The sequence below is a fragment of the Syngnathus floridae genome, chromosome 13 (assembly GCF_059516105.1).
Source record: "Syngnathus floridae isolate MCC-2025c chromosome 13, RoL_Sflo_1.0, whole genome shotgun sequence".
NCBI lineage: Eukaryota > Metazoa > Chordata > Actinopteri > Syngnathiformes > Syngnathidae > Syngnathus > Syngnathus floridae.
The window spans coordinates 13,330,001-13,383,559 of record NC_142425.1 but is presented as its reverse complement, the minus strand read 5'-3'; the positions used below and the strand labels follow the sequence as shown (position 1 = coordinate 13,383,559).

Sequence of the window (53,559 nt, the reverse complement as noted above, 5' to 3'; positions counted from 1 at the left end):
CCTGTCGTTCCTCCCTCTGACGAGATCGCAACAATGACAATGCTGGGGTGTGCTCCACACGTACTGTGGAAACGAACCATTGCTATGTGGTCTGGTACCATTTCGTTTGTACAAACATTATCTTTGATTCTAATGCCAGTGTAGCGGTGCAGACTTCAACAGTGGCCACGTGAATGGCCTTCCAAATAAATAGATCACCCTAAATTAATCATCTATTGGTTTAATAGTGTATCTTTAGACTTCTCGCCTAATAAAATAATTAAAGGCGTCTCGGAAATAAGAAATGGAACACAGCCACTGAGGTCCGCTTCGAGAAAGCACATGATTGTTCTAGCCTGCTGACGCAATGTGAAGAAGTTAGGGGCGTGGCCGAAGAGGAGGGGCGTGACCAAGGAGGAGTCAGCCATGAGGTTATAAAAAGGCTGCAGCTGGTCGCTTTCCACCACCTTCCACATCCTTTCAATCGGCCTTTCCCCCACGACCGTCCTCTGCGGCTGTCTAAGCAGTGGGTCCAATCACGACGCTAACACTGGAGCTGTAAAAATAACAATCGGGTAAGTGCATATCTTCAACCTCTCACTGATTTTAAGTCTAACCTGTCTTGTTTTTTTGCGGTGAATGTCAATTGTATGCGCCACCAATCGTGCAAACGATGATAATTGGTTGTTTGGCTTTAAATCTTACGCAAGGGTATAAAAAATGACCTGAACATTTTTTCTTGATGTTTCGCATTGGTTACTAAAGATTAACACGCAACGTTAAAAGGCAACTTTACGTCAGCCCCTCCGCTGCTAGCTTGCACGCGTTGTTTAGCTTGTGGTCAAGTTACCGCTACGTCGCAATTTTTGTAAACCTATTTTGAGCGTAAAATGTGATGTTTCCTCTGTAAATTGAGTGGCATGCATATTATTTGTCACATTTGGGTATTTCGAATTTGTTTTTTTATTCCTTCACACGGGTATTTTTTTTTTAAATATACTTTGCGTTACTTGGCAGCGTTCGAAATAATGTCATTGCATGTTTGCGTTGTCCACAGGGCTCCGGTTTAAAGCACCGCAGAAAGCTGCCCAGCCCTCACCAGTGTGATCTGTTGCAACTCTTTCTGAAACATCTCAGTTTCGGAGAAAGTGCAATCGGATAGTCCAGACACCACTGCCGCAGCCGCCATCCAAAACGAATCTCCCAAATCGAAGCAAAATGGTGCAAAATAAAATCACCGAAGTCACTGGATTCCATCGCTCTTTTAAGGTTCGTCACGTCTGTGCGCATGTGTGGGTGTATTTGTTTGGTTTATTGCACACGTGAGAGAACTGCTAATAATCAAATCATTTTTAATCACCGAATTTATGACCCTTAATGCATGGGTGGATATGCAGCTAGATAAAGTAGGGCAGAAGTTTTGCTCCAGCACGTTTATAACCCAATTGCAGTTTGATGTAGGCCTTGAGTTTTATTGTTATGTTTTAGACAGGATAAGCCAGTTTCCTCTTGTTCGTTTCAAACTTGGCACAGCTGAGCCAAGAGATTATTGAGGAAGTTGTCGCTTATTTTCAATATCTTCTTCCCCAGGGCCAAAATCCTTTTGCGACCGATGGCTTCACCCAAAATGGATCTCATCTTATTGATTCATCATTTGATTTTGATTCCTCCTCAAGGCATGGTGAGTATTTTTTTTTTAAAGTGGCCATCTCCAAATTCTGATGCGTTAGTTTTGGAGTGACGCATTTTGTCGTGGCTGCATATTTGTCACCTTTGTACTAAAGTCCTGCCTATTGTGTCAGACATACCTTCCAGCCAGCCCATAGACATCCCAGATGCCAAGAAGAGGAACAAGAAGAAGAAGCGTTGCAGGGCAACAGACAGTTTCTCTGGACGATTTGAAGGTAAAATCACTTTTCTGCCGACGTAAAATTTCCTCGCGTGAAGATTCAACTCTCGTTCAACCTCTTGCAGATGTGTACAGACTGCAGGATGAAGTACTCGGAGAGGGTGCCTATGCCAGGGTGCAAACGTGCATCAACCTTATCACCAACAAAGAGTATGCTGTCAAGGTGAGACATCACAATCATGTTTTTATTGAAGTTTTGATTGGAAAGCAGGACTCTTTGCATTGGCTGCCACATGATTCTCTTTGTGTGCCACTGCTGCTCTGGAATTAGCTGCAGTCAGCAGACACTCCCCTTGCTGTTTTTACATGCGGCCAGCCACTCACAGAGTAGGGAGGGATATATACTCTCCCTCCCTCCCTCCCTCCCTCCCATTCATTCCACTCCTACTGCGTGCAGAGTTGATGCTCAGAGCGAGCAAGAGAGAACATTGTGTGCTGCCAAAACAAAACCGTCATATAGGGGAAGAAGAGGGGTGGGGGGGTTGTGGGCAGCGCTGGTTGAACATTGTCACCCAGGATGTTTACATGGTTTTCATTCTTCTCTGCAGTTTTTTTTTTTTTTTACTTTTTAAGACACGCCTTTATCTTGTTTTGAAAACTGCATATCCTCACATGAGGAAGCGAAACATTGCAAAATGTTTTTTTCTGCACCAGTGTGAAGAGTGCAATGTTTTGCATTAGATGAATTTATGCAAGCAAGATGTAAAAGTTGAGCACATAGTGTCCATATCATGGAAATGAATAATTAAGATGACTTGAGGCAAGCGTTTGATGGCGTGACCAGGGTCTGTTGCTATTGTTTATACTGTGATGCCATTATGGATGATCCCCGGGGACTTTGCCATTCTGGGGGAGGAAGCGTGTGCAGTAGGTCACTTGCTTGTTGAAAGGGGAGGGTGATGGTGATGGTGGGGCTCAGACAGCTTCTGCCAGATGTCCCGTCTCGCATCCCTCCCCCCCTCGACTGGAGAGTTGCAATTGTAACAAAGCTTCAGGCTGTGCATTTTTAACACCTACCTGTCAGATGGTTCCTTGACCTTCTCGCCTTTCCCCATAATTGTCAACACACTATTATATATTTGGTGTGATATTGACTCCACTCCACCATGGTGCGAGTTTGAGCTGCCAACTCTGATTTTATGAGCGCGGGCGGCGCTCTTGTCCGTGCATTAATCCTAGACGCATGGCTTGAAAAGCAAATGTAATCCAGCTACCAGGAAGAGAAACGCGCACAACATCCACGCAAACAATAACTGGCCACGACTGGAACATTCAGGCCTTTGGTTTTAGTGTCAGCAGTCTACGGTTCTCTTGGCACGGCTCTAGTGGCCCCCTCGGTGGTTTAAGCCCGGCATGGCAGAGCGCGGTTATATTTAGAACTTTTTATTTTTACCGTAAACAGTTTGGGATTAGCTCACGGAATGTTTCAAAAGAGGAATACTTAAGCGCACTTGAGATTTAAATAAGAGTGACACACGCTGCTAAATTTAAAGATGCTTGGTGACTGTTGGTTATCTTTGTTTGTCGGGTAGCAGGCAAAGTAGGTTGAAGAAACTTTGCAAGTGTGTCACGCCAGGGGTGGGTGCGGTCCCTTTTGGGGAAATCAAGGCCTGCTATTAACTTGCCATGGCATATGAAATGTGTGTGGGTGGGTGGAGGCATACCATTCTATATCCGCCCTTTATTTTTAACTACAGTTGATGACTTGCTCCCCCATACTAACCAGTGAACTGAAATGTTTTTCTTCCAGATAATTGAAAAAATCCCAGGCCACAGCCGCAGCCGAGTTTTTCGCGAGGTCGAAATGCTCTACCAGTGCCAGGGCCACAGGTAGTGATCACAAACTCAACCAAAATCAAATTGGATCACTTTGCTTCGACGACATTTTGCCTGACTTGCTGTTTTGTCTTAGTAACATCCTGGAATTGGTGGAGTTCTTTGAAGAGGAAGACAAGTTCTATCTTGTGTTTGAAAAGCTCCGAGGAGGTTAGTGAGTTGCAGCTCTTCTCACACAAGGCTTCATTTTGCCTTGTAAAACTCATGGCGGCTTTCTTTTTTGTTTTTTTGTAAGTAGCTTATGTGTTTGTGTTTCCTTCTTCCATTAGGGTCCATTTTGGCCCACATTCACAAAAGGCAGCACTTCAGTGAGCAGGAAGCCAGAGTTGTCGTGCAGGACATTGCTAGTGCGTTGGACTTCCTGCATAACAAAGGTGAGAAATTCTCTTTTTTTTTTTTTTTTTTTTTTGCTTTTAATGTCTACATTTGGAACATTTGCTCACCATTTTGCCTTCGATACACTTTTCCGAAACATGACATTTGGCTTGTTCATTTCCAGGAATGGCACACAGAGACCTCAAACCCGAAAACATCCTCTGTGAAAGTGCAGACAAGGTAAGTCTGCGCAAATTATTTTTTTGGAGTTTGACCATTGTCCAGATATGTCTTTTAATCTTCTTATTCCTCTGTCAGATTTCCCCAGTCAAGATTTGTGACTTTGACCTGGGCAGCGGAATTAAACTGAACAGTGACAGCTCACCCATCTCCACTCCTGAGCTCCTCACGCCTGTAAGTTCATCATTAACGATTTGTCACGTTCAATAACTGATTGCTAATAATAGGCGACATGTGGCACAATGATGGTGTTAAGCACGGCCCGCTGATGACTTTGTCATTTCCCGGCCTGGCAACGTTCTGTTATCGTAGTTATGCTATCAGCCTGCTAGATATCCTTGGGTGTAAGGTACACGTCCTACTTATCAGTTGTAAATACCCGAGAGTTTGAGGTTACGATTGTTCACCGTTCGTCTCAATGCCGAAGCGGAGTGGCGTGATATGTGGGATGCTCCGCCATGTTATGGTTCTGGTATTTGCTATGTGTTGACACAGACCGTCTGTGTGTACGTGATGGATGGATGAGAGCAGGTGAAGGGAGGGGAAGGGAGGGGGGGCAGCGCTTTTAGCCCGAAGGAATGTTGTGTGTTGGAAAGGAAGGGGGGCGGGCGATTACACTCATGGCAACTTCATCTTTCTGTTGAAATCGATAATGGAGAGCTATATAGATAAGATAATGTGCAGATATAAAAAACACGCGAGGCACAGCAAAGGTTTTCGGAAGTAATGGAACAGTCTTGGAAGGATGGAGAGGAACTGCCAAGGCCATGTTTTTCTTTAGAGACACACACAAACGTGTGAGGCAATATGGAGACATCCACAAGGTCTCTACTTATTTAATGCACCATGACCACAAGACTACATTTTTCCTGCTTTTTTTATACAAAAGATATCAAGGTTTTTATCCTCCCCTCCCATACCTAGCAACTGAGATGTGATTGGTTGAGATGAGGGGGAGGGTGGTCCTGTTCCTGCGCCCGAGCTTGCTTTTTTTTTTTTTTTTCCTCTCGCTGCATTGGTCTCGGCAACAATGTTATCTGATTTTCATTTCTCTGCCCCCAGTCATGCTTCATTTGTGCAGTTGAAAACTATTTACATACATAGTTTTGCATCGATTGCATTTATCCGCCCTGCTATTTTGGATATATTTTTCTGGTGTGCAGTATTTGGGAGATGGTTAGAAGCGGAAATGTGGCGTTGCGAAGGGACTGTCCCATTGAGCTAAAATTAAAGCAGTTGTGGCCGCTATCCTATTGGCAAGTCTCTCTGAAAGCTCACCAGGTAATCTTGTTTACCGACCTCAGAGCTGTGGCGTCATTATGGGCTGACTAGTCACATGGTCACGGGAAAGCCCCAGCTTGTGTTGCGTAGAAGAAACTTTGTGGGTACGTGACTTACTGCTTGTGTGAGTTTCGTGTTAGCCCCTCGGTTGTGCTGTTGTCCACTGGAGTTGCACGTGGACCAAGCTAACCGAAGTTTTATTGAATTGTATTTTTGGCCTGCCTATTTTTATTTTTTTCAAGTCTTGTCTGCAGAGGCAGGCTTTCCAGACATGTCAATGGTAGACATGTGGGGGTTGGGATTTTTTTTTTTCTTCTCTCCCTGCGACAGAAGCAGCTTTGTTTGAGCTCAGATTCCTGCGCAACACATTTCATGTTGAAATTATGGTGGAGGAGGAGTTGCCGGGATGTTTTGCAATCGTCTTGCTCAATGTAAACACGAGACAAGGAGGGATCAGTTGGCCTGGGTTTCCAAGCTAAACTGCATTTAAAAAAAAAAGATAACTTACAGTTTAAGTAAACGGGCAGATGACATCTGGCACCATTGAATTTTCAATGAAGCGTCTTGTAAACTAGTGACCTGCTCCCCCTCATTAAGGCGTTGGTGCTTTTGTGTGTGTGTGTGTGTGTTATGTAAGTGGCTGAGCCCAGTCTGTGGTTCTGCAGGATGTCCAATCCTCTTTGCTGAGCTCAGTGTTTGGCCTAATTTCTGTCTTGGATACATAACAAGGCAACGTCAGAGCAGAGCCTGCTCGCCTGCTCGCCTGCCTTTGACCTGAGTCCACTGTTTACTGTGTGCAGCTGGATGGTCCAAGTTGTGACTCAATGTTCCTGCAAACCTGCCCCATTTGATGCTGTGCCGGGATTGTTGCACAACATGTTTTTACTTGCCACACAAAGAAAAGCTGCTCAGTGCCTTTTTTTTTTTTTTAAACTGGCCCATCCTTGTAGAGATAAGCATGTGACTTTTATAGCTCGCCCCAGTTTACGCCTCTAGCTTCAACACGAGGTGTCAGCTAAACTGAGGAATGTGAGGAAAGAAAAGATTGACTCTTGATGTGCGGTGTTTGCTAAGCCTGCGGCTAAGTGTGGTGTTTTTCCCCCCCCCAACAGTGCGGCTCGGCAGAGTACATGGCACCCGAGGTGGTGGAGGCCTTCAGCGAGGAGGCTACTATTTATGACAAACGTTGTGACCTCTGGAGCCTGGGAGTTATCTTGTACATCATGCTGAGTGGTTATCCACCCTTTGTGGGCCACTGCGGGGGTGACTGTGGTTGGGAATTGGGTGAACCCTGCCACAGATGCCAGGTGAGATCATGCAGACCTTTTTAAAAAATGTTTTTCCATTGCTGTGGATTTTATATCAAAAAATAAAATAATGTGCTCCTCTCTGTCCATAGAACACCCTGTTTGAAAGTATTCAGGAAGGAAAGTATGAGTTTCCTGACAAAGAATGGGCTCATATCACCTCAAGTGCCAAAGACCTTATATCCAGACTACTGGTTCGGGATGCCAAAAATCGCCTTAGCGCCAGCCAGGTGCTGCAGCACCCTTGGGTGCAGGGGGTGAGTATCCACCATCCAGCCATTGTGCTACTTCTGTGAATCAGGATGTGTTTTTAAATGCTCTCGTCTTCTTTCTTAGGGTGCGTCTGACAATTTGCCTACTCCAGTTTTTCATCAGAGGTGAGGCAGTTAGTCGGCCATGCACGATTTTGATCCTAAACACTTTTTAGTTGCGCTAACATTGGATGCCTTCATCTCCTCCTTTCCCTCAGAAACAGCAATGCGAGGGATCTGACCTTCTTTGCGGACAAGGCCATGGCTGTGAATCGGCAGCTGGCCGAACGGGACGGCATGGAGGAGCAGAATCAGCTGGAGACCCCCTTTGTGGTCACCGCTGCCGGCGGCTCTTCCGTGCGCCTCTCTCCTCCTTCCAACTCGCAGCTGGCCAGGCGAAGGCAGCGCGGCAGCCAGCCCAAGAGCGGCCCCGTTTCTGCCGCCGAGCTGCGTCAGCTCTTGGCCCCTCTTGTTATTGTGGGGGACTGTGCCTAAACTTTCCTCCACGTTGACCTCAGACCTCCGGCGAAGACCTGCTCCTCCTCTCCCTGCCTGTCTTTGACTCTAGCTGGCCTCGGTCCCCTCGCCATTCAGGCTCTTTCGGCCTCGCTGTAAGGGGGAGACCAGACCGCAGCTCTTCTTGTAAAATGCCTTTTGACCTTCGGCAGCACTTCTGAAGCACATCAGCCTGGAGATGTCTCGGTTTTTGGGGAGGGAGGTTAACTGTTTTCTAATTTAATAAACCCCCCTCCTTTCAACACTTAAGTTTTAAACTAAGCTCAGACACCAAAGGACAATCTTTCATGCTGCTCCCCCCCCCCCACCCACGTTACAACTGGATCCACTGTGAATTAAGTTGTTTGGAATGTTCTCTTTGACTGTCTGTATCCGCCGCACCAATGGTCAGTCTGCACATACATACAAGCTTATGCAATATGCCAAGATGAAGGTGTACAGAGGGGTGCTGGAAGAGCTGCAAGCCAATGCTGTCTGTGCCTGGTGGTTATTGTGTGGCCAGGGAGTCGCTCGCAAAAGCTACAGTATTTATTTTCCTTTTGTTCTCCACTCAAAAGCAAAATGAGAGTTTTGCAAATAAATTTGGTTTGGCGGCTACGCAATTAAAGCTCCAAGAGCAGAGAATGTCCGTACACTGCCAGCCATGATGTAGAAGTTGCCGGATTGTCGGGAACGCAGGTCTAAAGTACGTATTACTATTCGGTCGACTAGAGCAGTGTCTGGTATGTTGCTTTGCTCGGAATAACGATCACAGTCTAAGATTTTTTTTTTTTTTCCTTTTTCATCAAGAATTTGTGTCCCATGGCCACACCTGGCGCATATGGTTTTTCATTTTTGTATTTTTTTTTTTATTTTTTATATGCCATCAATGTGTGCATCAGTGCTAACTTTCATCGTTTTGCCACTGAAGGTTAGAATTCTCTCTTTCAGGGTTTGAAAAGCACATTTTGGCCAATGTGACCTCGTCATTTAATTGAATACACTTATTTGAACCTTCAGCATTTTTAATGCTTTGTCTTATTTTTATTGAGACGTTGATTTCCAATTATTAACATAATTGAAAACAGTTCCCCACCCCTCCCAAAAAAACATTAAAAAAAAAAAAGAAAAACATTCCGGAAAAACAAAAAAAAAAAGTCTTCCAGAAATGTGTAGCGGTATTATGTTTACCTTTTTTTTTTTTCTTCATGTTAAAAACTCCATGTGAATGTGCCACTTTTTTTTTTGTCTTTAATTTTTGTATGGCTCTTTTTTTTTTTTTATTATAATTTTGTACTTGGTGATTGTCATGGAGGTGCGGTTGAGTCCAGGTGAATCACCGGCTGGTTTCCTAAGTTTGTCTAATGTACGTTAAGTTGCAAGTCGGCAGAAGTTTGAGTTGAGCTGGAGCGTTCTTGCCCAGACAGTATTTGTTTGACGAGTTGGCAATAATTGTTTTAATTCTCGAAAGAAGTCAAAAGTTAATTGTGAGACTGTCATAGGCAGTGATAAAAGCGACGAGGTCCGTTTCACTAAAGAGGATTCAAGTCATGACCTGGCACATTGGAACGTGTCCCAACCTAACAGACGGCCATCCACTGGCAATGGTACTGGACAAGTGGTTACCTTCTTGCTAAAGGAGCCACTCTGCTGATAACAGGACGCTGAAATAGCTTTCCAAATCACCTCCAGATTCATCATGGGACTTTATGTCTTATAATAAGACTTGAATTTGTATATTCACTTCTCTATTTGGGAACCTACTTTGCTAAATTGAACTGCATTAAGCTGATAAGGCAATCTTTTGGGGGTTTTAAAACGCCTGATATAGTTCAGTATTTTTTTTTTCTTGTCTCCTTCAAACATCACAAGGTTTTGGACCGGATTTGATATTTACAATCAAAATACTCAATCATGACTGGTGTAAGAGTTCTTGGTCATGATCATTTCTACTTTTTGGTGAAATGGCAGTTTTAAAACTGTCTCGGGGAGAAAGTTTGATCGTTAGCCTCTCACTTTTTATGTTTGTCATTTTGACGTACAGGAGTGTTTAAGTCGTTCATTAGAACAGTATCGACCCTTCAGGTAATCAGAATGCAGTTGACAGGCAAAAAAAAACCCCAGCAATACTTATCACAGCCTTCCTAATTGAACTCAAGTGTGAGGTCAACAATTCTGCTGTAGCAGAAGGACAGTCCTTAAAATGAGGCTTGAGAGCCAATGCCTGATTTTAGCACCATCTCTACACCCTTAAGGGAAGAAGTTTGGACTAAATTCATCCTTAAAAATATAACCCTATTTTGATTTAAGATAAGCACTTTACTGTACCATGTGAATGATTGCAGTTCACTCAAGGCAACACTTGTTCCAACAAAAGTTGTTTCAGAATTTTGTACTGTTTTTCTAAAAAAAAAAAAAAAAGGCAATAAAATGCTTTTAATAACTCACGTGTCTGTGTGATTTCTATTAATCGTGCTCATTGATTTGCTGTAAAGTAGGAATCGGCTGGAAATCGGATACATTTGATTTAAGATAAGCACTTTGTGAATGATTGCAGTTCCAGAATTTTGCATTGTTTAAATTGTTTCTCTTAATAACTCACGTGTCCACGTGATGTCTATTAATCATAGTGCTCAATGAGTTCCTGTAAAGTAGGAATTGGAAACCAGATACTTGGCATGTGCTGTCTTCTTTCGCGCCGGTTTCACATTAACTAGCATTATCTTTTGGCCAAGGCTGGGTGAGGCTTGTTTGCCGTAAATCATCTTATCAGTCACACTCACTGATATTTGAGCTGTGTCACATGTCCTTGGGTAGAAGTAAAAACCACCTCACTTTTCCCAGCACTCCCTGAACCTGTGACGTGTATGTGGTTCTACTTCTCATCAGCCACCAGAATGCCACTGTGGGGTTTTCCACAGGCCTCACCATACATGACTGATGCAACCTGTTGCAAGAGCTAGTATCACCTTAATCAAAGGAAATGACAAGCTCCACCATGTGAAACAAAATATGGAATGCTGATAGAAAATGTCATCCTCTTAAAACTTAAGATTGAACTGGTCAAAAACAACTCATCTTCTAAAAAATGAGACATTACAAAGAACTGGATGCCCTTCCAAAAGTGGTCAGGGAGGCTGCCAAGAGACCACAGCAACATTGAAGGAGCTGCAGGAATGTCTGGCAAGTACTGGCTGTTGAGTTCATGTGACAACAATCTCCTGTCTTCTCCGTACAGTATGTAGGCAATAGGGAGGCCAATGACCAAGACATAAACTTGTGTACTGTATCTGTCCAAAGGTAAGGTTGAGAACACCTTTCCAAACTTTACCACTTATTAATTCTGTCGATTATATTGACTCTTAGCAGTAAGAGGCAAACTTTCCAACGAAAGGGTTGTAAAGTGCATAATGAAGTATTATATAACAGAAAAGCATTCCTGTATTTACCGTACACTGTGTAAGTTAGTAACTCAGAAAGCCACTTGATTGCATAACATGTTTTTGGGCATTGCATACGTAAAAGGGCAAGACGGAAGTAACTGATGCAACCACTGAGTGACTTTTGTGCAGACTTCAACGGGCGCGACTGAGCTCCAACGTTCTGGACTGCATTGATTGTCGCCCTCTTGTGGACATTCTTAGTTCACGCAATGATTCATGTGTACAGTATAGTGTATGTGTGCAACATCAGTACTGTACAATGTCTTACAGAATTGACGACCAAAGGACCTCCTGTGAAATAAAATTCATTAAAATAAGTGTTGGCTTTTTAAATCCGTGCACCCCTGGGTCATAATATAAACATGACACACGTTTGATTAGATAAATGCTTTAATATTTTATAACATACACAATTAACATGATAAATTATGTCTTTTATAATTACAAAGTTACAAATTAAATATTCTAAAATTAAATGATCAAAGAAGGAAAGTCATAAGAACACGGATAATCTTGCAACACTAAACTACGCAACGCTTTATTAAACTTCCGCAAGATTTTGGTATTTCCCGTCAGCCCGCGAGAGCGTGACGATTTATGACGTCATGCAAGAGATCACGCGAGACTTCATTTCTGCCAGCAATCCAACATGGCGCCGTAGGGACATTGTTATTGTCTTAGCATTGAGTCGCGCTTTGTTATATCGCCCACGAATGAACGGAAAAGGCCCCAGAACATTGGCGGGGGCATGAGAGGAAGATTTGGGGATAATGCTGAGATCAACCGGCTTCTTCCGTGGGCTTGACTGTCCGTTTTACGCTGAATACGTTGAAGGCAAAGGCAGCGGCAATGGGTGCAACAGACCCTACTGTCACTTCAGGCACAGCCAGCAAAGACGGCAGACCTACGAGTGCGCTGCTGTCGAAACTAATAAGACCCACGCCGCCCAAAAAGGTGACTTAAATCGCACGACTTAGTCTAAATTGGGGATAAAGATACTACTGGTCAACCGTTGGGTTTTGAGGACACGTTTAGAAGAGAGCTAACGAACTGTAGCACTACAAGCAGTTTCCCCAAACTCTTTTACAACGTACAAAGACGCCCTGACATGTTCACCGGCATCCATGATGTTTTGTACAAGTTGCCATGAGAAATGTTTTGCAAATTTCAGATTTGATGTGGGAGATATATCAATTAAAAAGAAAAAAATGTGTGTTGGGTTTCTAAGAGTGCCTTTATTGTCTTCTTGCAGAACAAGGTTATGACCCTTTCAAACCTGAAGTTGTGCGACCTCAAGAGCATCGGAATGGAACTCTGCCTCAGTCGAGCGACTTCACCGGTGCTCTGGAGATGGTCAACAAGGCCATCGAGGAGGTCCGCAATGAAGTGGAGAGGGAGAAGAAGAAGCTGTGTCAGATTGGGGACGAACCATATAATCCCAGTGGAAGGACAAGTGCATCTTCCTCTGAAGGCGTTAAAAGTCAAACAGCAGCTACACACTTGGCCTACGATCCCGGCAATCATCTAATGACGTCAGGAGGGTACAACCCCAGCCCTGGTAGCAGCAAGTACACTCTGGATTCGGGCAGTCGGGGAAGCAATAGCAACTCCATGGAGTATGTTCCCACTTTGGTCAAAAAGGCTCCATCTCGGACACACACCCAGAGAGTCCCCTCTCCGCCCCCAAGTCCACAATACTCCAGCAAGACATCTTCCTCAACTTGTAAATACACCCTGGATACTTCGAAGCCATCTACAGACATGGAATACGACCCGCTCTCCAACTACTCGGCAGGGATTGCAGCAAAGCGGAAGAGTGACGGCGCCGTGTGCAATATTATCACCAAGGGCAAAAAGACACAAAGACTCCGCGCGTCCGATGACGCCATTTTCCCGTCTCTGAGCAAAGCGCAGCGACAGAGCGTCGACACAAACAAGTACACCATCTCCGACTCTGACGCCGAGAGCTCTGGAACCGAGTACCGACCGACTTCGCTTAGTAGTCTTCAGCAGAAAAAAGTCAACAGCGTGACAAAAGTTGGAGACAACGTGGGCAAGGAGAGGAAAGAGGTGGCTAAAGGTGCCCTCGAAGCACCGGCACAGAGGAATAAGGAGCACTTGGAGACGGGGGAAAAGTTAGGCCCAGAGAAGAAAAAGATAAGAATCGAGAAATCCGAGAAAGCCAAAATAAACCAAACGTTTCTTGTCAAAAAAAGTAGCAAGGATAAGGGCAAAGAGTCTCTGAAGAAATCTGAGAAAAAAGACCAGACCAAAAAGGAAAACAAGAGTCACGGTGAGAAAAAGGACATCGTGAAAGTTAAGACTCCTGATAAAGAGCACAAAAGAAGCGATGAGAAGATTCATTCAAAAACAAACTCCAGCAAACGAGATAAGGAGATGGAAAACCGCGCAAAGGAAAGCGGCAAGAGCAAGGAGCAAAGCAAGCAGAAGGAAAAGAAACAGAAAAACGGCCAACTCCAGGCCACTAAAAGAGACAAGGATGGAAGGAATCTGAGCAAAAGCAGCTCCTCTACCACCAGTGCAAAGAGCAAAGCCACTTCGGCCATCGGCAAAGAGAAAATGAAACGCAGCGCCACTAAAAACACAAAAAGCCCCAAACAAAGAACTCTGAGTCACGCCGATCTTTTTGGCGACGAGAGCGCAGAGGAGGCGGAACCCATGGGACCGGACGACGACGACGAGTCGGAAGAAGCGCCGCCCGTGAGGAAATCTGCCGACGCTTTGAAGAGGGGACAACTCACTATGAGGAAAGCCTTCGAGCTGACTCTGTCTTTTTCCGAGGACGAGGACGACGGAGCCCCGGCAGGGAGCGCCGCCGAGCCAGACGCGACCATCGACTTGACGCTTTTCCAAGATGACTTTGACTTTGACTCGGATCCTATGGAAGAGTGTTTGCGCATCTTCAACGAATCCAAGGATGTCAAGAAGGAAGACAAGGGAAGGCAAGCCAAGCAGGTCAGCGCTCTTACCCGAGCGACATTTGCTATTTTGATCAAACGCTAGGTTGTCACGTGTTTATGTGTCTGTCTATCTGTCTGTCTGTCAGCCACCCAGAGATTTGGAGGAGGACCCCACTGAGAGCACTTTAACCACTCTCTTCCCTGGTCAGAAGAAGAGAGTCTCACACTTTGCTGCCAAACCAAATGTAAGTTGACCTACAGCTCTTTTTTTATATGTTCATGCTGTGAGGAAAATAAATTGCAATAAATTAGGATGGGTTGATAGGTTGAGGATGAGCTAACCAATAAAACAAATCAAATACAATCATAATAATAATTACTTAAAAGTGAGCCTACTTAGGATGTTGAATGTAATGTTTTCTTTTTTTTTTTTGTTTGTCAGACGGATGCACCTTCAAAGAACGTGGTCCGGCCGCACAGGAGACCCACGGCTCAGGAGGTTTGCTATCAGCGCTTGCAGTTGGCGCAGCAGCAAGCTGCTCAGCTTGCCGCTTCAGTCAAACCACACAGCACACCCAGCAGCGGCTCTTCAGGAGAGAAGAAGAGGATCGCACATCGTCCCAATCCCTTGACAATATCCTCCAAGGCCACAAGTGTGTCCTTCGCCTTTATTTTAAGGCAATTTGTGTATTTGCCCATAACACAAGGAGGTTGAATGATGTCTGCATTTTTTCGTGCAGGTTCTCAAGATGCCAAAGCAGCTGGAAGCCTGCCCGTGAAGAGCCACACCACAGCCGGTATCTTGTCAAAGACCACGTCCACCGTTGCACAAAAACGAGTGGCTCACACCCCCACCCTCAAGGTATAGTTCATCTCGAGAATGTTTTTTCAAAACACTAAAATCAGGTGGTGAAAATCAGGATTATTTTATACCAGATGGATTGTGTATGTGTGTGTGTGTTCCTTCAGAGTTCTTCTATGAAGCGTCCCATCATCCCCGTTGATTTTGGAGCCAAAGTCCCCAACATTATTCGCCAGCGCTACCTCAACAATTTCATCGACGAGTGCATCAAATTTTGCCCGTCGGAGGATGTTGCTTTCCAGATGGTAGGAATGTCAAAGCTTCTATCTCAATTGCTTTTCATTGACGACAAATGTTTTTTTTTTTCTGTCAGGGCCTTGACGAGGAAAAGCTAGTCTATGACCGCAGCAACACCAAGAAAATCTATGTCAATCTAGCGGTCAACACGCTGAAGAAGCTCCGTAACAGCAGCAGCGGTAGCAGCAGCTCTCGCTCCTCGCCTGCCATCAGTATGTCACCACTGATGTCATACACTCATGTAACGTGTACTGACTTATTTGTCTATGTTGCTTTACAGAAGAGGTGGCTTTACCTCCTTCGAGGAAAGCCCAGTCTCATCAGGAAGTTCTGGGAGGTCGTCTCGCAGCTACCACCAGTTTCACTGTCAATAGGATGGGTAGACAGCTCGAGGAGAAGCTCCACGGTGAGGCCATTTGCTTTGTTTCTCATGAATCCTGTCCTCAATCAGTGATCTCATAGTAAGATGAGACCTTTGAGTTCAACCAGATTTGTGGGAAGTGTCATCCTTTAAAACAAATTTCATAGCATATTATCATGGAAATGATGAGTGCAGTTAAGGTAAGGCTGAAACTGAGAACCAGAAGCACCAAGATTGCACACAAAAAATAAAAAAGCTGATATTTGTGGTTGCACTTATTTGACCGGCTCAGAATCAACGTTTTGCTCTGCCACACTTTAGGCGCATCGTTTTACAGGAAGCTGAAGGCATATTTGATGACAGAGGAACAGCTGCAGGAGCACGGATACCCTCGGTTGAACCCCAACGCTACAGGGAAGGCCGTTATATACAACCTTCCAGAGAAGAAGGCCGTCACGGACCGTAAGTATTAAGTAGACAGACACAGACTCGGGGGATTCCGGAAATGTTTCCTCAAAATGTGTTTCTCCTTTGGTCCGTTCGTAGCGTTCACCAAGATATGCTGCAGATGCGGTGCCGAGTACCAAGTCAACGTCAAGGGTAACTGTATTCGCAGGGAAGAGTGCGCTTTTCACTGGGGACGTTTGCGCAGGCAGAAAGGTAAGGTGCTTGTCATTGGTTCCTATAAAATGGCGCAAATTCTTCTTTACGTCAGTCCTGTCGTGGCAGTGGCTGGAGGCTGGGAGACCATGTACAGCTGCTGCTCCGGGGCCGTGGGCTCGCCAGGCTGCCAAATGGCCCAGGTATCGGCAACTCTCAGAAGCATTTCAAAGCCAATCAATGGAGCCTTGACACTGCGCATTTATTTCCTCAGCAACACGTTCAAGATGGGCGCAAGGAGTCATTAGATGGCTTTGTGACCACGTTCAGCAAAGCTCTCCCAGGAGATGGCAATGGAGGAGTGTTTGCCTTGGATTGTGAAATGGTAGGCCACGTTGAATAAATCTAAATGATTATTTGATTTGTTTTTTCTAATTGCTTAGTGCTGACTGAAAGCTTTTCGCTTGTTTTGTGTCCTCAGTGTTACACAAAGCAAGGCCTGGAGCTGACGAGAGTCACGGTCATTAACTCCGACTTAAAAGTCATCTACGACACATTTGTCAAACCTGAGAGCAAAGTGGTTGACTTTAACACACGGTTTGTCCACCCTTCAAATCGTGAATTTAGCCGGTTCTGAAATGAAGATCTGCCAACAACAAAAAAAACAATATTCTGAAGTGTTTTTGTTTGCAGATTTTCCGGCGTGACGGCAGAGGACTTGGATGGTGCCACCATCACCTTGAGAGATGTTCAGGCTGTGCTTCTCAGTATGTTCAGTGCCGAGTCCATCCTGGTGGGACACAGCTTGGAGAGTGACCTCCTGGCTCTCAAGGTAGATTTAATCAAATTGGGCACGCTGTGATGAAGGAAAAAAAACGTAAATTCAAGTATGAACATATTGATAGATGACACATCTGTGGGCAAAACTATTTCAGCTGATTCACAGTTCAGTGGTAGACACAGCCATCGTGTTTCCTCACCGACTTGGTTTACCCTACAAACGTGCCTTGAGGAATCTGATGGCCGACTACCTCAAACGCATCATCCAGGACAGCGGTGAGAGACGTTGCACACACTTAGCGGCGTTTTGGTTTGAGAATGATTGTGTTTTACATGGGAATGTAAAAAAATATATATCTTAGGACATTTGATAAATGACATTTCAAATTAAATTTTTATTTCTTTAGTGCAAATTTGTTCTGTCCCATGCCCATTAAAAGCAGCAGCGGCTTTCATTTCCGGTTTTACAGTCGAAGGCCACGACTCGAGCGAAGATGCCGCCGCCTGCATGGAACTGATGATGTGGAGGCTGAAGGAGGACGCAAAAGTCAAGAGATGACCTCACGCCACCCTTTCAGACCTCAGAAGGACATTTGGAGATGTTGGGATGGGTAAGCCCAGTTTTGAGCACAAAAAGGCCCAGAAGCACCTAGTGTGGCTTCTCGCCAATGACGGAGAGAAGCAATAGAAGCGAGCCCTCGTTATCAGTGTTACCTCCATTGATAATTCACTCCTGACTTGTGCAGCGTTTGAGTCGTTTTTAACGTCCAAAGCCAAACAATTTTGAGAAAAGACTCGTGTTGTCCACAGAAGGAGGCGGAGGAGGATTGTTGCCATTTCTTTGGCAGGCCACATTGCACTAGAGAAAAGCTCTTGACGTGTCTCAAGTGCAAGTTCTTCATCTGTGTTAACACGCGTTAACGTCACTTATTCCCTGTTGTACATGAAGTGCGTCGCTCTCGTGCTCCTTTGGAACGTTCCCATGGAAACGCACTCGCTCTTTTTCTACATCGCGCCAACGTTGTCCCGTTGGTAAGGCTCATTTTTGTCACAAAAGCGTGACTTACCTTATCATTATTTGTTCATAACTATTTAATATATTGACAGTATATCACTGTAGTTTTCAGTAGGGATCTCTGTCATGTGCTGTGCATGTATATCAGGACATTTCTAAGTTTTGTATCATCGGCCCGCACAATTAAATTCAATCGATATGAAGTAGTACCCTGTTAGGTGGATAAAGACACACCCGATGCTGTAAATAAGCTCAATGCCGTTTTCTTTTGTATTTCTGTATGTTTGCTCATTTTTCTTTTATATTAAAAGGGTATTAGTAGAAAAAGGTCCATCTTTTTTTTTTTTGGGTTCTTGGGAGGAGGAGTTGGTTGTGTCCGAGTACAGTGCAGGACTTCTGAACAGCAGGTGCAGCTGCTGTAAACCAACACGTGACAAATGGGAGTGAAAGGCTAAAGTGAGAGGCCCATCCTTTGCCTATTAAGCTCCTCACATCGCATGTCAGGATGTATTTCCCCACGGCAAGGCCAGAGAGCCCAGGTATGAAAGGAGCCAGATAGCTGGGATCAATAGCCACACAATGTTGCAGTGACAGCGAGTGGGGGGGGCTTCCTCATGCGTATTGACTGTTGCAGAGGATTTCTGGAACAAAGCAGCTTAGAGAGGTTGTCTTCATTATCAAATTCGATTAATGCACGCTTTTCTCTCACCTTTGAATGGTGTGGGGGTCACGCTGATCTGAAATGGACCCCATGCTGAGGGATGGGGAGCTCAATTATCTCTGTGTGAGTCTGAGCAAAGAATCGTTTGACTCCACTTTTTCCATGATGTAATGTAGCATTTTAATTATAGGCTATTCTGGTTATTTATCTGACCAGTGTGCGTGAACTTGGTCAATGTCAGTCAAAGTCTGGACTGTGTCACGGCGTGATCCTAGCTGCTGACCCGCCGCCTGCTCTCCGTCTAAGGTCAAAGGCCAGCCGGCCTTATCGATTCCCCCCACGAAGGGGCGCGCTTTAGCCCGCTCTCCGGGCCCAACTGCTCCTGTACCACCTCGATTGTGTCCCACACGCCGATTGATCCGGTCGCTATCCGAGGGGACCCTCCATTCAGATCACTGACAACTACAAAGGTCCCCTCTTGACAGATCGTGTCAATATAAATTTCCACTATTGATAAGTCATTAAAGCAAGGCAGGACATAAGGGGCCTTGCTTTTGAAAACATCTGTTAAACAGGCAACATCAACCCCAAAAAAAAAAAAGAAAACAAAGGAGTATGCTCTCTCGTCGTTCCCATCTGCGCACTATTAGACAAGTGTATTCAATTGAAGGACTCAAAATTGTACAATTAATATTTATTAATACATTATAAAAATTATTACCTACATCATAATAAAAATTTTGAAATAATATATTGTGTTTGACAAAAGTTTTTCTCTTCATGAAGGATGAAATATGCGCTCACAAATAGGCATCTGTGATGTCTTCACCTGTCCAGTGATGTGACTGGCCTTTTGTCTTTCATGCACTGTAATCCATGCATGTGTTAAGCGGATCTCCTAAGAGGAGGATGGCTGCTTTTGAGTGCTTTTACACCCTACAGGGGGCGGGGTAGCGTGGGGGATCACTGAAATCCACTAACTACTCATTTTCTCACCCTTTGGTCTTCAATGCAAGCTACTTATGGCCTGGTGATTATATGTGTTGCACCAAATTACTAAAGGATGCTACATAGACGTAAAATAGTGATTCAAGCCAGTTTGCCATCTTGACATGTATAGCATAATTCATACTTGGCATGGCGTCATGTTCATAAAGCTCGTCAAACTGCAGTTGGGGACAGAAAAAGTTCTTACCTGAAACGAACTGGAGAAAAAGAAGTGTAGTGACTTTTGGGACACCCCGAACGTGCCTCGGCTCATTAAAGCTTGGGAAAGCAAGTTTTATGAACTTGGCAAGAAAAGAGCCCCAAAACGAAAAGACTAATTAGCTCTTATTGTGGCTCCCACTTGCTCATGTGGGAACTCGCAGCATCTAGCCCATTAGGGAATTGAGAAGACACTTGATGGCGACGAGGTGAACTCGGCCAAGACCTTTGTGGCCTTCCCAGAGGGAAACCATGGCGGAGGGTTAGGGGGGGTGGCGGTGGCAACGACTCCAGTCAGTGCTGGTGGCTCTGGGATGGGGAGGGTCACACACAAGCTCGCTCTTTGTGTGCTTTTAATCCCCCCAGCCAACACAGCTTTGGCCAGGTTTCATCATGAAAGTGCCATGAAATAACTACTTTTTTTTTTTTTCCTCTTGCACTAAATCTCCCCTAATCCTACGGGCTGCCGAGACAAAGGCCTCTGGGACCTAATCCCGGAGCTTTTAGTGGGCCTGAAGGGCTGGCCGACAGAGCCTCTTCTAAATGACTTATTTCTATCGGACACTAATATAGCTTGACAGCCAGGAACAGCGAAAGGAGGAAGACAAAAAGGCCAAGTGGGAGGCTAAGAAAAAAGTCCACAAACATTTTCACATATTTCCAAAGTCTGAGCTGTTGCTGATGAAAGTGGGTGGATGAAGTCCAAGAATTTGTCTTCACGCTCTAGTCATTTTTTTTTTTTTTACTTTTAAAAATCTACTAAGCTTTGCTAGGTATTTTCTAAACAATAAAATAAACTTTATTTACGATACATGCTATATGAATTCAAGAAATAAAAACTTGATTATTTATACATACAAAATTTGTTGATTATACAAAAAAATCAAGTCTTGATATATAAACACATATATTAGGCTATGTTATTTTACATTCCTCTATACTTCTACAGTATAATATAACATTATTCGACTACGTCTTACTACTATTTGCACTCGCATTGTCTTTTCCCCTGATAGCACAAACCTGAAATACACTGCAAAATCTTTTTTTGCATATTGATACAGAGGTGGTTCGGTTTTATGTGATAACTTATTAGCTAGCTCCTTGCATGTATAACTAAAGAAGGTAGCAGAAATATTTGAATACCTAAGAAAGTGTCCTGTGGGTGCATGACAACCTGCAAACATGCAAGCCTTTAACTTTTCAAAGTTTTCCAACACTTTAAAATACCAAAATACCCATATTAACCGATAACCACGACTTTCATTATGATTATAAAGTGAAACGCCAATGTTTATAATGCAACTCTGAGCTCTCTGGGAACCTTCCTAATTGAGTTTGCTTTGAAGAAGTTCTCAACAGGTTTGAGTTGGGATTACCTTCACACAGTGACAGTTTACCCGAGGAAATATGTGTGTGTTAGCAAAACAAACCCCCCTGGGAAGAGAAGAGAAGAGGGGAGGTAAGGAGGGGATTTTGGCAGGGGCCGTCCGTCAAAGGCAGCACCATGATGGGAGAACGAAAAAAAAAAGGGCTGACTGAGGAGGAGGCTGTTATTTTAATCTGGGCTGCCTCAGAGATTAGCCCACCACATTGTTTTAATTGTTTTAACGCCCGCTTGTAGGGGGATCCTTGGCATAAATCTCCCAAGTTCAATGGTTTGAAAAACTTGAGCCCGCTGCCACCCCACGCACCCCCCTCCTCATCCCACCTAATCCCAGCTAATACCTTTCTTTCTATTGGCTAATGGTTGAAGGGAGCCTGGCTAAATGCTTGTTAAATAGCGCAGGCCGACAATACTCGAAAGCAGCTGAGACCAACCGGGAGCTCCTCCTGCACTGGGGATATACGCTTGGACCGCACCGAGAACTCCTAGAAAGACAGGATTACCATCGCAGGTAAACCACCTGTACACATGCACAACTTCCAAATTCAATCATTTAAAAAAAAAACTTGATTGGCATATTTGCTCAACATTTATGTCATTGCATTTGGTCAAAAGTTAAGTTGCTATACTCACTGCCATGAGTTCTTGGAGTTAGGCCTGTGTGTCAATTGTGGCTTTTTCTTTTTGCCTGCTTTTTATTTCGAATGGCAGACTTAAAATTGTAATGCAATGATTTCTTTAATGTTTAATGAAAGTGTGCCACACTATTTTGTAATTTCTAATTGTCATTTATTTTATCAAGTTAAATACTACATCATATTTTTTATTTTTGTTTGTTTTTCAGATATCGCACTGTATACTAATATCTTTTTGCTGTATCATGTTTTTCTATACCTATCAGCATATTAAATTGGTTATAGCATGTTCCATGAACAGAATGTGGGCCTCTTCCTGACGTTTTTTTTTTTCTATACCTTGCCTAATATTGAACTTAATCTTGAGTTTTTTTTTTTTTAAACTCTTATCAAACTGATTTGATTTCTTAAAAAAAAAAAAATCCTTAATTGGGGTTTGTGCAGCATGTTCCCCCTGCATGGAGTCAACGCAGCGATGCTGCTGGAGCTCCACCAGCAGATAGCGCCACAGTACAGCAGTGTCTACCCTGTGGCCAGCCCTGCGGCGCGCACCCTGTCGGTGGCCGAGAGACTTGCAGGTACGTCACTCGACAACAACTACAGACAGACTTAGTGGGTTTCATTGATTTGTTTTTATACACTACTAACGTGATGAACCTAGAAAATGCACAGTCCAGCTGCATTGATGTTGATGAAGTTATTTCTGTATCTGGCACCAGAACTTATACTGGAGGCACGCTATGGGAACCAGCAGAAGCAGCGCCGCAGCCGCACGGCCTTCACGGTGTCCCAGCTGCGGGCTCTGGAGAAAGCTTTTGAGCAAAGCCAGTACCCTGATGTCAGCATGAGAGAGAGGCTGGCGGTTTGCATCAATTTGCCCGAGGCTCGCATTCAGGTCAGCTTCCAGACAACACTGCATGTATTTGTTTACTTATGCTATGATTGGTTTATCTCCAGACAGCATCACATTTTAAGTTCTCCTGGCTTTTTCACAATAGAACATTTATTTTTGTATTGACAATTTGCACCATCCACTTGAAACTTGGTAAAGCTGTTCTTTGTAAACAACACCAACATAGGATGGGAGGAATTTCCCACCGTCTTAAGTAATGCCAGAGACGTAATAGGTGTGTGTGTGGTTTCACAGTCACCACTTCTCCTATGTTGAAAGTGATGCTGCTCTATTTTATGTCACGACTGCTGACATAATGAACTGACAGCGGAAAGCATCAACATTTCTTACCCCCAATGATATGTGTTGAATTGAAGTGTTTATATTTTTGTCTCATCCATTCAGGTGTGGTTTAAAAACAGGAGAGCAAAATATCGCAAAGGCCAAAGGTGCGTACCCTTCTTCAAAGACAAAAATACAGAGGCGGCATTACATGACAGCAAGCTGGGAGAGGAGGGGGACAGGCAAGACACGGACATATTACCTTCTGAAAGAAACAACGCAATGGGGCGATGTCTGCCTCCCACTCCCGTGTTGGATAAAAAAAGTGATGTTTGCTCCGGGACAGACTGTCATCTCATCTCCAGGTACCCCGTGCGACTTCCCTCCCCTCCACTTTTTTCTTTCATCCCAGCCCAGAGTTACGGCCATCAAGCTTGCCAGCCACTTTTTGGGATGCTTTCCACAGAGCTTGTTGCCCCTCCGGAGTTCTGGCCGTTTATACAACAGCAGAGCTCGGGCCTGGGGGCTCCTCCATCAACCATGACTAAAAACTGCAGCCTCTCCTTTCAAACTGCTTGTTCCAATAAAGCTGTGCTATATTCGAACATCGACTTGTAACTGTCAATTTGGGTCCAGTGTGCACTCTGGAGGCTGTGTGTGTGTGCATGCTATTGTGTATTTTCTCTTGACATTTTTTACCATACGGTTGGATGCTTGCATATGAGAAATATATATTGACAATGTATCTAATTGCACTGCTCTTTAGCTGCAATAAGAATGGTAACTTAAGACTGCTTACTTTAATGGATCACTGCAATATGAACTATATAATGTGAAATAAAAGTATTTGTATGTAAAATCTCAGTGTCTATTGTTTTTTCAACGAACTCTTGAACATTTATTTTTCCACATTCAAAGTCAACACTTTCCATATCTTCACTGTATGCTGAAAATGTGTTTTGTTTTTCTGGTTGTTTTGTTTTGCATGTCACACATGAACTATGAATAATTTGTTATGGTCATCAAGCCTATTAGTGACTTTTGTGCAGTTTTTAACATAATGGCAAATATACAGTATTAGTTTTAGGATCACGTCTAACTTTTTCTTCACATCATTGAACATTGTACAGTGGATAGAAAAAGTCTACACACCCTTTTTCATTTGCCAGTTTTTGTGATCTAATTCTGTAATATCAAAACATTGTGACCTATAACCTGTACAACTCAAATTGAAAATAAATTATTAGATAAAAATAATAATTTTAGGGCTAGTTTTCTTCGGATGGAACTTCAGATAGAGTTCGCACAGTATTTTTATTTTTAATTCAACGAGTTAAAGTATTGTACTTTTACGCCAATCGAAGAGCAAAAAGTGCGGAAGTTGCGCTCTTCCTTTTCCGTATTCCCGAAAAGGTTGCGGTCCTTTTTTTTATTTTTACGTAGTAGTGGCGTGAGGCAGTGTGACGCTGTGTCAGGCAGGGTATCGGCAGTCGAGGGAGGCTTAAAGAGACATCATAGCAACTGGAGGACAAGAGGGGCGAAAAAAGAAACGATTCATACGAACGAAGAGCCATGACTTCGACTGCCCGTCGATAGTTTAAGTCTAAAGGTAATTCCACACGTTTTGCCGTGGGCGTAAAAGCTCCGTCCCAATTGTTGTTCCTCGAAGAAGAAAGCGCCTCGCTCGCTGTACATGAACGTTCTCGCTGTGCTTCGTGTGCTAGTTTGGCCAACCGCTAACGTTAGCATGGGAGCTAAAGAGGGACTGACTGCTGCTGTATACTCGCTTGTTAGGATTAAGGAGTTGCCCGGCAGTGGTCGGCGCATTGCCAATGACTGCAATATGCATATGTGTCAGATTAAATGGTGATTGGTCTGATTTGCACTATACGGCAGTCGATACGATCTAAAACAACATCAGAAGTGAGAGTGTTATTCATTTGTTATTAGTCGTATACGAAGCCGATTATCGTATCTTCGGAGCTGTCAGTCAATGAATAATTTGCGCGTTGTCCTCTTCTTACTTTTTACGCTCTGGTTCACATACCGTTCAATATTATTATTTATTTTTAAAGTATAAATACAAGTTGCTATTTTAGCGCCAGCTAACGTTAGCTGTTTTTTTATTAGGCGTAGGGCCAAGAGGAGCGGTGTTTTTTTTTTAGATGTGCTAACTAGGTTAGCATTTATCAAATGTGTAATATAGTAACAACCGGTTTACATCAGCTTTCAATTAAATAGTAGTTCTACGCGGTACTTGTATTGGTAAAAATATAAGACAACTTTATTAATATACATCCAGTTTCTGAACGAATGAACGCTATTATGCTAAGTCGCTAAATAACGCCAGGATGTCTTGAGAGTATCTGGCCTTGTCTTCCCAACTAGCATGTGTTAGACCACGGTTATTTTGGAAGAAATTTATCCCTTCTTCTTATATTCTATGTCGACATTAAGTCCGCCAAAAACAATATATTGTGGGATCCATTTGATGAAATAGTCATCCGAGGGACTACATAAAAGTAACGTTGAATGACAGCTACTCGTAGCTAGTTAGCAAGCATTACCCAACTAGCAAAATGCACACATTTTACATCGCCATCAGAAGGAAATCTACCGATCGATGTGTGTTTAATATTGTTTTGGGTTTTTGCTTTGTTTAGCGGATAAAATTCACATCGAATTATTATTATTTTCTTTTTTCGTGTCGATGCAACTTAGCTACATTGAGAGAAGTGACGGTAAAGCCACTAGCCATGATTTACACCTGGTTGATTGGTGCCACCTCAAAACTTAGGCCGTATTGCTAAGGTAAGAAATGAATAGGTAGTGATAGCAAACAGTCGATTGAAAATAATCCACATATTCTGACAAATAAACAGTGATTAAGATTATGCAAAAAGGTCTGAGTGGATATCTGTGCGTTTTACCTCAATAACATCTCAAATGTCAACCTTGTCATACAAGCAATTCAGTATGAAACTTTATAAAACAAACAACAATTCACAATTGTGATGATTTCGCATGGATGCTCTAATGGCACCCTGTTTGTTGTACTTTTTCCTCTGGTGACCAGGTCTACTCTCTTTTCATTTCCTACAGAATGAATCACCAAACGTCATACTGCAGACATTATTGCTGATCGGAAAGCCACTTGTTTTCATAGACCATATTTGAAAGCATTTACACCCCTAGAAAATCTGCTCATTGTGAAGAATGTATAACTTGATTGTTTTTCAACATGTCTGATTCTTTTACATGTCTGTCTGCTAGTCAGGGAAGCCCTTCTCAGATTGGCCGACAAGCTTCAGATAAAAATATCCACCAATCTGCTCATACAGGCCAAAATTCCAAAGAGTTCTCCAAGTCCGCACGTCAAAATTACTGAGACGTTTCAAACTGCGCCACTTGTGTGAAGGGCAGTGTGGGCAGCAGAATAGGTCTTGTGGAATCAATTGAGGTTTCCTGAATTTATTTGCTATGTGGCCTTTTGTACTCATTTTTCTTTTTCACTTTTGGTCAATTTAGCATACTTGAGTCAATTTGTTCCAGGAACATGACTAAAGGACCTAACAATTTTGTGTGGACAATCTCAATATGTCCATTTTGACTCATTTCTACACGTCTCTGTTTTGATTTGCGTTCTTGGCCATTTAGGAATGGACACTGTATCCAATATATATATTTCGTATTGATCAATGTAAGTGCCTTTCCATTGATAAGCGTTGACCATTACTTGCTCCCAGCCTCTTAGCTCGTGCATACATAGTGTTCAGTCAAGCAGATTTGGATGCAGGATTTAGGTTACACTGCCAATTAAAATTAAAATGGTTCTGGTTATTGACAGCTGTGCCAGGAATTGACTGAATTTTACACCACAAGCATGGTCAATTTTGACCATTTGAATTGAATTCATTTATCATCATTGTGAATATGTGCTCATATGAATTATTTTGCCTTTGACACATTTGAAGAATAAATCACTGGTTTGTATTATTGGCTCTTGGACGGATTCACGTTTTAAAAGCTAAAGTAACAATTGGGTTTGGACTAATGTTTGTATAGGATGACATTGTGATAAATGAAATGAAAATGTCCCCAAAAATTTTTTAGTAGCACAAAATGAATCTTGGCCATAATTAAACATGCCAGCTCATGATTAACTAAGTCTACCATATTTTATTGACAGTCAGTGACTATCAAATCTGCCTGGCAGCCAGTTTGGATTGAATCCTGAATTAGAACTGTGGAACGATGACGTCCTAAATTCTGAACTCATTGTTTTCTTTTGATTCTTTTGCAGGGCACCAAGGTGACATAAAAGCAGTCGGTTACCTATTCATCTCGTGGCTGTTTGCTCTCGGGGTCGCTCTGTGCCGTGACCCAACAACATGGATAGCATCTGCTGTAACACTGAGGGCTGACCACAAGGAATGAGGAACCCCAAGGGATGTTCCCAAGCGGCCTCGTGGATGCACTAGCTGGCTTTTGGAGTGCTTTTTTATGATTTTGTACTGTATGTGTCTGTCTGTGGACACATTTTAGCGGCCGGCGCCTGCCCCTTCTCCTGTCGGGACCGTATTTGTGTTCGACTGGAGCTGGCGTGACTCGAGGAGACCAAACGGGAGCCCGCAACGTTAGCTATAGATTGGTTTATTTGCCGCCGCAGTTGTAACAGCAACACCTTTCCTCTGTCCTGTGAGAGTTGCCTCCCTCCCTCCCTCCCCCCTCTTCCTAAAGCTTCCTCTGCCATTGTTACTGGATCTCCTATGGTTTGCATGGCTGGAGAATAATCGTGGAGAGGCCAGGGTATCACAAGCTTATGGATTTTGACAAGAGAGGGGGCAAGGGAGAGACAGAGGAAGGGAAAAAAATGTCTAAGACGGCAGGAAGTAGGACTGGACATGGGGGCCGAAGTTCTGGGACCAATTCTGGAGTTCTTATGGTTGGCCCGAACTTCCGTGTTGGTAAAAAGATTGGCTGCGGGAACTTTGGAGAGCTGCGCCTGGGAAAAAATCTCTATACCAACGAATACGTGGCCATCAAATTGGTAAGCGCACACTCTCATTTAACATGTGGCGGGTTGTCCTCTGTTAATATTTAGCAAACCTTATCAACAATGTTCGTTTTGTGATGAAACTACCAGACCTCGTCAGGAAGCGCAGTCAAGTCAACCGTCACGCTACAAACAACTTCTTTAAAAAAATATAATAATAATTACCAAGGCATTGATGGCCATGTATTTGAGAAGATTTTATCCTTCCATTGTTATTGCTACTGCTAGCTTGACTGCACACCAAATAATCAGGCATTCAAAGCAGATAAAAACCCTCAAGGTTTATTTTTTTCATTTATTTTTTTATATATTTTTTTTGTGGACATGTTTCATTTTTATATGCATGACAAACGTTCTATAGAATCTTCACAAACAGGTATAGTACTATGCAGAAGTTGTCTGTAGTTATTTTAACTACTTTATAATCATGTCTGAGCAGTTGCCAATACCAAAATGAAAGTTTATTTTTGTTCATAAATCTCAGTCAATGCAAATGATCACTTCTGCGATGTTGTTAGAAAACCCCATTATTGGTGAGATATCTTTAGAGCTTCCCCGCGGGATACTAATTGGAGAACCACGCAGGTAGCACGTTGGCAACCGCTTTATCGTATCGATAATTGGCTCACATTGGTGAGCTGATATCTTCAATGATTATACATTAATGAAGGCAACGGCAAAGTTTAACCAAAGTTAAGTAGTCATTACAGAAGATGTCGGAGTCTCGGCGTCATTTCCACCACAGTTCCAGCGGTCTGTATATGATTATTCTTACATTTGTATATCCCAGGGAGGTCATTATCTCTGAATGGGCATCCATTGAAGGCTTTGTCAACCACATAGAAGGCCGAGGTTAGAAAACGTCTGTAATTGCAGTTCTGTGAAATCTTACGTTGTGCTCACTGCCTCTACCCTTGCCTGTGAACCTTCCCATCTGTTGGGGTATTTTTATCCCGATGGTATCCAGCTATATCTGGCTATGGTATTAAGGCAATACTTTTGCTCCATGATTCTTGTGCCCGCTCTAACTTCTGTTCACAAACATTAAGGGGAAGTGGGCAGTGAAACGCACACATACATTTTCAGCATTCAACTAAGTGGAAAAACAACGAGTTGGGAAAGTTGAGATGAGTTGGTGCTGGGCTTCACATTAATGGGCCTTCCGCTCCCGAACAGTTGTCTTCACACATGTTGATGTCCATCCGTGCTGCTGTAGGGGCTTTAAAGGTATTGCCCAACCATTGGGGCTTGGCAAATAACCATATTTTTAGATAATCAACAGTTTCTTTACAGTAGAGTTGCTCCCTGTCAATGGCCGTGAATGAATTAAGAAACTTGTGCGTCCGTTGAGCTTTGCAATTAAATAAACGGTTCCTCGAGGCAGGGAAAATTCCTCCAGCATTTTTCAAAATGAATTACTTGAGGACTGCTTTCAGCCTTAGTTAGTGTGCAATGTTCTCTTGAAGTTTGTGCCAACAACTTGTCAGAATTCTATCTGTCAATCGCAGACCAAGACATGTTGGCGTGATATGGGTGATGTGCTATCTAAATTAGATGCCACACGTGTTGTTTAACTGGAAACAAGGAGCTTGTAAATTCTACGAAAGAAGTTTGCCATTACTTTTGACAGGTGACAGTCAACTGCCTTTGCCTTTTACACATAACTCAGCCAAGGTAGGGTATTTCCACCAATGTGGACTCTTATTATACAGAGGGACCTGTTGTCCGACAATCTGATCATTTGTCCCTGCACCTTGAGCAGCAAAACAGGAAAAAGAGGAACCGGCCCGTCTAAACCAGACAGTGTAAAAAGGCCTAGTGTTGAGCCGAGGACTGGCTTCCATTGTAACACACAGTTGAGTTGCCAGTGTAAACCTTGACCGGGCTTCCATTTCCGCCATTAACTGCGTAGGCAGGATAGCGATAGCTAGGCCAATGTATGGCAGGACATATCAACGCAACAAGGCGTGCTAACATACAACCCTACAGTACTGAATACTTCTTTTCTGCTACAGAAACAGTTCTTATTCTGTAGCCCAACTATTTTGGAAAATTATGTACTTCTTCTCCACTGTATGTACGCACCTGAGAGCAACAAGAATGACCTCTTTTAGCACATTATAGTGCGAAATGGAGCAAGGCCCGTGTTAATGTTGAAATGAAAAGCAAGAGACAAGTGGAAACTGCTGTGTTCTGAAAGGTTGTCTTTGTTAGCAGGCCCGGCCGGTCGACACACAGAGAGAGGGTCAGTTTGTGCTTTGGCTGCTTGCTTTCTTACACTGACTGAGTGCCTGTGAGATGGTGACAGGACTGTGTCGCCATTTACGGATGAACATTGCAGGCTGGGCTCACAGGGAGATCCCAGTCGCTTAAAGAAAATGCCAATATATAATGTTCACTGCTATACTGTCCTGTAAAAGCCACTGCTAAACTATCCATACATAAATGAACTTTGCTGTTGATGTAAATGACCATCTAATTGCCATTTTATTTTAATGTTTAAAGGGGAAGTCAACCCCCAAAATGTTTTTTTTTACAAAAAATACATTGTATGTGCATTTTGATTAATATTGCATTTGTGGAATGAACGAGTTAAGCAGCAAAATTCACCCGTTTTTATCCTTCATTTTGCCACTTGCTGTCAACTTAAAATGACATCACAGTTACCTGGTCTCGGGTCACAACCAATCACAGCTCAGTTTTGAAAATCTGATTCGCCGTGATTGGTCGTCTGAGACATGGTGATGTCATTTTCAGTCGACAGCAAGTGTTAAAATGGCCGCCTCCTGAGATGGATTAAAAACAGGTGGATTTTGTCAGTTTAATTAATTATTCCACAAACAAAACAAAATCCCTTTAAAGTGTTATATGAGATGTTTTCACCAAATCGGGCCTATGTCACACTAGCTCAAAGGCTGTAAAGCAGTGCTTTTTCAGAAGTGACTCTTGTTAATTATTTCCTGATTCGGAGGTAGATTGAGGCGTTTTATCCAACTCTTCTGTCTCCCTCCCACTGCAGCATAATAAACAGCTCTTGTTTCAGTCGAGCTCAGCAGCTTACATCAGCCTGCCATGAGGCAGTTGTCGCACAACAGTATAGGCATAAAAGCTCTATCAGCACAATTTAAAGTGACATTTTGACGATTTAAGGTCTTCCCTACTTTGCTTTACCCCTTGAGAGCACCCCGGCAAGGTTGAATGAATAAATACTGTCATGTCTTCAGTCAACTAGCTAATATGCGAATGAATCAGTAGCTAGCATTATCACATAGACATGTTGTTTTGATTGTGATTTACATCTGGATAGAAATCTTAGTGACGCTCCCAACTTTAGCGGACGGTTCTCTTGTCGGGAAAAACGTGCCCTGCAGGATGAAAATGCACGCATGCGTTACTTGGACATCTTCATTTGTTTGACCCTTTCAGTCACCCGATCATTCTAGCTTCTGATTGAAGCTTCACTTTGTTGACATTTGAGATGGTTCTCTACAGTTGAGTCACATTGCAAAATGCATATTGTGAAATGCTTTATCGGGAGTCACGGAAAGGTCGCTCTATTCTGGGGCTTCTGCATAATGTTGGCTCCGTTGCGTACGTGTCACACCTTGGCATACGTTGACACTCTTTGAAAGTCACACTGGCTTCTTTTGATGATCAATTGCTAAGATCTAATGCTGCAGTATTAACTAGACCTGGGATAGTCTTGGCGTGAGATGGGACGGTGGCCATGTGGCCCTTTTGATTTAAAAAGAAAAAAAAGTTTGTCTGAATTTTTGGTGGTTTTCAATAAACAAAATAAAACCCAATACATCAATTGGAGTTAGAAAGGTCATTTCTGGTCTTTCTCTGCTATCTGCTATCAGATTTAGCCCGGCTGACATGGTATGAAGAGTTGGTTAATCCTCTGAAGATGAAGTTGATTTTCTGTCCACGCAAGTTCATGTGAAACTACCGTGGTGACTAGCCTGAAAGCGCTGCATAATCTCTGATGACATAATCATGTATTTGTACGAGCTTCAAGCGTTCACTTGAAATGGTGTTATCAAACACATCATCCCAGAGCTGTCACCCGTTTTCATCCTCCTAGAGCAATATTTGTTGCCATGACTATTAACAACATTTAATGCCATTTGAAAGAGAGTGTTCAATCATTTTATAGTCTGCCTTTTCTGGTCTTTTATATTCAGCAGTAGAATAAGAAGTTTCTCCCAGCGGACTCACAAAAACTGCTGATCTCATCTCTAAAATGGGCATCGATGTCATCTATTGGTGGTTGTATTTCAGAGTTTGGAATTGACAGTGGCGCAGGATCAGACGCTCCCCCACCCATGCCGATTGAAAAACAGAACGGAATGAATGGCAGAGATGAAATATGAACAGCAGCCACTGTTGGACTGCTGTTGCTATTTTCTGTAGTTCTGTTGCTGCACTTTTCGATCTGACTTGGCTCCTAATCAAAGACAGTTGCAGGAGGAGTGGCATGCACATTTTAGACATCTATGTTTTGCTTCCTCGCTACTTCCTTGAATGCTCTTATGAGCCACAACCCATCAGGTGTATCATTGCCAAAAGGTGTTGGTGCTTCACTGGAAGTCTCCACACGGCCAAATGTCTTTTAAAGGGACGGTGAGGAACAGCTGAGGTGGAGAGGTTCCTGCAGCAGTAGCAGCAGGTCAGACAGGGAAGGGCCCTTCTGGCCTGTTGGTCAGCTGCCCTCGACACAAGCCAGTATTGTATCATGTGTAGGCTTTGTTCAAGGAGGGATTCCATCAAATCACTCATTTAGAAAGCAACTAAATGATGATGGTGACTTGTTGATTCATACATCAATGGACTGTACATTTTGTATGTCATAGTAGTCCCTAGACTGTGATTAAAAAAATAAATGAAAAGGGTCCAGTTGGGCTCTGTGAAAGATTAGGATGACATCATGAACAGAGCAATCTGGACGCTTTGTTTCTGACATCATTACCACATAATTTCAGTGTTTGAATTGAATCAAGTCATAAATCACAGATCCCTAGTGAGCAACACATTTTTGAGGTCATAGTGTTGTGGCATCCAGTCACATTGATTTTGTCTTATTCTGCTCATTAATCCTGGGGGGGGCGATATGCTATGATGTAGGGCTGCGTAATTATGGAAAAATAAATTTGATTGATATTAAAGTCATGATTAATAAAAATTATTATTCGTTGATGTCTAAACTTAGGATTTGTTCAACGATCAGCTATTTGCGGGCGATATTGACCTGGCCGGCTTGTTCATATAAAATATATATGCACATAATTGATGCCCATTGAAATGCATTGGGAGGTATTTTTTTAATATGTAATTATTATTTTTTTTGCCTGAAGAGATTGATTTTACATTAAAAAATAGATATTGCATACCTCCACATTTAAGTTGATATCTTGTCACAAAAGTTTTTGAGAAGCATCAGGATTACATGATAACCAAGTTCCAGTTGGCTCCAAATCACTTCACTAAAATCAAACTGTTTCCGAGCATGGCCCGCATTTCATTTCCTCTCATCCTGTGAGCAGATCACAGAAATGATATTTACAAGCGAAAAAACAAAAATCCTTGTCAAATGCGACGTTGTTACATCAGACATTCGCAGCTTGGCTGTGGTCATTTACACAGCCATAGCTTAGTCCATCTGCTGGAAATAGAGATGACTCTTAAGTAGGCTCCATAAAGCTGCCATAAGCCTCTGTTTCCCATTGTAAGCTGTTTTAAATGCTTCTACAGTGTAGTGCCATCTGCTTTCACCCATCATTTATATATTTGTTGTTCATGTTCATGGCTGCTGGTGCCCATGGAGGTGATGGTGTGTGTGTGTGAGTGTGTGTGTGTGTGTTTTCACACTCGCCGAGCAGTTACTTGTGTTGCCTCTCAGGCCGGTCACATGTCTTCATCCCACAGGCTTGCACTCTTCTCTATTACCCGCCCTGTCTGTTGTCCCTTTTGGGACTCTTATGTGTGGCCTCTGGATATTGTTACCATGATGTGGGAGCAATTGTGTCTTTGAGATCATTTCAATCCTGTTTTTTAATATTTCACATTGAAATACGTATTTCTGCGACGGGATATAAATTGGGAATGCATTTTGTATCGGCAGGAAGAAACACTGCCTTGAGCAGAACTTACTTGGTATGCAGATCAGTGTTTACAAGGCAGTAAAAGAGATTTCAGTCCTAATTTGATTAGGGCATCAATGACTTAAGAGGGCTTAAAAACTTTCAGTTTTCTTCAACTTCTTTTAAATCAGAAATGCACCTTTTGGCTCACGTTCGGTGTAAATGCCCTTGTCTTCTCGCCTGGTGCGGTTAATCAGATTACCATTTGTAAATCTGGAGTGAACTCAAAGCAATGGGTTGCTTTTTGATAAAGCATGCCCGCACTTGAGCCTCTCGAAATGAACAATGACAACTTAAAACTCAAGTTATTTTTAGCGATTAGAACTTGTAAAACGCTTTTGGTTAAGTTGTGCTTGTCAATCACGTGGCTTGCACGGTGGTGCCAATTTTCTTCTTTCACAATTGCTTGAATTCAAGATGATAGCCTATGCCATGTTTTATTCACAATATTTCTTTTTTTCCCCTCCCTCTTACAGGAGCCTATAAAATCCAGGGCGCCACAGCTCCATTTGGAATATAGATTTTACAAACAGTTGGGAAATTCAGGTAAGGAAAACAACTAGTGTTTGTCTACTCTACTCAGTGGATGTTTTTGTTTTGTTTCTACAAGCTGGCCACACACAACACAGCGTCGGTGGCTTTTTGGGCTGGTATTTATTGCCGTGTCAATTCCTTGATCCTGACGCTGGAGCTCAAGTCCTGAAAGGGGTTGGTGCACAAGGGCAGTCCTTGACTATTTATAGATGGCCCTCCCTCTGCGAGCCGTGTGGGCCATTATGGTTTGTTTACTCAGATAATTTCCTCAGTCGGGATGTTCCTGATTGCGTCGCCGCCATACATTGCAAAGGAAACTCTCAATTATGCCATGCTAATAATTCCCATCCCTTTCCTTGACTCTATTGATTTACTAATATTGTCATTGATTATGTTAAGCTTACATGACCATATCGCACAGACACATTTTTTTTTCCTACGTCGATTGTTAGTTGTACTATTTTGTGCAAGAGATTGACAATATGCCACATAGAGGAAGATAAAACCCAGCGGTTGCCTTTAAGCTTCTCCCCAATTAGCAGTATCAGGTTAAAAGCGACAAATAGCATTCTTGTGTAACTTTCATTTGGTCAGTCTTGTCTCCGCTGGAACAAGACAAGCCATTGATCTTATTTCAGCTGAGGGAGGACATCTCCTGAGCATTTGGCCTAATGGAAGTCACTTATCTTTATCCTCCGTACTCTAAATGTTTAATATGCATTCCCTCCCTGCAACTCTTGGCTCATCTTTTCCCAATCCCTCTCTGCCCTCCAACTCTTGACATTTGACTGTAGAGCAACATTGTTTTCAGTTGCCATGATGCAACTTGATAAGACCCGCAATATATACACAATAGGTTGAATTGTCTCCAATGATGGCAGTAGGGGCAGAGCACCACTGACGATTGCTTTGGCACCAAACAACTCAAATTTGTATTAGCGCAATCGTTTGGGGGAGTGAGCTTTTTTTTTTTTTTGCCACTTGTTTTACTTTTAAAATAAAAAGTGCGTATCTCATGGAAAAAAAATCGTACTGATGTTTGTTTTACCCTTCATGAAATCTTGATAAGGCAGTGAGACTTTTTCCTTCTTACTTTTATGATGCATGCGTTTTGAAAAGACTGCTTGTGTACGTAGCACTTATTTTCTTTCCACTTACAACTTTTGACAGTATTTACGTATGCACCGAACAACATTCAGCCGAACCTCAGTGATCGTTGGAAATGATCGTTAGTTGTATTTCACAACACATCCGTGCTGGTGAATCATTGACGCAATATCTCATGGTTTCTGGCTTTTAATGCCATGGTGACCCACATTACTGTGGGCCTTGACTTGCTTTTGTTTTGACTCGTTTTAATAAGCCATCTTCTGTAGTCATGTTGGTATTTTCTACAAAATGGGGTGTGGTGGTTTCAAGTAGCAAATGTATCAGTGCCCCAGATAGCGATACGTTTACTCTTTGCCTTTATTTACACTTGAGAGAAGTCAAACACTGACACACCTGTAGAAGGAAACAAACTTTTGTTTATTATTGAAGCTTTCATTTGCTTGTCTGCAAAGGTATTTTGCATGTTTACCCAATTGAAATTCATGGGGTGAAAAGTCAAGTGGGACATTTGTGTTTTATGTTTTGTTTTAATATGACACAGATTTTGGAAAAACTTTTTCATTTAAATTATTTGTGCCTCTTCCCGCAGAGGGAATTCCACAGGTGTACTACTTTGGTCCTTGCGGGAAATACAACGCCATGGTGTTGGAGCTGCTCGGGCCCAGTCTAGAGGACCTGTTCGATCTTTGTGACCGCACTTTCTCCCTCAAGACCGTCCTGATGATAGCCATACAGCTGGTAAGGTTGACATTTATGTGACATATGAACAAATTGGAGCCTGCATCGATTAATTGTATTCATCCATAGAACATCCATTTATTGGCATCTTCAGTTTTATCCCAGTCAACCTTCGCAGTGATTCTCAACCAGTGAGTTCTTAAGGTGTTCAATAGGAAAAGGATTAAATTTCCCTTAATTGGCTGAAAACAACAATTCACCTGAATTTGTTCCACTGTCTATGCCAGCGACTTATAGTGACAGACAAAATAAACAAATGCGTCTTTATTAGATGGCAAAATGCGTATGATTGACGTGTACCCAATTTTTCTGTCACATCTTTATTTAGTGGTGTGCCGTGAGATTTCTCGAGCTTCAAATATGTGTCTTGGCTCCATAAAGGTTGAGAATCACTGGACTAATGTATGCATGATACTGTTCAGGCATACACACATCCTGTTCATGAAAGACAATGAGACAAATGAGATTTTAAAGGGAAAGTTCCTGTCAACTAAAAAATGACATCACTGTGCCTAAGACTGAATTTCTAAAACACTTTTATAAACACTTGCGCATCTCATCTAGATAACGCGGATGGAGTATGTCCACACAAAAAGTCTGATATACCGAGATGTGAAGCCAGAAAACTTCTTAGTTGGGCGACCAGGAAGCAAAAGACAGCACACCATTCACATCATCGATTTTGGTCTGGCCAAAGAGTACATAGACCCCGAGACCAAAAAACACATCCCGTACCGGGAGCACAAGAGTCTGACTGGAACGGCGCGCTATATGAGCATCAACACACATCTGGGAAAAGGTCAGTGACAAATAACATTGTGATTCTCCTCTCGTTCATGAAAGCATCAACGGTGAAATTACCGTGGCTGAATGAAAACATCTTGCACCTTCTTGTCATTTTCAGAGCAAAGTAGGCGGGATGATTTGGAGGCCTTGGGTCACATGTTTATGTACTTCCTTCGAGGCAGCCTCCCTTGGCAAGGCTTAAAGGTATAGTATTGCATTGTTTGCTATACAGCGAGTGTTGCCTAGCTGTCTTTCGCTTTGATTTGACCATTTCCTGCTCCTCTCGGAGAAGACTTGAATTTTCAATCTCTAGACAACTTTGGGAAAACAATTCCATCCTCTCTCACAGGAGACATTTCAAGGTCCATCCTGTTGTTGTATTTTTAGAGTCTGAAACCTAAGCCAGGACATCAAAGTTTCAATTTCAGCCTCAAGTCTCACTTGCATGGATTTTTTTTTTTTTTTTTTTTGCCTTGAATTGTGAAAATAACTTTGGAGGAAATGGATGTGTGTTGTAGGCCAGTTCCATTTTGAGCAGATGACAAAAATAATCTACTCCGATACTGTTGTTGTCCAATGATGGATTTGTCACTAGGTACCATCCAGGCTGCCTCTCTTGCAAATAATAAGAGCAGAGTGAGACATCTGAGCATTTGTTATGTGGGAGGAAGCCTGTTGTTGATGAATATGAGGGATGGACCACTGTGGGGGAGGTTGCATGGCTCAGCCCGGGCCAACTTTTCATCGATATGTAACGTGGCAGAAAGCATCAAATGCGGTCACCAGGCTATCATGACCACTTCTGGAAGTGACAGCATCTGCAAACTCGACGATGCATCTTTTCTCTTTACTTTTTAGGCGGAAACTTTGAAGGAGAGGTATCAAAAAATTGGGGACACCAAACGAGCGACCCCGATAGAAGTACTTTGTGAAACCTTCCCAGGTCGGTGCAACTAGAGTAGATTGGCTTCATTGAAGCGTTCCTTTCTTTGGCTCCTAACGCATCTTTTGATACAGAAGAGATGGCCACCTACCTGCGATATGTGAGGAGGCTGGACTTCTTTGAGAAGCCCGACTACGACTACTTGCGGAAGCTCTTCACTGATCTGTTTGACAGAAACGGCTACGTCTTTGACTATGAATATGACTGGGTTGGCAAATCCCTGGTGAGTGCCCTCTAGTGTACAAATTGTGCATTACACTGGGCTGCATTTTGTTAGAATAGTCCAACTAAGTACAGTTCATTCAGAAACGATATATGATATGATATATATTTGACTTATTTGTGCCACCTCTCAAGCTCCGTCAGGTTGTATTTTAAATTTTTTTTATTGGACTCTTTTTGTGTTTGTTGCAGCCCACACCGATCGGCCCTATCCCTAGTGATGCTCCCCTGCAGCCCAGCAGCAGGGACAAAGCACAACAGCAGACCAAAAACCAGGTGAGGTCACGAGGAACGTTGCATAAACAACACACACGCACGCACGCACGCTTGCCAATCCGCCAGCCGACTGACCGACCAACCGACCGACCCAGTCATTCAAGTTCCTCTGCCTGATTGTTCTTGCTGTATCCAACTGTAAGCAACTTCCTTGAGAAAATGGCTGCCATTCATTTCCACCTGTTCACCACACATTAATGCATAAGTGACTCATTTGTCCCGCCAGACAATATACATTTACAGTCATGAGTTGAATTTTGCTGCATTCGCTGTCAACCAAATGACTGTTTGTGTGTTGACTATATTTTTATTTTATTTTATAAGCTTCGGTCATTGCATGCATGAGTTGAAAATGCAGCCTGCATTGTTCATACCAGTGATGACAATAGGGTGTTGTGAGCAACTCTTTCCTTGTATTTTACCAGCCTTATCCAAGCCTTGCCTTTTATTTTTAGCCTGGGTAAAAAGATGAGTCATTTGGAATGAACACATTTCTGATCGACACAAATATGTAATTATACGTCATGAGAGCGTTTCATTGTTTCCATATGGGCCAGAAAGGGCGTGACACTTAAGATCTTACGCTTGACTCGGTAGCATCAATTGCATCTTTTTCATTTTGACCTCACGCCCCATCTCGTTGCCCGTAGCTGTAAACTGCAACATCCATAATAGGCGATGGGGAAGTACTACAAAATCTCAATTCTCTGCAAATTGACAGCACAATCTCATCGTACGTACACAAGTTTGATCAAGGCTGTTTTTCTTTGACTCCCGCATGACTTTGTAAGTGTGTCGATCTGTGCTTCATATGAATTTTGCTTCCCTCTTCTCCTCTATTTAACATAGTAAGTCTTAACAAGCCTGCTTCTGCTTGGGAGATGTCTTCTGTAATTGTTTTGTTTCTTTTTGTTTTTCTTTCTTTCTTTTGTTTTTACTCACCTACCCCACCTCTTCCTTGTCCCCCCCCCCCCTCTCCCTCACAACTCACCCCCAAATCCCACCACATGGGATCCCCTCACCTCCCCTTTCACCACCACCACCACCACCTGCGTCTTCAACCTTTTTTGCTATTGCATCAAGTCGCCTGAGCCAAAAGGAAGTGAGTCTCAGCCCACCCCTGTGACCAATAAGGAGACTTTGGGGTCACACCTCACAGCTGAGCGGCTGGGGGGCTCTGTCCAGGTACTGCTGCTGCTTGGATGGCAAGTGCATGAAGCTGTATGGTTACGTGTGTGCTCTCTCTCGCTCTCTCTCATCCCTCACACACTTCACGCTACCTGTGCCTGTGCTTTGTCCAACCTTCTGCCGTGTGCGTACATTCAACTGTCTGATTCCCCCGTGTGTTTGTTGTTTTGCTCTCCCAGCAGCAATTGCTTCATCTGCTAATTGCCTGTGACGTGAGAGGGAGTGGCGGGGGGGGGGGGGGGGGCTGACTGTACAGCGATGACATCTAGCAGCAACTATCATGACATGATGATCCCGTTCGCTAAATGCCGGTGCTTTACAATAAATCGATTATGTTCCACTCATAACAATTCAAATTTCCATCGCCATTTGCTCCCAAGTAGGTATTTGGCAGCGCTCCTGAAATCAGAAGCCTTCATTGTTAATGCTGCAACTCAATGACGCCACCCAGTGTTGAGCCGATAGTACTGCAGCATGTAAGCTATTATGAAGTTGCTTTAGTTGGAGCACTCCCAAGTTACTGCGCAAAACGATCCGCTCAAAGATGGCTGGCAATCACATATATAGTACGAGTTGTGGTTCTTTGCATTGTCACCCTCCAACCCATGGGTGCGAGTTGGTTTTTAGTTTTCTGCTCTCTTTGTTTGGTCATGCAGGTGATGAGCTCAACAAATGGCGAGCTGAACACTGATGATCCCACAGCTGGACACTCAAATGCTCCCATCACTGCTCCCACCGAGGTTGAAGTGGCCGACGAAACCAAGTACGAGGCCCAACGTCTACTTTCTAGCTCTTGCACATACAAGAATGTTGTTTTGAACGCCAAGGCCTTGTCTGTTCATGCCCAGGTGCTGTTGTTTCTTCAAAAGGAGAAAGAGGAAAGCTCTCCAGAGGCACAAGTGAACCAAGCGATTGGAGAGAACTTGAAACCTTGTTGTCACTGTCAAGTTTTAAATGGAAGCAACTACACAGACCCTCGCCCCCCCTCCCTGTCCTTTTCTCTACCCAGCTTCCCCTCACCTCTTTACCCCCCCTCCCCTTCCTCACTTGACTTCCCTTCATCCCCCTCCACTTCCCTTCCGCCATCCCTGCTTCTATCTTTCTCGTTCTCAGTGCTCCCTGGCTGCTGATGTGTTAAAGGAACGTTGCGGTCATACTGACTCCCAACAGACTCTGATTCCTTAATCGGCAGAAAAAAACTCGGAGGGAGGGGGGAAGAGAGGCTTGAGAAAAAAACGTTTTAAAAAGCTGTAACAATGAAACTGTGGCGTGAATATGAAAAAAGATACTGTTTGAAACAGTTGTTGTATTCTAGATTCCATAAAGAAGGTTTGTTGTTCCAACAGTGAGCTGTTGATCAGGGGGAACCATCAGAATTCTGCTCCTCAACAAATTGTTTATTGCTTTCCTTTTCTTCCTTTGGTGTGTGTTTTGGGATCAAAGTTGAGAGGAAAGGTGAAAATACGATCATATTAAATCCAAGCGACACGGCAAGCTTTTCATCTATAACAGAATTTGGAGCATTTTTATGTATTTTTTCTTTTTTTTTTTTTTTTCTTTTTTGTAATTGAATCCTCAGTTTTTGAAGTCAAATCCCTGCTTTGAAGACTTATTTTTATGTTGTAGTGTTCTGGAGTTCCATTTTTCCCTTCCTCTGGTTTTCTTTTTGTCTGTCAACGTGGACTTTGTAGCACAGTCACTGGCCTCAGGTACTGTGGAAGATTGAGAGAAACCGATATTAAGCTCTCTTACTATTATTGCACTTTTGGGAAAAAAAACAGAAAACAATTACAGTGGAAACTTTAGGTTTGGAATTAACAATTACGAAAAACAAAACTTAATAAAGACTGATCTAGGAAGAGTCCTTCACGACGCTTATATCTGAGTTATGGCAAAAGATGTTGATTTACATGGGGGAAGATGTCTTTCAACTTTTATTTCTTACATCAGAATAATTTACCAGGAAATCATAGTTTGTGCCTTTCTAAGTAAAATGTTTAAAGCTCAACGAGTGTCCCGCCATGACGTTTTATCTAATCTCTCCCAAATGTTTACAGGATTCCTGTGTCAATGTGTGAATGTGCGGTAAATGAACGTGCGCGTCACTTTCGCTACACACTATACAGTTTCCCTCTGTCCATGCATCGGTGAGGTGGTGTGGTGTGTTCATTTTTTTAGGCTGCAAATGAAGAAAGTGTGACCAAATCATTTGGAGGGTTAGAATAACGCAATTGCAGTATGGGGACTTATTGGCTCCTGCTTTCAAAATGCACTTTCACTTTGTCTTAATTAAATGTACACACAGTTAACGGACATATATGCATGGATGTGATGTGAAAAAAGTGGCCAGACCGAATGGTTGTTGTTGTAAAATGTCATGTTATTCTGTGTGTACTTGTCACCTGATCGCAAGCCATTTATCACCTTTTCGAAAAGACTTTGGACCTACAAAACAACCAGCAAATTTCCACCACATTCTCATCTCAACAGCAGAGAAGAAAACACAGTATACTGGGAAATCTCTGTATAGCATTCCCTGCCTTTCCAAAGGTTGAACTTCGTTTTGTTTGACATACAGCAGTTTATTAGTGTAGTTTAACACTACACTGCATCATAATTAACATTTTGGTCATACAAACTATTTTATTCACATTCTAAAGCTACCCAAAAGATGGCATTTTTACACTATATAGAAAATTAGAATCACTACAGCACAATAGGTTTTCTGTCTATTGTGGCTTTTTTCCCCTTACTGAGTCACTCAGCAACAGTATTATTTTCTATCATTATTTACACAATTTGTTTCGAATGTGTGTGTTTGGAGAGAGGGCGGAGGAGATTCAAATTTATTGTTTGATTTGGTTTGATACAAGATTGTCAGTTCCTCTTGTTTGCACGAATTACGATGTATTGGGGATGTTATACAGTATTGTTTGCCATCATTTTCTCATGTTTTTTAAAGTTCTACAAGTATTTGGAGGGTTTTCGAAGTTGGGGTTCACGATACGTTCGGAAGCCTATGTTGGACTTCATTTCCCACAATGCATCTGGCCGTCATCTTTCGAAACAGCTTTCTAGGCATTTTTTTTTAAGACGAACGTGGACATGGCTTGTGTTTCAAGTGTTAAGCCTTTATATGTATATCTTTTTTTACTTGCCTCTGGCTTGAGACTAATGGAACGTATCTCGCTATGACGTTGTGATCCGAATGGAGAAGTGGAACCACGACACGCGTGTCAAAAAAAGACACGAAAACGGAAGTTTGAAGCCAGCGGTAAATATTTGAGCAAAATATTTTCAGACTTGTTTTGAGACTTGAGTGACAAGTTTTACCAGGTGGAGTTTTCCCCTTTTCTGTCAGCCGCAGCAGTTTTTGTTTGTGCATTGTCAGGAACAGAAAGAAAGGAAGTACTTTTGGTCACGAGTGAAAGGCACTCATAGCTTGATTATTCATCTTTACATTGTCCGGAAGCGTTAAAAGCCAAGTCACCCGATCTATTAATCATATCAAGGAGGAGGAGGAGAATGGATACATAACTAGAAAGCTCCTCCTATGATGTAGGCGCTGAAGAATGCCATTTCATTTTTTTTTTTTAAGTATTCCATCAAGTTCGGATTAGTTTTAACGGGGTTGGGACCCACTGTGTGATCAACTTTCACGCGATTTAATTTGATGCTTAATGCAGCAGATTTTCGTAAAAGCTGATTTAGATGTTCCTGTTTTAGTGACACTATTGTATATTTGTAAATCCAACAAGGAGAGACCTCTAAATTGTAAATAAAGACACTTGAATCAGCAGAAAGTCATCATGGAGCCATGTGCCCCGGTCGAGAGGGAGATAAGGACCTTGTCACTTTGCCGGCGTTTGTGTTATGCCGTCGGGCACTTTCTCAATGACTTGTGCGCCTCGATGTGGTTCACCTATCTGCTGGTCTACCTGCACTCGGTCCTGGGTCTTCGGAGCACCTTTGCTGGAGTGCTGCTGCTCATCGGACAGGTGGCAGATGGAGTGTGCACTCCAATCATTGGATACGAATCTGACAGAAGTCCCTCCATGAGACACGGCAAGAGAAAAAGCTGGCATTTGTTGGGTGAGTTCAGAAGCATTTATTCCTTTAGTTCTGTGCTGAAGGGGCAAAAAAAAAAAGGCTATAACAGGAAGCAAGAGTATGCAGCAGCATTTAAGTAGGCGCACAGAGTTTTAATCCATCTGCTTCACTTAAAAGTTAAACTCAAATGTACAGATTGAAATACTATTTAACCTTTCATGCATGAATTAGACAAACTTAGGCAGGCTTTTTTGTTCTCTCTCTAAGCATAGACAAAATCTTTTTTAAGCTATGGATTTTCAAAAAATCTCCAATCAAATATTTCAATTAAAAATATAAAGCTGTTCAGTAAATAGTAGATGGATGGATGGATGGAAATGTATACAATTGTTTTCCAATGCCAGGCAACAACATGCTGGCGGCCCCAGGCTCATGCAGCCTCGGCCTGGACCCACAAGAGTTGCCTCAACTGATTTTTGAGAATTTCAAAAAAAGTTTGCGTGATCAATTTTAAGTGGTAATAACACAGTACACCAGGAGATGGCACTACTATGTGCCACTGTGGCAAGGTACCTATTATTTAAAATTATTTAAAACATTTTTGGCAGGCGTTTTCCTTTTTTTTTTCTTCTTCCCCCCCAACAATGGCACAGCAGCCGGCACATGTCTCATTGCGTATTTCCTGCTAGGCTGCTAGTCAGCACTTCCCAATATGAGCACTCTTCCAGTGGTCTTTCCGCTGTGCCTATGTATACCAGGTTGCATCATAGTTCTAGTTTTCCTCTGAAGGAAAAGCCATATAAATGTCACATTAGTCACCCCTTCATTTTATTATGTCCTTTATGTTAACAAAAAGTAGAATCTGAACTGTGAAGTTTTTCACAATTGTGGCCTGCAAAAAAAACTACAATAAAATCCAATTGAGCATGTTCTAATTCTACCCACGGATGTCAATTTGTTTGAGCCTAAATTCATTTAATTGTATCATACGTAGTGCTCCAATAAATATCAAAGGGAAATTAGTTTTGAATAAACTTGATTTAGAAAATCCTATCATCTCCAAATATTTAACGTGCAACCCAATTTTCAAAGTCTTGGCGAATATTCAATTGGCGCAATACTCGTGACATGGCACGTTTTCCTTTTTTTTGCCTTCTAAGAAATGGTTTTTTTGTCATGTGCAAACCTGTTTTCCAACTGGTTTGTTTGTGTTGTTTGTTGAAAAAGCTCATTGTATTGTGTTTTCCAGGAAATTCCCAACAAACAACATTCATTTTTCCCCCCTACAAATTTCATAGAATACAGTTGAAAGAATTGTCGCTGACCTTAAAAGCTCCAACTGCTTCGGGCTGCTATCGAAATTGGCCATACAGCACAATAACTTAATTCAATAATTCTTTACCAAGTCAGATGACTGCGCTTTGATTCTCTGCCCCCGTGATAGCCTTACCTTGATTTAAAACATTAAGCATTGTTTGTTTTTTGAAATCAGATTTTTGGCTTCTCATAATTTACTTTTCCCCTGAATACCACTTAACACTTAAGTCAAACATTGGTGTACACCAGATGTATTTTTTTCTTTTTTTCAAACAATGACTAAAATTCTAATTGTGAAAGTACCTTTGGCTGACAATGGCAATCTTCTATTTCTCCTGGCAGGAACCATCTGTGTTATCCTGTCTTTCCCTTTCATTTTCAATCCCTGCCTGGCGTGCTCAGCAAACACTCCCCAATGGGCCAAGGTGGTCTACTTTGCCCCCTTCATCATCATCTTCCAGTTTGGCTGGGCGGCCACTCAGATCTCTCACCTCTCCCTCATCCCAGAGCTGGTGTCCAGTGAGAGCGCCAAGGTGGAGCTCACCGCGTACAGGTGACGGACGGACAATGACATTTCCCCAAATATTATTTGTAAATAATTATTTCATGTGTGAGTAAAAAAAATATTTTTTTTATTTTATATTTAATTATTATTAGATTTAATTTAATAAATCAATCTATTTTATAGGGAAATAATGCAAAAATAATTTACCAGAGACATTTTCCACATTTGATCCATTGCGGATGATGTCTTTACTACTTGGAAGTTTTTGTTCCCCCAACTAAAACTAAACTATCTTTTAAGATGCACAAAAGTGAACCTGCTAGCACAATCTTACATTATTTGGGGTTAATCATTCACTTTCATTCGGTCAGTATCTGCTACTTGTGCATGTAATGTTGCAACGTGATTGGTGACTACCATTCAATCACAGCCTATATATAAATCCAACATTTCATTTGTCAGCATTTTGCAAACCAGAAAAGCACAATGACTATTTTATTTGATTAATAAATGTAATCTTTTCACCTACATTGTCGCCATAATATAATTTTCTTTAGCCATCTAATCCTTCGTTTGGAAGCAGTGTACGTGCCAAGTAGTCCAAACTTGTCTGTTTTGAAACGAAAGTGCATTTTTGGTTTCGTCTCTTGGGCAGGTATGCCTTCACGGTGGTGTCGAACATCACGGTGTACACTGTGGCCTTTCTGCTCTTTCACTTTCTGGCTCAAGAGGATATGACGGACAACTTGGGCTCGGCGGACATTCCTCTCTTTCGGGTAAGATTGGAGAGGCGCATTTTTGACTTCATCTGGAATGTGATGTGCGTCATGAATTCCGCTTAGTCACAAGTAATACAAATGGCACCTGTTCTCTCCCCGCACAACAGATGCTGTCTCTCATCGTATTAGGTATCGGAGCTGTGTTCTCGTTCATATTTCACATTGGCACAAAGGAGAAGTCAGGAGAGGATCTCCTGCTCACACCGTCCCCTGATGAGGATGCACCGCCTGTTCGAGTGTTGCAGTGGAAACATTGGCTTAAAGAGCCTTCTTTCTACCAGGTGACACACCTTGCACTCCAATTGCATGATACCTACCACACAGAGAGAGATTTTACCACACAGTACATACTTAATTGTGTAAAGAGCTTTCCCTAAAAGGATGAGATTAATGCCTAGATATAATTTCAGTCACGCAGCTGTATTTAAGGTTTTTTTTTAGGTCAGTATGAAGCATTGACACGGAGGGTCCAAAGTGATTTTTTTTGCTTTCATGTGGCCCTAAATCCCTGGCAGCACTCCGTCACAAGGTCAAGTGATCCTATTAAATGATTTTTGTCAGCACAGTGGTGCCAGTCAGTCATCCGGATTGGACAAAACACGTTTTAAAAACTACAATTGAAAAAGCAACATGACAGATTTTCATTGGCATGCATTTTCCTCCAAGGTGGCCTTTCTCTACATGTGCACGCGACTTATAGTCAACTTGTCCCAGACGTACATCTCCGTTTACCTCACCAACTCGCTGATGCTACCAAAGGCAAGTGAGAGACGGACGACGTCGCCACGGCATGCAATTTCTGTCTAACGTGTGCCTTGATGTCCAACAGAAGTACATCGCCATCATACCGCTGGTGATGTACGTCAGCGGCTTCGTTAGCTCGCTGACCATGAAGCCAATCAGCAAACTCGTAGGCATCAGTGTGAGTAAAACATCCATGATGTGAACTTGCTTTATCCTCACAATACCTTATGTAGGCTGATAGTCATGAGATGAATGCATGACTGTACTTTTCAGATGATGTATTTTGTGGGCCTGCTGCTGGTGATGGGCTTTGCCCTTTGGGTGTTTTTTGACAAAACAATGGGAGCTGAAAGCATCTACGGCGCGGCGGTGTTGCTAGGAGCTGGCTCGGCCGTCATCCTCGTCATGTCTCTCTCTATGACCGCCAAACTCATCGGAGAGCAAACGGTGAGCTCGAAAACAGCTTGTTGAGAAAGATAAGCAGAATTTGTCCTGCTGAGTCATGCTCGGACTGCGTCCACATTCTTTTTTTGCTCTGTCTAAACAGGCTTACCCAAACAAACAAAATTAGGAAATGGATCTTTAGTTTTTCTCAAGACTCAATTATTATTGCAACTCTCAAGTCTCTGAACCTTCACGTTATGTCTTTCATTTGGCAGCAAAGTGGAGCCTTCGTTTATGGCTCGATGAGCCTCACAGACAAGGTGGCCAACGGTGTGGGTGTCATCGTCATTCAGAGTATCAGACCGTGCAGGTAAACATCACTGTTCGGTGGCGTAGAAACTTTGTTCATTCCATTTCATATGCAAATGCTTTACATTTCAAAAAAAAAAAAAAAAAGGTATAGGATAAACTTAATCATGCCCTCTGATTTTTGTATTCACTCAAATTTATTATAGGTCTATGAAACCACTCATTTATCATGTTTATCCTCAATGGGCCAAGTAAGAACTAACTACAATAACTCCACTGTAATATTGTTAAAGGAGGGGTTTTGGCAGTGACTCAAAGTTTGTGTTTTATTAAGTTTGCTTTTTATAATGAACAGGGTAATTGTTCAAAAATTGGCACAACACATTACATGGACATGGCAGTAGCAGATTCAAACCGTCTAAGTTACACTATGGTTTATGTTTACTCATATTCTAACTGGCATATGGAAATGTTTAAAGCTGATGAAGCCCGTCCAGTTGCGTTCTAATTTGCAGAACTGAGCGATCACATCTACCTGTGGCACTCTACTGCCATCGTCAGGTCAACATGTGCAAAACACTTAAATGTGGGCCAATAGTTTGGTTTGTTTTAATATTTAATTGTAAGGGAATAAATGACTGGATTACTTCCTGATTATTTTGAAATCTTACTTTTGGGGGTTTCACTTTTCCTAAGGATTTCTCTTACATCGATGCCCAACTCACCTGCTTTTTTCCCTCATTTCTAGCACAGAGGCATGCTGCTCGGAGTGTATTTGGTTTTATCGTGACGTCATGGCAACGGTAACGGGAGGTGTGGCGGTGGCTGCTGCAGTTGGCCTCTTAACAATTCTCATTTGGCCTCTCAGGACAAGGAAATATGAATGATGGATTGTTAGCATCGTTCCTAAACTATGCTTTGAGATTGTGAAACTAAATAAGTGTTAAATGCATGGCATGCTATTCTATTCATACTAAATGACGTTTGCACACAATTTACTTGTTTTTTTGTTCAAATATTTTGTTTTTAATGTGTTCTAAAGTCAAAGCCATGCATAATGAATATAGATAGCTAACCTTATTTGTAATTCACTCAAACTCACTAACAGCTAACACTATGCAACGTAATCCTGAGGACACTAAACAAAATTGTTGTGTAGTACAGGAGATTTTTGTTTTAGTAAGTTTTAAATAAGCTTGAAGTAAGTTTTTATGTTGTACAGTACATATTTCATGATATTTAACTATTTTCTGTAGTTGACTGGGAGAAATGACATCATTCTACTGCCTAATGTGAAGTGTGTGGTATCCATTTTAAATTAGGTCAAATGAACACAGAAAACATTTGAGTGATCAATCAATTAAAAACTCAATCTCAACAATACTCAGTGTGTGATAGAGTATCTATTTTTTCTTGTACAAAATATTACAATATCTAAATAGCTGTATAAATATCCCCAAAAATACTCTAAAGGTTTTTCTATTTTTTATTGATAATAATATGTGTACTTGTCATCCCCCACTTTTATGAATCTGAGGTCTTCCTTGGTATATGGATTTGAACAATCTATCAAATAGTTGTAAATGTCTGGATATGTGACTGGCGGAAAAGTCGCCTTATGAGAGGACCAAACGCTTGCTTGCTGTCCCAGCTCCTGCCACGCTTGAGCTGGTGGCGTTCTTACTTGGTTCCCACAACGGATTATATTTTTATTTTTTAATATTTTTTTAACTTTTCAATGTATGTCTTGCGGCTGACTTGGTCCAACTGGACGAAATAATCACTCACGACCGACACCCACCCACCCAGGCCGCCATCCTCACGAGTCTAGTGGCAGCGGACGAGGGAGGCTTTTTGGCGCCAAATAATAATGACATGTGACGTTAATGCATTTCGGCCTCACGACAATCCCCCCCCACCCACCCAGGCCGCCATCCTCACGAGTCTAGTGGCAGCGGACGAGGCTTTTTGGCGCCAAATAATAATGGCCGCCCGGACATGTGACGTTAATGCATTTCGGCCTCACGACAATACCCCCCACCCACCCAGCCCGCCATCCTCACGAGTCTAGTGGTAGCGGACGAGGCTTTTTGGCGCCAAATAATAATGTCATGTGACGTTAATGCATTTCGGCCACTGATCTTCCCGCGCTCCCCTGCCCATATAGTATGCATTTGCTCGGCGCGCGTTACACCCCTCAGTCAAAATAACAGGCTGCCTGAAATGTCAGCGTTTACCTTGGATTATAATGATCGCGGGGATTTAATCGATTCTCCGCCCGCCTGCCGTCTCTACGGACGGTGGACAGCAAATGCATCTGAAGCCTGAACACGGTGAAGGCTTTATTCTATTTTTATTTATCGGGGGATACGCCGCGCAGCGACGGCGTCTCCCCGTACAATCTAACTTAAAAGTTGACGTACGGAGGCGGAGCTGCCGTCGGCGTTCAGGCGATGGCCAACGCCACATTACAGTCATGAAAAACAAAAACAAATGAGGAATAGTTGAACAACAACTGTGACTTATTTAGATCGTCTGTCGACGTGTTACTCCACGCTCTGCAAACGGTCTTAGCCCCTCAGTGGCGGATTCCATGATGTGTTACCTCGCTGGGGCAACCCTAAAACAAATTCAAACATGCAGACACAAATGACACAAACTCCAGCTAGGGGAAATGAGAAACCTTAAGAGACCACAGATGGGAGGGTCCCTCTTCTAGTATGGAAGCAGTATAACTAAGACGGATAACACATCCGTTCTGGACTGGAATGTTCTTTTGATGCACTTGCCTTGCCTCGCCTCGCCTCGACGGATAACACATCCATTCTGGACTGGAATGTTCTTTTGATGCCCTAGCCTTGCCTTGCCTTGCCCTTGCCCTTGCCCTTGCCCTTGCCCTTGCCCTTGCCCTTGGCCATGCCCATGCCCATGCCCTTGGCCATGCCCATGCCCTTGCCCAAGCCCTTGCCCATGCCCATGCCCATGCCCTTGGCCATGCCCATGCCCATGCCCTTGCCCTTGCCCTTGCCCATGGCCTTGGCCTTGCCTTGCCTTGCCTTGCCTTGCCTTGCCCTGCCCTTGCCCTTGCCCTTGCCCATGCCCATGCCCATGCCCATGCCCTTGCCCATGCCCATGCCCATGCCCTTGGCCATGCCCATGCCCATGCCCATGCCCTTGCCCATGCCCATGCCCTTGCCCTTGCCCTTGCCCATGCCTTGCCTTGCCTTGCCTTGCCTTGCCTTGCCTTGCCTTGCCTTGCCTTGCCTTGCCTTGCCTTGCCTTGCCTTGCCTTGCCTTGCCTTGCCTTGCCTTGCCTTGCCTTGCCTTGCCTTGCCTTGCCTTGCCTTGTACTTGCCTTGTAATTGCCTTGTACTTGCCTTGTCTTGCCTTGTACTTGCCTTGCCTTGCCTTGCCTTGCACTTGCCTTGCCTTGCCTTGCACTTGCCTTGCACTTGCCTTGCACTTGCCTTGCACTTGCCTTGCACTTGCCTTGACTTGACTTGACTTGTACTTGTACTTGCCTTGTACTTGCCTTGCCTTGCCTTGCCTTCTACTTGCCTTGTACTTGCCTTGTACTTGCCTTGTACTTGACTTGACTTGACTTGACTTGACTTGACTTGTACTTGTACTTGTACTTGTACTTGTCCTTGCCTTGTACTTGCCTTGCCTTGCCTTGTACTTGCCTTGCCTTGTACTTGCCTTGTACTTGCCTTGCCTTGCCTTGTACTTGCCTTGCCTTGCCTTGCCTTGTACTTGCCTTGTACTTGCCTTGTACTTGCCTTGCCTTGTACTTGCCTTGTACTTGCCTTGCCTTGTACTTGCCTTGTACTTGCCTTGTACTTGCCTTGCCTTGCCTTGCCTTGCCCAGCCTTGCCTTGCCTTGCCTAGCCCTGACTATGGCCTTGCCTTGCCTTGCTTCGCCTCGCCATGCTTTCGCCTTGTGCTTGCCTCGCCCTCCCTTGCGGTGCCTTGCCTCGCTTTGCCTTGCCTTGCCTTGCCTTGCTGTGCCTTGCCTTGCTGTGTCATGCCGTGCCGTACCGTGCCGTGCCGTGCCAGCTTGTGCTTGTGCCTGCCCGTGCCTGTGCCGTGCCGAGCCTTGACGTGCCGTGCCGTGCCCGTGCCTGTGCTTCCGCCCGTGCCTGTGCCTGTGCCGTGCTCTGCCGTGCCTGTGCCTGTGCCTGTGCTTAAGCTTGTGCTTGTGCTTGTGCTTGTGCCCGTGCCCTCGCCGAGCCGTACAATACTGTGCCGAGCTTGTGCCTGTGCCTGTGCTTGTGCCTGCTTGCGGCTGCGCCACGCCTGTGCTTGTGCTACTGCTTGAGCCTGCAAGCTTGTGCCTGTGCTTGTGCTGTTCCAGCGCTTTGCCCGTGCTCGATCCTGTCTGTGCTTGTGCCTGTGCTTGTGCCTGTGCTTGTACCTGTGCCTGTGCTTGTGCCTGTGCTTGTGCCTGTGCTTGTGCCTGTGCTTGTGCCTGTGCTTGTGCCTGTGCCTGTGCTTGTGCTTGTGCCTGTGCTTGTGCTTGTGCCTGTGCCTGTGCCTGTACTTGTGCTTGTGCTTGTGCTTGTGCCTGGCTTATGCTTGTGCTTGTGCTTGTGCTTGTGCTTGTGCTTGTGCTTGTGCTTGTGCTTGTGCTTGTGCTTGTGCTTGGACTTGACTTGACTTGACTTGCCTTGCCTTGCCTTGCCTTGCCTTGCCTTGCCTTGCCTTGCCTTGCCTTGTCCTTGCCTTGCCTTGCCTTGCCTTGCCTTGCCTTGCCTTGCCTTGCCTTGCCTTGCCTTGCCTTGCCTTGCCTTGCCTTGCCTTGCCTTGCCTTGCCTTGCCTTGTACTTGCCTTGTACTTGCCTTGTACTTGCCTTGCCTCGCTGCGTACTTGCCTCGCCTCGCCTTGTACTTGCCTTGCCTTGTCCTTGCCTTGTACTTGACTTGACTTGACTTGACTTGACTTGACTTGACTTGACTTGGACTTGGACTTGGACTTGGACTTGGACTTGGACTTGGACTTGGACTTGGACTTGGACTTGGATTTGGACTTGCCTTGTACTTGCCTTGTACTTGACTTGACTTGACTTGACTTGACTTGACTTGACTTGACTTGACTTGGACTTGGACTTGGACTTGGACTTGGATTTGGACTTGCCTTGTACTTGCCTTGTACTTGCCTTGTACTTGCCTTGTACTTGCCTTGCCTTGTTTTGCCTTGTACTTGCCTTGTACTTGCTTTGTACTTGCCTTGCCTTGCCTTGTACTTGCCTTGCCTTGTCTTGCCTTGCCTTGCCTTGCCTTGCCTTGCCTTGCCTTGTACTTGCCTCGCCTCGCCTCGCCTCGCCTCGCCTCGCCTCGCCTTGTACTCGCCTCACCTCGCCTCGCCTCGTACTTGCCTTGCCTTGCCTTGCCTTGCCTTGCTTTGCCTTGCCTTGCCTTGCCTTGCCTTGCCTTGCCTTGCCTTGCCTTGCCTTGCCTTGCCTTGCCTTGCCTTGCCTTGCCTTGCCTTGCCTTGCCTTGCCTTGCCTTGCCTTGCCTTGCCTTGCCTTGCCTTGCCTTGCCTTGCCTTGCCTTGCCTTGCCTTGCCTTGCCTTGCCTTGT

At 43.4% G+C, this 53,559-nt stretch overlaps 5 protein-coding genes across 9 annotated transcripts; all 5 read left to right on the top strand.

Moving 5' to 3' along the window:
• Positions 1 to 393: 393 nt before the first annotated feature.
• mknk2b (MAPK interacting serine/threonine kinase 2b) lies at positions 394 to 10,056 on the top strand. Its single transcript, XM_088393600.1, has 14 exons — positions 394 to 554; positions 1,037 to 1,248; positions 1,570 to 1,660; positions 1,782 to 1,883; positions 1,954 to 2,051; positions 3,639 to 3,718; positions 3,801 to 3,874; positions 3,994 to 4,098; positions 4,224 to 4,279; positions 4,358 to 4,453; positions 6,673 to 6,867; positions 6,960 to 7,124; positions 7,204 to 7,244; positions 7,337 to 10,056. The coding sequence occupies exons 2-14, from the start codon at positions 1,198 to 1,200 to the stop codon at positions 7,611 to 7,613; spliced, it is 1,431 nt and encodes a 476-aa protein (XP_088249726.1). The 5' UTR covers positions 394 to 554; positions 1,037 to 1,197; the 3' UTR covers positions 7,614 to 10,056.
• Positions 10,057 to 11,672: 1,616 nt separating this feature from the next.
• rexo1 (REX1, RNA exonuclease 1 homolog) lies at positions 11,673 to 18,159 on the top strand. Its single transcript, XM_088394764.1, has 16 exons — positions 11,673 to 12,010; positions 12,309 to 14,032; positions 14,124 to 14,222; positions 14,420 to 14,630; positions 14,718 to 14,839; positions 14,947 to 15,084; positions 15,153 to 15,288; positions 15,357 to 15,482; positions 15,759 to 15,899; positions 15,984 to 16,097; positions 16,167 to 16,240; positions 16,312 to 16,422; positions 16,519 to 16,634; positions 16,731 to 16,869; positions 16,973 to 17,093; positions 17,288 to 18,159. Exons 1-16 carry the CDS (start codon positions 11,827 to 11,829, stop codon positions 17,374 to 17,376), a joined length of 3,645 nt encoding a protein of 1,214 aa, XP_088250890.1. The 5' UTR covers positions 11,673 to 11,826; the 3' UTR covers positions 17,377 to 18,159.
• Positions 18,160 to 18,294: 135 nt separating this feature from the next.
• On the top strand, positions 18,295 to 23,694 carry dmbx2 (diencephalon/mesencephalon homeobox 2). Of its 2 annotated transcripts, XM_088394766.1 has the most exons (5): positions 18,295 to 21,597; positions 22,166 to 22,299; positions 22,441 to 22,616; positions 23,019 to 23,062; positions 23,261 to 23,694. In XM_088394766.1, exons 1-5 carry the CDS (start codon positions 21,446 to 21,448, stop codon positions 23,511 to 23,513), a joined length of 759 nt encoding a protein of 252 aa, XP_088250892.1. In that variant the 5' UTR covers positions 18,295 to 21,445; the 3' UTR covers positions 23,514 to 23,694. The 2 variants fall into 2 exon arrangements, with proteins under 2 accessions (XP_088250892.1, XP_088250891.1); XM_088394765.1 differs by having other exon boundaries at positions 23,019 to 23,694.
• Positions 23,695 to 24,331: 637 nt separating this feature from the next.
• Positions 24,332 to 41,899, top strand: csnk1g2b (casein kinase 1, gamma 2b). 4 transcript variants are annotated; one of them, XM_088393887.1, is made up of 12 exons: positions 24,332 to 24,504; positions 27,199 to 27,945; positions 34,571 to 34,640; positions 36,328 to 36,476; positions 37,041 to 37,275; positions 37,381 to 37,466; positions 38,121 to 38,205; positions 38,283 to 38,428; positions 38,620 to 38,703; positions 39,787 to 39,888; positions 40,548 to 40,654; positions 40,740 to 41,899. In XM_088393887.1, the coding sequence occupies exons 2-12, from the start codon at positions 27,718 to 27,720 to the stop codon at positions 40,792 to 40,794; spliced, it is 1,347 nt and encodes a 448-aa protein (XP_088250013.1). In that variant the 5' UTR covers positions 24,332 to 24,504; positions 27,199 to 27,717; the 3' UTR covers positions 40,795 to 41,899. The 4 variants fall into 4 exon arrangements, with proteins under 4 accessions (XP_088250013.1, XP_088250012.1, XP_088250015.1 ...); XM_088393886.1 differs by having other exon boundaries at positions 38,280 to 38,428; XM_088393889.1 differs by lacking the exon at positions 39,787 to 39,888 and having other exon boundaries at positions 24,336 to 24,504.
• Positions 41,900 to 42,784: 885 nt separating this feature from the next.
• On the top strand, positions 42,785 to 49,362 carry mfsd12b (major facilitator superfamily domain containing 12b). The gene is made up of 10 exons (XM_088393884.1): positions 42,785 to 43,165; positions 43,692 to 43,983; positions 45,601 to 45,811; positions 46,419 to 46,539; positions 46,650 to 46,823; positions 47,209 to 47,301; positions 47,372 to 47,464; positions 47,560 to 47,733; positions 47,946 to 48,040; positions 48,728 to 49,362. Exons 1-10 carry the CDS (start codon positions 43,100 to 43,102, stop codon positions 48,864 to 48,866), a joined length of 1,458 nt encoding a protein of 485 aa, XP_088250010.1. The 5' UTR covers positions 42,785 to 43,099; the 3' UTR covers positions 48,867 to 49,362.
• The last annotated feature ends 4,197 nt before the right edge of the window (positions 49,363 to 53,559 follow it).

What these genes read in the sequence shown, in the direction of transcription:
- rexo1 (XM_088394764.1), top strand. Translation starts at nt 11,827, where the DNA reads ATGCTGAGATCAACCGGCTTCTTCCGTGGGCTTGACTGTCCGTTTTAC. An exon ending in AGGATGTTGCTTTCCAGATG is followed by an intron (nt 15,085 to 15,152) that starts GTAGGAATGTCA and finishes TTTTTCTGTCAG; the next exon opens with GGCCTTGACGAGGAAAAGCT. An exon ending in ACGTTTGCGCAGGCAGAAAG is followed by an intron (nt 16,098 to 16,166) that starts GTAAGGTGCTTG and finishes CTGTCGTGGCAG; the next exon opens with TGGCTGGAGGCTGGGAGACC.
- csnk1g2b (XM_088393886.1), top strand. Translation starts at nt 27,718, where the DNA reads ATGGATTTTGACAAGAGAGGGGGCAAGGGAGAGACAGAGGAAGGGAAA. An exon ending in ACTTTGTGAAACCTTCCCAG is followed by an intron (nt 38,206 to 38,279) that starts GTCGGTGCAACT and finishes CTTTTGATACAG; the next exon opens with AAGAGATGGCCACCTACCTG. An exon ending in ACTGGGTTGGCAAATCCCTG is followed by an intron (nt 38,429 to 38,619) that starts GTGAGTGCCCTC and finishes TGTTTGTTGCAG; the next exon opens with CCCACACCGATCGGCCCTAT.
- dmbx2 (XM_088394765.1), top strand. Translation starts at nt 21,446, where the DNA reads ATGGTTGAAGGGAGCCTGGCTAAATGCTTGTTAAATAGCGCAGGCCGA. An exon ending in AGACAGGATTACCATCGCAG is followed by an intron (nt 21,598 to 22,165) that starts GTAAACCACCTG and finishes GGGTTTGTGCAG; the next exon opens with CATGTTCCCCCTGCATGGAG. An exon ending in TGCCCGAGGCTCGCATTCAG is followed by an intron (nt 22,617 to 23,018) that starts GTCAGCTTCCAG and finishes TCATCCATTCAG; the next exon opens with GTGTGGTTTAAAAACAGGAG.
- mknk2b (XM_088393600.1), top strand. Translation starts at nt 1,198, where the DNA reads ATGGTGCAAAATAAAATCACCGAAGTCACTGGATTCCATCGCTCTTTT. An exon ending in TACCAGTGCCAGGGCCACAG is followed by an intron (nt 3,719 to 3,800) that starts GTAGTGATCACA and finishes GTTTTGTCTTAG; the next exon opens with TAACATCCTGGAATTGGTGG. An exon ending in GTTTGAAAAGCTCCGAGGAG is followed by an intron (nt 3,875 to 3,993) that starts GTTAGTGAGTTG and finishes TTCTTCCATTAG; the next exon opens with GGTCCATTTTGGCCCACATT.
- mfsd12b (XM_088393884.1), top strand. Translation starts at nt 43,100, where the DNA reads ATGGAGAAGTGGAACCACGACACGCGTGTCAAAAAAAGACACGAAAAC. An exon ending in CGGACATTCCTCTCTTTCGG is followed by an intron (nt 46,540 to 46,649) that starts GTAAGATTGGAG and finishes CCCGCACAACAG; the next exon opens with ATGCTGTCTCTCATCGTATT. An exon ending in AACTCATCGGAGAGCAAACG is followed by an intron (nt 47,734 to 47,945) that starts GTGAGCTCGAAA and finishes TTCATTTGGCAG; the next exon opens with CAAAGTGGAGCCTTCGTTTA.